The following is a 72,089-nucleotide window of genomic DNA, read 5'->3' on the forward strand; positions in this document are numbered from 1 at the left end:
GACATTGTGTACTATCTTGTCTCTCACTACATTTAAGCCGCCAAACTTCTGGAAATTCCAGAACTTCCCTCCAACGGATATATTATTATTTTGGCTATATAAAGGCTTGAAGACTTAAAGAGGAAGCTGCTAATTCACGATCATATCCATTCTTGAAAGACTATTCAAAGCTTCATTCTCTTTAAGTCTAGAATTTGAACAATATCGTTTACATTCATATTGTATAGAAGTATTTACTTGTAACCAAACTCTTATTTAAACTGTTGTTTGATTGTTCCTCAAGAGACCAGTTGGTCAGAATTTCTCGAGAAGTTTAGGACTAGTGTGTCTTAAAGGTTGTTGTTAGTCACTTGCAGGTAGCTTGTTCATTGTATTACGTTTGTAATCAGCAGTTAGCCTATTCAATTGTAATCAGTTTGGTTATAGTGGATTCAGACCTCGTTTGAGAGAGGCGAAATCACCTTGGCGGGTGGACTAGATTAGCTTGATAATTTTCAAGTTAACTAGTATAAACATACTGTGTTCTTTCCTTCTTGTAATATATTGATATTATCAAGAGTGAAGTATTTTTAGCTTTAAAGAGGGGATTTGTTTTTGTGAAAATTCTTGTTTGTTAAAACCCTATTCAAACCCCCTCCTTTCTAGTGTTTTTCACACCTTCACATAAGTATTGCCATGGCCTTTTCTATAAATAAACTCAGTCGCTACATGTGTTCACCTATAGTTGACCATTGGAAAAGGATAAAAAGGATCCTAAGGTACCTCCAATTGAGCCTCAATTGACTTATATATAACAGGTTTCTCAGATGCAGATTTGGCCACTAGTGTTGATGACAAAAAACTATGGCTGGTCAATATGTTTTTCTTGGTGAAACACTAGTTTCTTAGTCCTAAAAAAAAGCAGTCTCAAGATCAAGTACATACTCAAATTATAGGGCCTTGGCTGATTTAGTTGCTGAGATAACATCGACTCAATCACTAGTTGCTGAGCTCAAGCTTCCATTATTAAGGAAACCTATCCTATGGTGCAACAACTTAAGTACCAAGGCATTAGCCTTTAACCCATTTATGCATGAACATTCAAAACACATTGAAATTGATGTTCATTACATTAGAGACCAAGTTCTATAAAATTAAATTGTTGCAACATATGTTCCTACATCATATCAAATCGTTAACTGCCTCACAAAAATATTGAGCCATTCACGATTCAATAAACTCAAAGACAAACTTAGGGTGATTCCCTCACCATCAGTTTGAAGGGGGGAGTTAGACATAATTCCTCGATACTTGGATCATATCAGAATGTAATTGATTGTATTTCATTATTATAAGCAAGTCGTCATAAGCCTAGCATTATTAGTTTCTATATATGTTGGGATATAACCATTATTAGCTTGATTCTTGGACCGTGTTGGCCAAGTTATCATTGTATATACGTGTACATGTTCATCAGATTGTGTAATACCATTAATATATAATATTACATGGTTTATTTCTATATGATGGCGTACATCTCGCACATGTATATTGATGAAGCCTACATGCAATTGCATTTTTTTGCTGAAGAAAGCTAAAGGATGTCCCCGATGAGATAAAATAACACCAGTATCAATTACAAACACATCTATTTCTAGAATGAAGATCTTTGAGAAGCCAGGAAGAACCAAGTCCGACGTTTTTGTCATTTTTAAAGTTGTAAATGTTGTATTTTCCTCTGTACTCTATGAAAAAATAGTAAAGCACAAAAAATTGATGGGTGAAGTTACGTGAGAGGCGTAATAACGGACAAACCGTCTATAAAAGCCAGTGAGGCCTATAAAATCCCCTAAGAGTCGTGAGTGATTGTGGCGCCCACTTGTCTAATATTTCTTGAAACTTTGTAGGATTTAGAGTAAAACCATTAGTTGAGATAATATGGCCTAAATAATCAACACTAGAAACATCAAACACGCAATTAGATAATTTTGTAACAAATTGGTTTGAAGCAAGTAAATATAAAAATCAACCGCAAATGACACACATGGACAGTTCACAAGGACTGTAAAGTAAAATGTCATAAAAACTAAAACAAACCATCTTAAATAAGGTTGAAACAAGTCATTCATTTTCGATTGAAAAGAACTAGCTAGGAGTATTAGTTAAGCCAAATGGCATAACCAAAAATTCATAGTGCCCATCAAAAGTTTCAAACGTATTTTTGTGAATGCTTTGGTAAAACTCAAATTTGGTGGTACCCTGACCTTAAGTTAATCTTAGTAAAAATAAATGTAGAACCTAACACATTAAAGAGTCATCAAAGGTAGGGATATGGAATCAGTAGTGAATTATAACTGTGTTAAGTGCACGATAATCAACACAAAAATGCCAAATGTCATTCTTCTTACGCACTATTAACATATAAGACGCGTAAGGGCTATTGTTAGGCTTGATTATGCCCTCTTGAAGCATGTCATAAGTGATTGTGGTCATGGCTTCTTTTTGCGACTGTGGGTAACAATAAGTCTTAACATATATGGGAGAAGTGTTTGGGGTAAGAGGTATGTGGTGATCATGAGGTCTAGTGGGAGGCACGTCATTTGGAGTTTGAAAAATAGTAGGTTAAAATTTTAAAATTTGTGTAATTTCTTGGGGTAAGGATATGGAGAGGGAGTCTAGTGTCTGTTTAGGTTAGAGGATGGTATTATGAAGTGTCTCTTGGATAGGTTGATAAAGCAAGAAATGCATCAAAGCAATGGAAACTGTGTGAAGTATGTGGCAAAGTTGGTTGTAGGTTAAGGGTGTAGGAGAATGTTTTGGATCACATTTAATGGTCATGTCTTTATTGTTATAGGTGAAGGCTATTTAGGGTATGGAGAAATCAACTAAAATAGGCCCAAGGGTTCTCAAATATTCAATCCCCAAGACTATATATGCTCTTTCAACTTAGCTTCAATTAACTTATCTAGACCTATAACTTGTAAAATAAAGTAAGGTTTTGGATGAAAATATCATTTTGAGTTTCTGGATTTTAACTTGATATGAAACTATTAGGAATTGCATCTGGTGGAAAGTCAATACCCTATTTACCAAATTTTCAAAATTAGATTGGTATTGTAAAACAAAACCATATTATCTTAACTTAAACAATTGAGTTTGATGGTTTTCATAGGTCGAGAGGTCAAAGCATAATTTAATAGACCTAAAAAAGTGTTCTAATCAATTAATTGTTGATTTCAAAAATCCACTCATACTATCCAAGAGAATTACCTTTCGTATTAAAATAAATCATGGTTAAACTATTTTCTAAAAGAATGTTTTTATAAGCAAACAAAATTGTTTTGTTTAAAATAACCACTCTAAAGGACCAGTTCCATAAAAAATCCCTAGCTCAATATTGGGGGTTCAAAAAGAGTTATGTGAGTTGTTGTTATCATTGCGAAATAGGAGAAATAGGCGGCTTTGTTAAGTTTAATGTTATTAAAATAAGGTAGATGGAACAACTATATAAGTTTAGTACGCAGAGTGTGAGGTTTGGGGAAAAGAGAGTGAGGGTGGTGATGGTTGAGTGAATAAGTGAACAATGAGTATACTTACACTTATGTGGGTAAGGAAAGTGGTATATGAAATAATGGGAAATAGGTTGTTATGACAATATTTTCAGGGCTAGTAGGTTTCAAAGGTGAGGAATAAATACCTGTAAAACCCCTATTAAGTGATGAAAACGTTGACACGACAACAAACTATTGAGTCACGGGAGATGGGAGTGATGCAAATTTAGCTTCTATGTGGTCATCAATACTATTATCCAATTTATCGAACTACATAGAGAGATTCTGATTATTTTTTTTCAACTGACCCAACCGCACAGAGATGTCTTCGTTGTTGGTTTTCATGACTGTTTCAAGGTTGTTGCTATGGTTCTGCTTTATGGGCTCATCAAGACGCTAATTTGTGACTTGAAGAGAACCATCAAGGTCTTTTGGGGTAAATTTTGTAGATTTAAGAGACATTAGAAAGAAGATGAAAACAACTATGATTAAGGATTCTACAACGACCACTAATTATGGCTAAGACTGAGATTAAGAAAGAGTAAAAAATAAAAGAAAATTTTAAAATCTAAATTTCATAGCCATTAACGAACCACAATAAACTTTTAAATAAGGAAAACATCCCTAATGAATCTGTAGCAGTTACTAAGCCAGACCCATTTGGAGGAATTAAAAGAAAATTACAATAATAATAAAATAAAAGTTAATAATTATTGGGCATGTTTGGGTTCCTTTCACTATATTTCTCAATCTTCATCATTCACATTATTTTATTGTTTATAACTAACTGTCAGTTTTTATCTTTGTTATATTTTAGAATTTATTTTTGGTTATTGATGTGTAAGTTCATAATGTACTTTATACATATAATGTATAAGTTATTATTATCAAAGTTCACATTGATATATTGTTTATGTTATTTCAATGAAGTTGGGAATATACACGTAAACATATATTGTTTAGGTGATTGTTACAACATTGCGAAAATTAGGTTTTAGATGTTTAAGTTATGTTTTGAGCTCATAAAATTTTATATATTTTTTATTGTTGTATATAATGTGTAATTTATCGTTTTTCATTGGAACTTTAGGATATATGACCATTGATAGTCCTTAGACTTCAAGTAAATTAAAAATTTTGGCACCAAATTAGAGGTGGATAGATTTTTCTTGGATAACTTTTTTTTTTTTGTTTTGTTTTATTATTCCTAACAAATTTTGATTAAATTGATCTTATATATGTTTATAGGTAAATAGAATATTTTAATCCTTTACATCACAATAATGATGTTGTTTCCTTAGATAAAGATAATAACACTTTATCACATGGCCCGACCTAAATTATAGAAATTCACAAAAATAAAAGTAAGGGTATAAAGATGATGATAACTCTTTTATTTACATTCATAATTTAAAAAAAAGGTCAATCTTTTGGACTAGGTCGTTGATTCTAATCAAATTTACTATACTCTTTTGTTATTTAAGGTTGATTTGAATGAATTAGGTCAACTCATTGGACAAAGTGGAGTAAATTTGAGGACGTTTATTGGACTCAGTTTTTTCGGATAGTTCCAATCAGTTTTTCACATTGAAGTTCAAAACGTAAAACTAAAATATTGGTCAATTACCACCATGTTGTTTGGGAAGACATATAGGTAAATATTAACGTAAAATATATTTTTCATTATTATATGTAACTAATCTATTTGTATTAACACATATATCTGTATTTGCACAATGTTACAAAATACATACTAAGTAGTTTAGAAAGAATTTTTTTTGTCTAATAGCAACTGGTAAAAGGCTTTATGCTTTTAGATCAAGCCTGTCAACAAGAAATATTAGGGACATAGACTATAATTTTAATCTGACTCCTCTAGGTCAATGTGCATAGTTTATCCAACCATACTAGTGGAAATTTTTTGTATCTGGTCATGAAGACAAGAATTTTCTGATATTATTTTCTTCTTATTTGTCCATTTTTAGTTGTGTCTTATTCATATACATCTTTTTATTAATGTAAAATTTGAGTAAGGAAAATCAAAAAATGAGCATATAGTCTTAACTTAAATATAGGATTTCACAAAAGGAATAAGTTGTTGTTATTATTGTGAAATAGGCGGCTTAGTTGAGTTTAATGTTATTAAAGTAAGGTAGATGGAACAACTATATAAGTTTAGTGTGCAAAGTGTGACGTTTGGGGAAAAGAGAGTGGGGGTGGTGATGGTTAAGTGAATAAGTGAATAATGAGTATACTTACCCTTATGTGGGTAAGGGAAGTGGATATTGGTATATGAAATAGTGGGAAATAGTTGGTTATGACAATATTTTCAGGGCTAGTAGGTTTCAAAGGTGAGGAATATATACCCGTAAAACGCCTGTTATGTGATGAAAACGTTGACACGACAACTTACTATTGAGTCATGAGAGATGGGAGTGATGCAAATTTAGATTCTATGTGGTCATCAATATTATTATCCAATTTATTGAACTACATTGAGAGATTATGAGTGTTGTTTTCCAACTAACCCAACTGCGCATAGATGTCTTTGTTGTTGGTTTTCATGGCTGTTTCAAGGTTGTTGCTATGGTTCTGCTTGATGGGCTCTCATTAAGACGCTAGTTTGTGACTTGAAAAGAATCATCAAGGTATTTTGGGGTAAAATTTGTAGATTTAAGAGACATTAGGAAGAAGATGAAAACACCAATGATTAAGAATTCTACAACGACCACTAATTATGGCTAAGAATGTGACTAAGAAAGAGTAAAAAATAAAAGAAAAATTTAAAATCTAAATTTCCTATCCATTATAGAACCACAATACACTTTTAAATAGGAAAACATCCCTAATGAATCTGTAGCAGTTATTAGGCCAGACCCATTTGAAAAAATTAAAAGACAATTACAATAATAATAAAATAAAAGTTAATAATTATTGAGCATGTTTTGCTTCCTTTCACTATATTTTTCAGTCTTCATCATTCACATTAGTTTATTATTTATAACTAACTGTCAATTTTCATCTTTGTTATATTTTAGAATTTATTTTAGGTTATTGATGTGTAAGTTCATAATGTACTTTATCTTACTATATATAAATCAAAAGTTATCATGATGGTAACCTTAGCCACATGTCAACTCAATAGTAAATCTAAGCAAAAACACTAATTCTAATTTTACTAATTTTGTTGGAAACCCACCAAAACCTATGATGAATTTCTATCAATCTTGATGAACAAGATTGTTATCACCACACGATAACAATGAAAAGAGAAAAGAAATTTAAAGAAGAAAGGATATTAGGGTTTCTGCAGAGTAACTCTCTGCCCATAAAATATGGAAAACTTTGTTATTCACTTGCAACTGCAAATTCTGTGAATACAACCTTTTGACTTGATTACAAAATAATGAGGGTTACTCCCTATTTATAGATTTAGGTTAGCTTTCTCCCTAAGCCAAAACCCAAAATTATAATAGCCCAAAATACCTATTTTGGAACTAAATCAAATCAAATCTATTTTAAATCTAAATTAAATCTATTTAGATCTTAAATAAATCTGTGTGTAACAAACTGTTTCCACACTTCTAAACAAAATCAAATCTTTTCGACACAGGGAATTATAATTTAATACACCCTCTAATTCATTGTGTCTAAGCTACCTATGTTCATCACATCTCTTAGTCTTCTGAACACTTCGCCTTTCACTCCCTTCGTCATGATATCTCCAATCTGATTCTCTGTTCTGCAGTGTTCCAACTTCACCTTCTATGGTGACCATCAGCAACATCTCTTCTTCTTCTTCTTCTTCTTCTTCTTCTTCTTCTTCTTCTTCTTCTTCTTCTTCTTCTTCTTCTTGTTCTTGCAAACTTTGCATCACTTACTTGATTCTTATTCTTTTCTGGACACTTTGTAGAATATTGACAATACTTCTGACGATTGAAACACTGAATGTGACTCTTGTTAGGCTTTCGACCACCACCTCTTCCTCTACCAGTAACACCACCTCTTTGGTTACCTTGGTATGAGGGATTTCTCTGATTTGACCAGCTTCCTTCTTACTGATTTTGACCAATCGAATTGCTTTAGCCACCTCTACCTTTATTTCCATTCCAGGTTCCCTTGCCTTTGTTTGCCAAATGAGCCTGCAAAGCCACATCACTCTTCGACTTGCTTGCCGCTCTTTCAGCCATTCGTTGTTTATGAGATTCAAGCGTCCCTTGAAGCTTTTTCTTTGTCAATTTCGACAAATCCTTTGACTCTTCTGTGGCTATCGAACTTAGGGGCCAAAGACCTCAAGATCTTTGAAAGAATAGCTCTTGTTGTTAAAGTTTCTCCATATATCTTGATTTGACTCACTAGTTTCGTAACCCTAGCAAAGAAATCAATTATGCTTTCACTATCTTCCATCTGAAGTAATTGATACGTTCTCTTGTGAGTTTGTAACCTCGCCTCTTTCACCTTCTCCGCGCCTCCAAAGGGTTTTTCAAGAATCTCCCAAGCTTCTTTTGCAGATTCAGAATCCCTAACCTTTTTCGAAGTTGTCTGGACTCAGACATTAATGAATTATAAAAAGTTCTTTATAACTTTTCTTCTTCAATTTTTCATGTTCTTTCTTTTCTTCTTCTGAAGTGTCTTCTTCAAGCTCTTCTACTCCATCCTTTATAAGATCCCAAAGACCTTGACACCTCAATAGAACTTTCATCCGGTTGCACCAATTCTCATAGTTATCTACTTTCAGAATTGGTAGACTTGCTGGATAATTTCCATTCCCATAACTCACTACCATCGTGATTTTCTTCTTCTTCCCTTGATCGATAAACCAGAGCTCTTGATACCAGATGTTGGAAACCCACCAAAACCTATGATGAATTTCTTTCAATCTTGATGAACAAGATTGTTATCACGATACGATAACAACGAAAGGAGAAAAGAAATTTAAAGAAAAAAAGAGATTAGGGTTTCTGCAGAGTAACTCTCCGCCCACAAACTGTGGAAAACTTTGTTATTCATTTGCAACTGCAAATTCTGTGAATACAACCTTTTGATTTGATTACAAAATAATGAGTGTTACTCCCTATTTATAGATTTAGGTTAGCTTTCTCCCTAAGCCAAAGCCCAAAACTATAATAGCCCAAAACTATAATAGCCCAAAATACCTATTTTGGAACTAAATCAAATCTAATCTATTTTAAGTCTAAATTAAATCTATCTAGATCTAAAACAAATCTATGTGTAACAAACTGTTTCCACACTTCTAAACAAAATCAAATCTTTTTGACACAAAGAATTATAATTTAACAAATTTGACCCTCATAAATAAATAATAATTATAATAATAATAATAACAAAAATAGTAATAAATATATAATACATATAATAAGTAATAATTTAAATAATAAATAATTTATTATTTAATAATTGACACAATATTAATAATTAAAAAATAACGCTTATTGATACTACCCTATGAAGCACCGATACTTCAAAATCCCTGTCGTATCGTATCCGATACGCTCCAATACGCCGATACACTTCGATACGCTGCCGATACGTATCGAAGGAGTATCCAAATTTTTATTTAAAAAAATAATAAAAAAAATCCGATACGGCTGCGACACGCTTCCGATACGTGATATTCAAATTTTTGCAGATTTTAATTTTTTTAATGACTCTTCATTTTTTTGTTTCTTTTTTAATAGTCATTGTTTATTTCCATATTTAATTCTTTCCTAATATTTTTATTCCAATAATTTTTTATATCAATTTTTAATATCTTATTTAATTAAATTCATCATGATTCATCATTATTCATCATTAGTTGGGACTTCCAATTAGGCATATTAGGCAATAGTTATACGTTATAAAAAAGTAATAGGCAATATCTATCTTAATAGACAATAACTATTAATAATAACTATCTTAGACAATAGCTATCTTAATAGACCATTCTTGTGCGTTACTATCAAGAAAGAAAACAAATAGGCAATATCTAAGTTTTCAATTCCAATAATATTGATCATTAGTGGCTATTTATATGACTAACATTTTCAAATATTCACCATCTCTCATCTCTCTCTTGCAACGTATCTCTTATGCTATTTTTTTCTACTTCTTCATACTTTTCCATTTTCCCCATTTTTGAAACACCAAAATGTCAACATCTTCCAAATCAAATTCAAAAATTCCAAATAAGTTTCTCTCTGAAAATATTTTACAAAATGATCACTGTCCTCTCTGGGGTTATGTCAGTATAACAAACAAGGGTACTAAAGGTTCAGAAGCAGGTGTAAATAAGGTATGGGTAAGTAACATTTGTCAAAAAGAGTTTACAAGTTCTTACTCTAGAGTAAAAAATTATTTGCTAAGAATTTATGGAACTGGAATTTCTGTGTGTCCTAGTGTAAATGAAGAATATTTGTCTGAGTTACTATCTATTGTAGAACTAGCTAGCAATAGAGTGAAACCTAAACATGTTCCATTACCCACTGAAAAAAGGCAAGAGGGTCCTTCTTTGAAGAGGAGGAAAAATAGTTCATTGGAAAAATCTTTTAATTTAAGTGAAAGAGAGACTCTAAGAGCTCTCATAGCCAGAATGTTTTATTCTGCCAGATTGCCTTTTAACCTTGCAAGAAATCCTTATTATGTGAATTCTTATTTATTTGCTGCAAATCATAATTTATCTGGTTTCCTCCCCCTGGATATAATGCATTAAGGACAACTCTTTTACAACAAGAGAAAACACATGTTGAGAGATTGCTTAAGCCCATTAAATCAACTTGGAATTCAAAAGGGGTTAGCATTGTTTCTCATGGATGGACAGATTGTCAAAGAAGACCTTTAATAAATTTTATGGTCATAAGTAAAGGGGGTCCTGTATTCTTGAAAGCTATGGATACTTCAGGTGAAATTAAGAGTAAACACTATATAGCTGATATGATGGCTGGAGTTATACAAGAAGTAGGGGAAGAAAATGTGATCCAAGTTATAACAGATAATGCTCCTGTATGCAAAGCTGCAGGAATGATCATTGAAAGTTCATGTCCGAAAGTTTTTTGGACTCCTTATATTGTGCACACATTAAATCTTGCATTGAAGAACATATGTGCTGCCAAAAATACTGAAAGAAATGAGGTAGTATGGACTGAATGTAATTGGATTACTCAGATTGCTGATGATGTTTCTTTTGTTAGAAATTTTATCATGAACCACTCTATGAGAAATGTCATTTTTAAACAATTCTCATCTTTCAAATTACTTGATGTTTTTGACACACGTTTTGCATCTGTCATTGTAATGTTAAGAAGATTTAAATTCTTGAAGCGTTCTTTGCAATCAATGGTTATTAGTGAAGAATGGAATTCTTATAGAGAGGATGACATGGGTAAGGCTCAAGCTACAAAAGGATTTATTTCGAATGATGTTTGGTGGGACAAATTGCATATATTATTGATTTTACAGAGCCTATTTATAATATGGTTAGAGTTTGTGATACCGATGAGTCCACACTTCATTTGGTATATGAGATGTGGGATTCTATGATAGAGAAGGTGAAGGCATCAATATATAGGCATGAAGGGAAAGATTTAAATGATACATCAATATCACCATTTTATAATGTTGTTTATTCGATACTAATTGATAGGTGGTCTAAGAATTGTACCCCTCTTCACTGTTTGGCTCACTATCTAAATCCAAGGTAAAATTAGCCAAAAATTTATTAGCTTTTCTATTATTATTTATTTTGTATCCTTTTGTAATTCATAAGTTGTGTATTAACATTTATTTAATTTATAGGTATTATAGTGATGAATGGCTTCGTGAGGATCCAAATAGAGTTTCTCCACACGAGGATGAAGAGATATGTACACAAAGAAATAATTGTTTTCGAAAATTGTTTACAACGGTTGAGGAAAGAAAAAAGGTTAAAATTGAATATGCTAATTTCTCATCAAAATCAAATAGTTTTGATTCTTTTTACTCTATTGAAGATAGATGGGTATTAGACCCCAAATCTTGGCGGGTTATGCATGGTTCTCCCGCTCCTCTTTTTCAAAAGCTTGTCTTGAAGCTTCTTGTGCAACCTAGCTCGTCATCTTGTTGTGAAATAAATTGGAGTACCTATTCATTCATCCACTCTTTAAAAAGAAACAAATTGAATCCTAAAAGAGTTGAAGACTTGGTTTATGTGCATACAAATTTGAGGTTGTTGGGTAGGAAATGTGAAGAATACAAAGAAGGGAGTACTAAGATGTGGGACATTGGTGGAGATGCATGGGAAAGTTTTGATGGTGTTGGAACTCTTGAAGTTGCATCATTGTCTCTTGATGATGGCGAAGGAGGAGACGACATTGATACTATACCAATATCTTAGATTAGATTTAATATTTTTTAGTAATATAGTTATGTATTGAAAGTTCTATTATGAGTTTGGTTTTGTTAAACTATAATTTAAATAAATATTTTGTTTTAATTTTTATATGCGTATCTTAAACCTATCGTATCTTGTATTATTCAATTAGTAACGTATCGCCGTATCGGATACGTATCGTATCCGATACTCGTATCGTATCCGTGCTTCATTGATACTACCTTACAAATAAATAATATTATAATAATAGTAAATATAGTAATTATAATTAAAATAATATAATAAAGTATTTAGCCACCACTATTAATAATAACAATAATGAAATATAATTCTTTTTAAATCTTTTGTCTTAATAGTTTTGTATAATATAATCTAGACAAATATTTAATAACGTTTACTCAATCAACGATACATATATTATATAAAACTTAAATAATATATTTTATAGAAATTATAATGTGATTAAATTAATAAAAATATTTTTAAAATATATTTTATATTGATAATAATGAATAAATAGTGATGCCCAAAATTAATTAATAAGTTGAAACCAATAGAAAATATAGATAATGAACAGTAAAGATAGTGAAAACTAAAAGACTCAAGTAGATAAAATATTATAAAATATTAATTTAAAAATTCTATTGATTGAATAAATATAGAAATATATCACATAAATATTTGATCGTTTTTTATTTCAATTCTGTTACTACTGCTATTGTTTAGTTACCATTCATTCGATTATTTTATTTAAATAAATATTTATTAATAAGCTATAATATGAAATGACGAATAGTAAGGATATTGAAAACTAAAACACTCAAGTAGATAAAATATCATAAAATATTAATTTAAAAATTCTATTAATTGAATAAATATAGAAATATATCATATAAATATTTGATATTTTTTTCTTTCAATTCTGTAACTGCTATTGTTTAATTACCATTCATTCAATTATTGTATTTAAATAAAAATTTATTAATAAGATATAATATTAAATGATTATAATTCACTTATTTATTTTTTTGTAGTCACTTTAATTAATCAAAACTAAATATTTGACTATATCATTTTAATTAGAAAGTAAATTATAAATTAAGATGAATATTTTCTCATTTAGTTTTTTATATAAATTTGGCATTTTTATGAATATAATAAAATAGTTACATGTTTCTATTCAAGTAATATATTTATTTTACTCAAATTTATCATATCATATATTAAGACATTAGTTTGCAATATATTTTAATATAAAAAAACAATTCAATTTTATAAATATTTCATAACTATTTAAACTTTATTTTCAATTATGTAACTGCTATGGTTTAATTACGATTATTCACTCATTTATTATATTATATAAAATTTAATTAATACATTATTATTTTTATTATTTGTTAATGTTCTATCCATATCCAAAATCATCGTGTATATAAATATGTGATAATGGTTTTGTTGAAGTTGGTATTTGTGTTTGTTAGAGTTTGTTTGAAGTCCCACATTGCTAAGGTTCCCGGACTGTTGGGTGTATAAATATGTGAGGGAAACCTCATCTCTTGAGCTAGCTTTTGAGGTTGAGATCCAAGCATATTTAACATGGTATCAGAGCCGGGTTAAGGACTGCAATGTGGGCATTTGACCCAGGCCTACACGCTAGGCGTGAGGGTGGGTGTTGAAGTTGGTATTTGTGTTTGTTAGAGTTTGTTTGAAGTCCCACATTGCTTAGGTTCCCGGACTGTTGGGTGTATAAATATGTGAGGACAACCTCACCTCTTGAGCTAGCTTTTGAGGTTGAGATCCAAGCATATTTAACATGGTATCAGAGCTGGGTTAAGGACTGCAATATGGGCGTTTGGCCCATGCCCACGCTAGGCGTGAGGGTGGGTGTTGAAGTTGGTATTTGTGAGTTTGTTTGAAGTCCCACAGTGCTTAGGTTCCCGAACTGTTGGGTGTATAAATATGTGAGGACAACCTCACCTCTTGAGCTAGCTTTTGAGGTTGAGATCCAAGCATATTTAACATGGTATCAGAGCTGGGTTAAGGACTGCAATGTGGGCGTTTGGCCCATGCCCATGCTAGGCGTGAGGGTGGGTGTTGAAGTTGGTATTTGTGAGTTTGTTTGAAGTCCCACATTGCTTAGGTTCCCGGACTGTTGGGTGTATAAATATGTGAGGGCAACCTCATCTCTTGAGCTAGCTTTTGAGGTTGAGATCCAAGCATATTTAACATGGTATCAGAGCCGGGTTAAGGACTGCAATGTGGGCATTTGACCCAGGCCTACACGCTAGGCGTGAGGGTGGGTGTTGAAGTTGGTATTTGTGTTTGTTAGAGTTTGTTTGAAGTCCCACATTGCTAAGGTTCCCGGACTGTTGGGTGTATAAATATGTGAGGGCAACCTCATCTCTTGAGCTAGCTTTTGAGCAACCTCATGTTAAATATGCTTGGATCTCAACCTCAAAAGCTAGCTCAGGAGATGAGGTTGCCCTCACATATTTATATGTCCAACAGTCCGGGAACCTAAGCAATGTGGGACTTCAAACAAACTCACAAATACCAACTTCAACACCCACCCTCACGCCTAGCATGGGCATGGGCCAAACACCCACATTGCAGTCCTTAACCCGACTCTGATACCTTGTTAAATATGCTTGGATCTCAACCTCAAAAGCTAGCTCAAAAGGTGAGGTTGTCCTCACATATTTATACACCCAACAGTCCGGGAACCTAAGCAATGTGGGACTTCAAACAAACTCACAAATACCAACTTCAACAACCATAACAATGTTTCGTAGCCCTAACAACATTTTGTTGCGGTTGTTTTCGCGTTCCCTTTTTAATTTACAATTGATGGTGTTTGTTTATTAAGGAGCATTGGAGCACTTTTATAGTTGAAGAGGATTTCAAGTTCATAGCTAGTAATGGATTAAATGCAGTTAGAATTCCAGTGGGTTGGTGGATAGCAAGTGACCCAACTCCACCATGGCCTTACGTTGGAGGTTCATTGCACTCACTAGACAGTGCTTTCTCATGGGCCCAGTAAGTCCATTAAGTATTTATAATCTTAGAAAAAGCTAAACTCTAAAATGCAAATATTTAAAATTTTATGTATATGCAGAAAATATGGATTGAAAATCATTATTGATCTTCATGCTGCACCTGGTTCTCAAAATGGTTTTCAACATAGCTCGACAAGAGACGGATCACAAGAATGGGGAAAATCAGATGAAAACATCCAACAAACAGTTGATGTTATAAGTTTCCTAACTGCAAGGTTAATATATATAGTATTTGCATAGAGCCATCCTTCAAACATGACAATATATTTGCACATTGTTTCATAAACCACGCGTTCTATATTTCAAATTATTTCAAATTGATGATTTACAACATGTGTTATAGGTATGCAAAAAGCCCTAGCCTATATGCAGTTGAGCTCTTAAACGAGCCACTGTCTCCTGGTGTGACACTAGAGATCTTGAACAAATATTATAAAGCTGGTTATGATGTGGTGCGGAAACACTCGAACACGGCTTATGTGGTTATGTCGAATATACTTGGACCATCAGAGCACAAGGAACTCTTTCCTCTTGCTAATGGTTTTACGCGGTCCGTGATTGATGTCCATTACTACAACATTTTTGATGATTCGTTCGAAAACATGACTGCCCAACAGAACATTGATTTTATTTACAACAACCGCTCATCAGATTTGAATTTTATTACAACATCATATGGTCCTCTTACTTTTGTTGGTAAGTTTTAAAATGATTCAATTTAATTCTCCATATGAATGTGTTAAAATTTGTGTCGGGTAAATAAAAATTCACCTTATTAAAATGAATCAATTTTGAATTTAAGGCGAATGGGTTTCTGATTGGCGAGTTAAGAATGCTACGAAAGAAGACTTCCAGAGATTTGGCAAGGCCCAAATTGATGTTTTCGGTCGAGCAACATTTGGTTGGGCTTACTGGGCTTTTAAGAATGCAAACCTGCATTGGAGCCTTGAGTGGATGATTAATAATGGTTACATAAAGCTTTAGAAAGCTGTTTCTATATCGCAAAATAATAAAGTTAGATTCAACTTAGTTTTGGGACTTGTAGTTCACTGTGGTTTTTTTTATAGGTTATTTGTGATCTACTTGGTGACAATATTGATCATACATATGTTAAGTCTCAGAGTTTATGTTCTTCATCCATAACAGAAGAAACAAATAGATTGTTTCATGAAGAAGATTGAAAATAGTGATCCTTACTAGAAATGTATAATTCGACTGTTAGAGAATGTGTCTAAATGCCTTTTCTTATCACGGATACAGATAGTATCTATGTGAAAAATATTTTACTTCTATAGACTAAGAATGGAACGATATTCACGGTTCAATTTTGTTATGGGGTGGAGGATACATTATGAATGTTAAATATGCTTGGGTCTCAACCTCAAAAGCTAGCTCAAGAGATGAGGTTGCCCTCTGTGGACCGTCCTTTCGGGCCATACCCCTCCGTGGGTGGGATACGTGAACTGACTCTTTTTTGTCGATCGGACGCTTTCGCGTCACTTTTGAAAAAGTTTACAGAGTCGCCACCGACCTTTTATTTTATCCAATGAAGGAAAGGTTTATAAAAGAAACAGAAAAAAGACCTTTGAGAGATTCTGGGTAAGGGGGTAGGTTATACAAAGGGAAGGTGTTAGCACCCTTTGTATCCATGGTTATCCATGGGCTCTTTAGTTTGCTTAGCTCATTTGCTTTACTTTTCAATTGATTCGGAATGCTTTACCTGTGTTTTTGAAATACCTTTGCAAATAGAATTTGTAATGATCCTTGTGCGGATATATACAAATACTTGTTTATCTTTCGAAAGATGTTTTGAAAAGATCGTTAATTTTGTAATGATCCGTGTTTGGATGTATACAAAATATTGTCTTTTGGAAAATTCGTTTTAAAAAAACAACAGTGTATGAGAATTTTGTTTGTTTTGATTTTGAGCAAGCAAACTAGGAGGTCTACCCTGAGTTAGGAGGTCTTTATCCTTGTTCCCTTTAAAAATCTATCCATTCGTCGGATATAAACAAAAGGTTCGATTTTGTACTTGAAACAGTAGAAATGTAACTTTGATTTTGAAAAGAGTGAAAAGGGGTTACCCTAGGAGGTGCAAATGTGATTGTGATTGAATTCAGATATTTATCTTTGAAGTTAGTGATCTGACGGTTCAGTTTTATCTTTGACATACACGCAGTTTATATGGGTGCTGGAAATTAAAATGCGGAAATGTAAAGTGCAGAAAGTAAATCTACGCTATTACATCGATTGTGCGGGAAATGTAAACTAGCCTATTTACATGAATTTGACATCCTATACATTTATCTAGGAATTTTAAATTGCAAGAAATAAAAGGCATATTTTTGTATTTTTGTGATTTATTTTAAATATAATTAATGCATTATTAATTAATTTAAAATAAAGAAAAGATGGAAATATGATTAAACCTAGCAAATAAGTTTAAAAATATGTACAAAATGTTTGTTAATTGATTTTAGAACAAAACTAATTTTTTTGGAATTTTTTGAAATTTGTTTTTGGATATTTTAAGTTAATCAAAACATAATTATGCAAATAATTACACAAATAATTAAAACTTAATGATAAAATTATCCTAAATATGTACAAAATTAGTTTATGATATATAAACAATATTTAACACAAAGAACAATTTTTTTATGATTTTTTGACTAATTAAAATAATTAATAAGCAAATATATAAATACATACTAATTAATTATGAAAAATATTGAAATTTTGAAGAAAAATAAAATATTTTTATTTCAGAAAATAATATATTATTTTAGAAGTTTAAAATATTTTTTGGGGAATTTTTTGAATTTTTAAACTATTTTTAATTAATTTATCAAAGAAATTAAAATAAAATAGAAAATAAAAAAGGATACTTATTCAGTGTGGAAGTTGACTGAGGGAGCATGGTGTAGCTGCGTGTGTGAGGCGTTGGATTGGAGATTGAATTGATCCAAGGGTTCAGATCTGAGGTCACATGAAGCACATGATTAAAGCAAGGCATGGGATTAGTGGGAGACCAAAGTCAGACTGGTCCCCACCCTCGCCTGCATGGACCAATGGAAACAGAGGAGAGAAGGTTGAAAAGTTGACTGACGAACCACGCTCGGACGCGTGGTCGTCTTCAACCTCCGTCCCATGCACTTTTTCAGACAGATAGCGGGGGTTTTTAACCCCCTCTATTTCACGATACAAAAACGTTATTTTCGGTAGCTTCCCAAACCTGCAAGAACACACGTTAGCAACATATGAAAACAACCCAGATCCACTAAACATGATGCCCTGAATCCAAATATGTCATTAGTTTCGTGGTTTGATGCTCATAGCTATAGGTTCGAAGATGTTAAAGTATGAACACTCATAAGCTTATGTTAATGGCATATGGCTATCCTCACGTGGGAGTTGGCATGTTAAGGCCCAGATCATTTGCATAGGACCTTATGAGCATGATAGGATGGTTGGTTAGCATTGAAATCAGTTGCATATACAAAAACGAAAATAAAATTCATATGTACATGAAGAGTATTATATGCTTTATACGACTCTCATGGGCCTGTGTTTAAAGTTCAATCTTACTCTATTATCTTTGAGAAGATGATTAGAATGCTTGGTTTGTATTAATATTGATTGGAAAATTGATTTTGAAAATTACAAAGTATGGAGATTTTTTGAGAATTTTGAGAGGTTTGTGGCTATTCTCTTGCTATCTCTTCGTGTGTCCCCTTGTTGTGGAGGTATGCTACTCCTTTTATAGCCCAAAGGCTGCTTGGAAGTGAAGCAAGAAACTTGGTTGCCTTTGTTGAAAGTTTTGGTTCTTTAATAATAAAAAACTTTGAATTTTTGACCAAGCCTTGACTACATTCAATGCTCTTGCCTTGGGCATCAATCTTCTGCAGAAAATTGAAGACTTTGGAGGTGAGTCATGCTTGGAGATCAAGCCACCAATTATCCATGCAATTTTCCTTTAATTTTAATCTTAAAATAAGATAAAATTATGTCAAAAATGGATAATATAGATGTGGGTTTTGTATTGGTCGTGGGAGGCCCATAATATCATGGCAAAGATGTTTGGACCATAAAAACTTGGCATCTTTTGGAAAAAAAACATTTTTGAGCAATGTTGATTTCATGCATTTTCCCAAAATTTAGCCAACTTCAACAAGGTGTAAATCCTTCAATTTTTGTCATATGAAGGAGATCTTGCACTTTTTGGAAACCTCAAAGAGTCCTCTAACCAATGTCTTTGGTTTCATGTCAAAATGATTTTTGGTTCTCCTTGTGTGTCCTTTTGAAAAAAGTGTCTTTTTGTTGACTTTGAAAATGACCTGTAATGTCTTTGGCCATATTTTTCAAATGGTGAATGCAATGACCATGGGATCAATTGTATTTGAAAGATAATTGAATTTCCTTCAAAATGAGCTTTGGTTGGCATTTTTTGGATGAAGGATGAGAGAGTTATGATCAGTCAAAGTTGAGTTGACTTTTCAGGCAAAAACCCTAATTTTGAATCTTAGGGTTTTGTTGATTTTTGATCTTTCCTTGATGAATTGTGATCATCCAATGATCAAATGTTGAATCCTTTGACAAAATATGGACTTTGGCAAAAAATTTCATTTTTGACTGTCAGTTGACTTTTTTGGTCAAACGGGTCGTCTGTTGACTGTTTGAGCTGCTGACGGTGCGTCTGAGTGAATTGAAGTTTGAAAATTTGTATGATGGTACTTTGAGATGTATGGATGTATATGAAATCCATTTGAGCTCTCAAAAACTTGTTGCTCCTGTTAAAACAAGAAAAAACCCTGATTAGGGACTGTCTGTATAGGAGGCAGTTAAGCGTACCTGATTTTTGTGCAGTGTTGAGTTTCTGCTAATCATGTGATATTCAGAAGACTTCTAACACAAAAATCTTGGAAATTTGAATTGTGAATGATTGATTTGATTGATTGTACAAATCACTGAGAATTGTACTGTCAGCAGTTTTGTCTGTCAACTGACTGTTCGTGTACTGAAGCAGCAGTTAAAGTGAAAAATCAACCGTCAAAGTTAATTTTCTTTTTTTTTTTTTTTTTGTTGTTATTTTTGTTTTTGTTTGGTGTGAAGCATGAAAATTTATTTACATGACTTGTTAGAAAACAGAAACATAATAAATAACTGATATTTACGGTATGCGGGCAAAATTACCGATAATAACCTGAAAATTGTTTACTGCACAGAAATAGAAATATTTGACTGGCAGAAAACACACAAGTTAAGATTTGATTTTTGAAAAAGAGATTTGAAAAGATTTTGAAAATAATGGAATATAGTACAAAAGTTAGTGGGAAACCAAAAACAATTGTTACCAGTATAGTGTGAGTTTCCTGCTTCTGCGCCTGCAAAAAGAGTTAACTCTGCATGATTGTGTTAGTACTATTTATCTGTAAATAAATAAATAGTATTTGTGATGTAATGAACAGTATTTGGCGTTTGCGTAAGAATAAATTCCTCTGTAAGCCAAGCTACTGTATAAGAAAAGTTTCTGAAATTTAAGTACTTCATATGCTAGGATATTTGAAATAAAAATCCATGATTATATAAAACTCTTAATTTTCAGATTGGAGTTTTCTTGAAAAAAGATGTGGGCAAATTTTGGGGTATAACAGTTGCCCCTATTCAATCTTCTTAAACCTGAAGAGATTGTCTGAAATCTGAAGGTAGAAGATGATTGAATAATTAGATGCCCTGAAAATTTGCACTTACCTTGATCAGAAGAGATGTTGGAAGCTGCATTTGAATGTTGTCTGCGAAATGTTGTTGGCAGATTGAAACATTACCTGAGATGGGCTTTTCAGATGCCATCTGGAAAATGTGTTGAGGGTTTGTTCATCAGAATGAATCCATTGATTATATCTTGATGAAGGACTTGAAAGTTGATCATTGTGGAACCGTCTGAGGTATCACTTTAGATCTGCAAGATTAGATCGTTCTGGAACCGTCAGAGGTATCGCCTTAGATCTGCAATGTTAGATCGTTCTGGAACCGTCGGAGGTATCGCCTTAGATCTGCAATGTTAGATCGTTCTGGAACCGTTTGAGGTATCGCCTTAGATCTGTAATGCTAGATCGTTCTGGAACCGTTTGAGGTATCGCCTTAGATCTGCAATGTTAGATCGTTCTGGAACCGTCTGAGGTATCGCTTTAGATCTGTAATGCTAGATCGTTGTGGAACCGTCTGAGGTATCGCTTTAGATCCGTAATGCTAGATCGTTCTGGAACCGTCTGAGGTATCAACTTTGATCTGTGATGTTAGATCGTTCTGGAACCGTCTGAGGTATCAACTTTGATCTGTGATGCTTGTTTTTTGAGTTGGTAAGTAATCAGAATGAATCTTTGGCTTGATTATATCTGAGAGAATCGTTCATGGAATTCAGGTGAACACGACATGTGATTGAGAACATCTTTGTTGAAGATATCTGCCTACCTGAAAAATCAAGTTAGTGATATGCAATGTTTATGATGCATGTAAATGTGAGATATTCCCGGAGAAATATGCATATTATGTTGTGCATGAATATGCGCATGATGCATGATGTATGATGTATGAATATGTGAATGTATGAATGTATGAATGTATGAATGTATGAATGTGAATGTGATGCGTGTCAAGCTTCTAGTTGGAAAAATAAATTCCCACTAGTCAGCTGGACTGTGATCGTTGATGATCTTTTGTCTTGCTTGAGTACCCTCGTCTGGGGAAATTCTTTGAGAACCCGGGTATCCTGTTGAAGGATCTTTGACTACTGCTTGGGGAACCAAAGGTAACTGGAAGTTCTGATGCCCTTTCAAATGGGAATGAGGAAAATGCATAATCCTCCGATGCACTATCTGACCAAGTCCGGGTGCGGGGATCACACCTTCTGAAGATAGTAATCTGGAACAATCCTGCTGGGGAATAAGACTTCTTTTGAAGAGAAAATCTTTTTGAGGAATTTGCTGAGAAATGCGTTTCTCTTGGTAATTTTCTTCTGATGGGATAATGTCCAGATGATCGGGACATTTCCTGAATGCTATTCCTGTTTTTCCTGGTAAACATCAATCATATTCAAATGCATATGTTCATTCAAAATATCATTGGGATGCTCGCGTATTCAAAACAGAAAAAATGAAAATGTTAGTTATAAGCTGCATTGATTTTTGAAAAGGTGCCGTGATAGGCGGATTAGTATAGGGAGACAACAATCCTAGAAGTAGGAAATTGTCAGAAAGTTTTGAAAAGTATTTATGAAAAGAAATAGCTATGTGAGAACGATCCAGTCAAGTTTCAATTCTGCTATTGCCAATCTGTCTTCGAGCATCTCATCCCTCACTTGTTGGAAGAAAGTGATTGGACTGATCGGTGTCTTTGAGGTGTTGAACCTTGTCGGTGAGTAGGCAGCTGAGCGGGACATAGTTGTATGCTTTATTCCCTAATTTTTGCCTAGGCTGCCCTTTCAGGTTTTCAGCCTACCGGGATTGTATTTGTTTTGTCTCTAATTTTTGCCTGGATCGCCCTTTCGGGTTTTCAATCCACCGAGACGCTCATTTTTGCCTAAGTTGCCCTTTCAGGTTTTCAACTTAGCGAGCTGTATTTTTTTTTTTTAAGCAAAGTACTTTTTGACTATGTCCGCATTCACAGGGTGTGGGAAATCCTCGCCATCCATGGTGGTAAGCAACATGGCACCGCCGGAGAATATTTTCTTGATTATGAATGGTCCCTCGTGGGGGTCCATTTGCCTCTGGGATCACCTTGTGGTAAGATGATGCGTTTGATAACCAAGCCACCAGTTTGGTATGCTTGACTTTTGACTTTCTTGTTGAATGCTTTGATCATGCGCTTTTGGTATAGCTGGCCATGACAGATAGCTGCAAGTCTTTTCTCACCGATCAAGTGTATTTGGTCGAATCGAGTTTGAATCCAATCGTCTTCGTCTAGATCGGCTTCTTTCATGATCCTTAAGGAAGGAATCTGGATTTCGATTGGGAGAACTGCTTCCATACCGTAGACTAACGAGAATGGAGTTGCCCCTGTTGAAGTACGCGCAGATGTGCGATAACCATGAAGAGCAAAAGGTAACATCTCATGCCAGTCTTTGTAGGTTACTGTCATCTTTTGTATGATTTTCTTGATGTTTTTGTTGGCGGCTTCGACAGCGCCGTTCATCTTTGGTCGATATGGAGAAGAATTATGATGTTTGATCTGGAACTGCGTGCAGAGTTCAGTAATCATTTTGTTGTTTAGATTCGTGCCATTGTCAGTGATGATCCTTTCGGGGATGCCGTACCGACAAATGAGATTGTGCTTGATAAACCTGGCTACCACATTCTTGGTGACAGAAGCATATGAAGCTGCCTCTACCCACTTTGTGAAGTAGTCAATAGCGACCAGGATAAAGCGATGTCCGTTGGAAGCAGTAGGTTTGATTTCTCCAATCATATCAATACCCCACATTGCGAAAGGCCAAGGAGCCGTCAGAACGTTTAATGGAACTGGAGGTACATGCACTTTGTCGGCATATATCTGGCATTTGTGACAAGTTTTGGAATGATGATGGCAATCTGTCTCCATGGTAGACCAGTAGTAACCTGCTCTCAAGATCTTTTTAGCCATTGTATGTCCGTTGGAATGAGTACCGAAGGTACCATTGTGTATGTCTTCCATGATTTGTTCTGCTTCCTTCTTGTTTACGCAACGAAGTAAAGTCGAGTCATGGTTGCGCTTGTACAAAGTTCCATTGCTTAGGAAGAATTTGGAGGCAAATCTCCTTAGAAACTTTCTGTCGTTAATAGATGCCCCTTCAGGGTACTCCTGGGTTTCGAGATACCTTTGTATTTCATGGAACCATGATTTGTCTTCCATTTGTTTGGTATCGATCTCATTGCAATAGGCTGGTTCGTCTTGCCTGTAAATGGTGATCATAGGAGCTTCGTCGTCCCAATTGACTTTGAACATGGATGACATGGTAGCTAAGGCATCAGCTAGTTGATTTTCTTCGCGTGGGATGTGTTCGAAAGTGATCTCCTCGAAGTAAGGAATCAAACTCAACACATGTTCTTTGTATGGAATTAGATTTGGGTGCTTTGTGTCCCATTCCCCTTTGACTTGGTAGATTACCAAGGCCGAGTCTCCGTAGACTTCAAGGAATTTGATTTTTAGATCAATTGCAGCTTTGAGACCCAGAATGCATGCTTCGTATTCGGCTATATTGTTGGTGCAATTGAAACACAATCTGGCGGTGAAGGGTGTATGACCTCCTGTGGGGGAAATGATCACAGCTCCGATGCCATTGCCGAGCGCATTAGAAGCTCCGTCAAAAACCATAGTCCATCGGGATCCTGGTTGTTTGTAGTCATTGACTAGCATAATGTCTTCGTCTGGGAAGTCAAAGTTCAATGCCTGATAATCATCTACTGCTTGATGAGCTAAATGATCAGCTACCACACTTCCTTTGATTGCTTTTTGCGAAGTGTATTGAATGTCATATTCTGTTAGGATCATTTGCCATCTTGCAATCCTTCCAGAGAGAGCAGGTTTTTCGAACACGTATTTGATTGGATCCATCTTGGAGATCAGGAAAGTGGTGTGATTTAGCATATACTGTCTTAGTCGGCGAGCCGCCCATGCTAAGGCACAGCAAGTTTTTTCGAGTAGTGAGTATCTTGTTTCACAATCGGTAAACTTTTTGCTAAGATAGTAGATTGCGTGCTCCTTTCGACCGGAATCGTCATGTTGTCCGAGTACACACCCCATTGAATCTTCTAACACAGTTAGGTACATTATCAGAGGTCTGCCTTCCACAGGAGGTAACAAGATTGGCGGTTTTTGAAGGTATTCTTTGATTTTATCAAAGGCTAACTGGCATTTGTCATTCCATCTTTCCACTTGATCTTTCTTCAGTAATTTGAAGATTGGCACACAAGTAGGAGTCATATGGGCAATGAATCTGGCTATGTAGTTTAGACGTCCCAAGAATCCTCTGACTTGTTTCTCGGTACGGGGTATAGGCATTTCTTGAATGGCTTTGACCTTGGCAGGATCAATCTCAATACCTTTACTGCTGACGATGAAACCTAAGAGTTTACCGGATCTTACTCCAAAGGTACACTTGTTCGGGTTCAGTCGCAATCTGTATTTCTTGAGTCTGTCAAACAGCTTGTGTAAATGACTCAAATGTTCTTCTTCGGTGTTGGATTTTGCGATCATGTCATCGACATACACCTCTATTTCCTGATGAATCATATCATGAAATAGTGTTACCATTGCTCGTTGGTAGGTAGCTCCAGCATTTTTTAGACCAAAGGGCATTACTTTGTAACAAAAGGTTCCCCAGGGAGTTGTGAAGGTTGTTTTTTCCATGTCTTCGGGTGCCATCTTGATTTGATTGTACCCTGAGAATCCGTCCATAAAGGAGAATACCTTGCATTGTGCGGTATTGTCAACTAGTACATCGATGTGCGGTAAAGGGAAATCATCTTTAGGGCTTGCCCGGTTCAGATCTCTGTAGTCTACACACATTCTGACTTTCCCGTCTTTTTTGGGTACAGGCACGATGTTAGCTATCCAAGGAGGATAACTTACAACTTTTAGGAATCCGGCATTGAATTGTTTTTCAACCTCGTCTTTGATCTTTTTTGACATATCAGGCTTACTCCTTCGCAGTCTCTGTTTGACCGGAGTGCTTCCTTCTTTGATTGGCAGGCGATGAACTACAATGTCCGTGTCAAGGCCAGGCATATCTTGATAAGACCAGGCGAATATCTCGGCGTAGTCTTGCAACAATTGAATCAGTCTTTGCTTGACACTGTTTTCTAAGTCAGCCCCAATTCTGACCTCTTTCTTTTCTTCGTCACTGCCCAAGTTGATGACCTCAATCGGCTCCTCATGAGGCTGTATGGCTTTTTCTTCTTGTTCTAGAAGTCTTGCAATTTCTCTTGGCACTTCACAATCTTCCTCACTTTCGTCCTCAGTTTGGTAGATCGGATTTTCAAAGTCATGACGGGCAATAGCAGAGTCGTTATTGACTGGATCCAGCGTGTATGTGAATCTGCATGGTAGATATGTGAGTGTGTATGAAGAGAAAAACATAGCTATTTGAAAGCGAATAAAGAAAGAAAAAGGATCACAAAATTTTGAACATGCAAGCATCCCATGATTTTATTGAATGCACATAATCATGATATGACAAACCCTTTTTATAGAAGGACCGTTGTGCTAAGGCACACGGCTTTCAAGCTCATGGTTCGATTGTTCAGGAACCACTTTTATCTTTGCACAAAGAAAACAGGAAATGGCATTTACTCCTGATCAAAGGAGATCACATCCTCTGCTTTCCAGTTGTTCAATCCACCGTTGTTAGCAGGGAGCACCCAGCTGTTCCAGTTGCAGTTGTTCTTTTCGTCTTCCGTAGCATTGATTCCGCTAGTGGGAAAATGCGTAGGTAATTCCTCAGGATAAGTTGGATGATTTGTTGGATATGAGAATCCAGGTGGAGGTCCCTCTATTGGCTGAGCGAGATGCTCGATAAGGCCGTCCCATGCAGTAGGAATGATGTTTTGAATAGAGACTTGTGCATCCTGATAAGGAGTGTACTGTGACAGAAAATAACCTTCGTTGTTTGGCATCTTCCTGGCTTCTTCAAGAGCGAAGTTGTCGTCGTACTGTTCGTCCCATCCAGTCGGGACAATGTCTTTGATGGGAGTTGAAAAGCTCGGAGGAGCGGAATATTTCACCATATAGTCGTATTTGCCGCTGGGTTCTCCTAGCGTGTCCCATACTTCTTTGGGTGGATTTTGATATTGCTGAGTGACGGGACTTGTGATACTTCCGTCATTTTGATTACCCTCTTCTGTTGGAGTAAGATCTTCCAGAGCAATGTAAGAATTCTGAGGTGTGATATACTGGTAGTTGTAACCGTCATTTGGTCCTCCCACAGCATCCCACATTCCCATGGTAATGGGTGGAATTTCGTCTGGATATGGCTGAATGATGTGGTTCAAGTATGTCCCTTCATCATCAATGGCGTTTACTTCTTGGCTGGCGAAGTGTGATATTAACCCTTCAGAGCGAGGATTTTGATCATTCTTTTGATTTTCACCATTATAGCCCAGACCTAGCTTGTCGGACTTGTAGGGTATATCAGGGAGTTGTCCCCATACTGTGCGATCACCCTGTTCAATCATGGCTTTGGCATCTTTGAGAGAAGCCATAGTTGTAGCTGGAGTAGCAGGAATATGCTTGGTGGTAGAGATATCTGGAGATACAACCTCAAAAGCTTGATACGGAGTTTCGATGGATTCGCCCTCCATCTCAACATACTTGTCGTTGCTCAAGTGACTGACCATATATTCTTCTTCGCCATAGACTGTGACAACCTTTCCTTTTACTGGGTATTTTAACTTCTGATGCAGGGTAGAAGTTACAGCGTTTGCCCCATGTATCCAAGGGCGTCCTAGTAAACAGGAGTATGTTGGAAGAACGTCTATTACGGAAAAGATAACATCGAAAGTTTGAGAGCCCACTCTGATTGGGAGCTTAACTTCTCCGTACACCGTTCTTGTTGACCCATCGAAGGCTCTTACAACCACATCACTTGGTTGTAGCACAACTCCTTTGAAGTCAAGTTTTTCCAGTATTACCTTTGGTAACACGTTTAGAGAGGAACCATTGTCTATTAGCACATGAGACAGAGTGGTGCCGTTGCATTCGATAGAGATGTGCAGGGCCTTGTTGTGATTTCTTCCAGCAGGAGTTAGATCCACATCAGAGAAACCAAGACCATTGGGCACTGTAAGACTGGCGACACAATTCTCAAATTGGTCGATTGGGATTTCTTGAGGCACATGCGCAGCTTGAAGGAACTTCATTAGAGCTTTAGCATGAGCTTCTGAATATTTTAGCAGAGATAACATTGAGATTTTTGAAGCAGTATGCCCCAGTTGTTCGACAATATTGTAATCACTTTTGCAGATGATTTTCAATATTTCGTCCATCTCTTGCTTTGATGGATCCTCAGCAGTGATCTCTACCGGATTTTGAACTGGTTCGATCAGTGGCTCTTTGCCTCGAGTGTTGATATCTGGAATAGGAATTGGAACCTGGATTGGACTAGCAGCAATATTTGGAGAAATTTCTGGTGAAAAGATTCTTCCACTTCTCGTGATCTTGCTAGTGCCTGCAATGTTACTTACAGCTGAAGTAGTTAGTGTTGCGTCCTCTTTAGTCGAGGGATCCTGCTTAACTCCATGAATGTAAACATTAGTGTCATATCCCCATGGGACAGCTTTGTCTGAGGAGTATGGAAATGGAGTTGGTCTAGCAATGACTACTGATGCCACTTTGAGTGTAGCAGAAAGTTTGAATGGAGCCTTGGTAGAGATTTTGAATGGTAAGCTGGAGATCACTGAGACGTCTTCCATTCTTATCCCGTTGGCAAAGACTTTGCCCAACATGTCCATAGAAGGGAGCCTCTCAAACATAATGATACGGCGATCCATGTGTTTTTGAATTCCCATCTTTAGATTTTCACAACCATTGGGTTGGCGTGAGCAATAAAAGCAGTCGGGATCACAACCTGGAAAGTAACCAGCTTGGATGAACTTTCTTTTGACTTCGAGGAGTGGAATTGATACTTCGTTCACATCATAAATGTAAACTGTGTCTATGATAGCATTAACAGTTTTGTCATGCTTTGGCATAGGTGCTGTGATGACATTTGGAGTTTCTGGAGGATCGAACTCAATTTCTCCAGCATCTATCATGTCTTGGATTTTATTTTTCAGGGCCCAGCAGTGATCTGCGTCATGTCCTGGACAGTTTGAATGATAGGCACATGTTGCATCAGGGCGATAATTCAGAGAAGAAGTATTGACATTCTTCGGAGGACCTCTTAAGGTGATCAGATCTGCTTTTAGCAAGTGCTGCAATGCCTGAGAAATTGGCATGTTGATTTTGGTGAAATTTCTTCTTGGTGCATCTGGTCGATGCGTATATTTTGGCTGTTGATCTTTTTGAGGTGCAGATGCGGAGATCATAACTGCCCCTACAGATTGATGCTGATCACTTTTGTGACTTGTCTGAATTTGCGCTGTATTGACCTCATTTCTGATGGGCCTTTTTGTAGTACCAGAGGAGGATCCTACTTGAATTTTTCCATTTCGAATGCCACTTTCGACACGTTCTCCGGTCAGTATTAGGTCAGTGAAACCTGATGATGAACTTCCCAGCAAATGGCTATAGAATGGGCCAGTTAAAGTGCCCATGAACATGTCGACTAGTTCGCGATCAGATAAGGGTGGTTGAACCCTTCCAGCCATATCTCTCCACTTTTGTGCATACTCTTTGAAACTTTCTTTTGGTCCCATAGACATGCCTCGCAATTGAGTACGAGTGGGTGTAAGATCAGCATTGTATTGGTACTGTTTGTAAAAAGCAGCAGCTAATTCTTCCCAAGTATGAACCTTGGTATTTTCCAGCTGATAGTACCACTCGAGTTGTGTACCCGACAGACTTTCTTGGAAGAAGTGAATCCATAACTTGTTATCTGTTGTATGAGGTTGTATCTTCCTCACATAGGATCTCAGATGTAGTTTCGGGCAAGAAACTCCATCATATTTTGCAAAGACCGGAACTTTGAATTTTGGAGGGATAACAACATCCGAGATGAGCCCCAGATCATTGAAATCTAAGCCAGGTATTTTTTGTATCTCCATAGCTTTCATACGATCTTCCAGCTGTTGGTATTTTTCATCATCAGGTTCGTCCCCAGAGTGATCATCTCCTTCATTTGAAGAGAGAGAGGGTTTAGCAGAACCCTGGTTGCTTTGATTATCTTCTTGTTCACCATCACCGACTATTTCAGGGATTGGTGGCTTTTTGATCTTTTTGACAGGGATCTTGATCTTCCTTCTCAGGTAACTCAAGCCTGCAGATTCTTTGGGCTTCTTCTTCTTCTTGAGTATCAGGGCTTTCAGCTCTTGTTGCCCCTTTGCCAGTTCCAGAATTGCCACTTGAACTTGGGCATTCTGTACTTCGAGATTCTTGATGCTTGCCTCGGATTCCATCTCTTCTGACTGAAATAAACAGCGAAGAGATGAGAAACCCGTCATGTGAACCTGTTATGAAATGTGTATGACTGGATGCCATGTGTATGCAATGTATGAAATGCAAATGCAATGTATATGAATGCAATGTATGAAATGTATATGCAATGCATGAAGTGAAATGTGTGTGCAATGTTTCAAGGATCTTAGAGTTTAGATTTGTTAAAGAAGAAACAAACGTTAGTTAATCAATTTATTTCTTTTTTCTTTTTCTGCTTCTTTTTTTTTGCTTCTTTTTTATTTGCCTCATTTGGGCTTACAAGACAGAAATAAAATGGAATGATCCTTCAGGTCTCCCGTGGACGCTTTCTCTTTGCCCCCAGGAATGTGTTGATCTGTTGCTCTTCTTGAAGCTGTCCGGTGAGCTCCAATATCCTTCTCTCATAGTCTTGACAGTATGATTTGAAGGTGTCTCTTTCCTCTTTGAGTTGAACCCAAGATTTTTGCAACTCTTCCAAGTCAGTTGGCATATCCGGGTGTAGAATAACTTGAGGTTCGTAACCTTCGACTTCTGATTCGATAGTCACAGGTAGAACAGCGGGATAGGGCATCATGAGTTTTTGAGCATGAGTACGCACCCATCTGAGGTAAAGTTCCATAGGAATAGAATTCCATTGCCCCAGAGTTTTGCTTTCTATTCTATAGACACTGTCCCAAGCCTGTATGAATCTTCGTCGGTGTCTGTGAGAATCATTCTCGTAATCAAACACAATGCCACGGATAATCATGTCATGAGGACCTTTGCTTCTTGCATATCCGAATTGGCGTAGAGCTAAAGAGGGATTGTAAGTGATGCCTCCTTTGATGCCAAGGAGTGGCACATTAGGGTACTCTCCACAATGATCAATGATAGTAATGTCTCTTTGAAAGAAGTTGTTCCACCGGATATCTGAATGAGACAAAGACATAATCCTGTGAGACCATTGCATTCTTTGTTCATTTCTCAACACTGATCGGGGAAGATGAAATGTAAACCACCTAGCCAGTAGTGGTATACAGCACATGAGAGTTCCTCGCTTCTTCGTGGTACGAGTGTGTAGAGAGTGTAGGATGTCTCCCAGCAATGTTGGTACCGGGTTGCGAATTAGGAAAAGGTTGATGATGTGTACACTTATGAACTGGTCGGAATTAGGGAACAAAACCAACCCATAGATCAAAAGAGCCATAACTTCTTCAAAAGCTGGATAACTTTTGTTTTCTAGCAGTAGTCGAGCCTTTTCCAGTAAGAATTTGGCAAGCAAACCCTCAACTCCACTCTTTGTTTCCCAATTGGATTTGATTTCTGACTTTTGCAGATGTAAAGCAGCAGCAATGACTTCAGGTTTTGGTTTTCTTTCTAAACCAGTGAAAGGTAATTGATCTCGGATTGGTAATCCAATTAATTCAGAGAATTCTTCCAAAGTGGGTACCAACTGGTAATCAGGAAATGTGAAGCAATGATGTTCAGGGTCGAAGAACTGGAACAGGACCCGTATCATGTCTTCTTCAAACTTTGAGGTAACCAAATGGAGTAGGTGACCATGCTTTTCAGTGAATTGAGCATTCCTGGGGAATTCTGCTACCAAGACTTTGAGTTCAGATGGCACCGTTGAGATATTGATTCGGATGTAATCTCTGGTGGCGGGAGCCATTACCTGCAAAAACAAAAGTAAACTCTTTGATCCTTGAAATGTGTAGTGAAAAATGATGTGTTTATGATGCAAACATGTGGCACACAAAAACAAATCAAACAATAGCCTTAGGTTTAAAGGCTTGCATGAGGTTGATAGGTGATACCCTCCCCTCTGAAGTTGAGTTGGTTGAAAACCTGTCCTAGAATAGTATTCGGGTTCTATGATCCTTGGAGACAACATCTCAATACGGCGCTCGGACGGCCGATCAAGAATATTCCTCGAGGATAACTAGCTTCGATCAATTTCAAAGCTAGCCACTTAATAGGCCACAAGTCAAGTTCAACTAAAAGGTTCTAAGACAAATTAGTGTTAATGACACTTCGGAAGCCTAATATACTCCTTGATCGCTTTCAAGGGACATCAGTATAAACCAAAGTATCACACTAACGATGACTACCAGATCAACCGTATCGGTACATGCCGTACAGTTTCCTTGGTCTATTGTCATATACTTAAGGTATCTCGAGATTCGGGTTAGAATCTTTCACACAAGCAAAGTACCCAAGCAAACCTGTGAAAAGTAAAGCAATCAGATCAAACAATTGAAAACATCGAAATGATCTATACTCTAAAGGTAACCCCTTTTGAAAACATTTTGAATTTGTATTCCCCAGCAGAGTCGCCAGTTCTGTGGACCGTCCTTTCGGGCCATACCCCTCCGTGGGTGGGATACGTGAACTGACTCTTTTTTGTCGATCGGACGCTTTCGCGTCACTTTTGAAAAAGTTTACAGAGTCGCCACCGACCTTTTATTTTATCCAATGAAGGAAAGGTTTATAAAAGAAACAGAAAAAAGACCTTTGAGAGATTCTGGGTAAGGGGGTAGGTTATACAAAGGGAAGGTGTTAGCACCCTTTGTATCCATGGTTATCCATGGGCTCTTTAGTTTGCTTAGCTCATTTGCTTTACTTTTCAATTGATTCGGAATGCTTTACCTGTGTTTTTGAAATACCTTTGCAAATAGAATTTGTAATGATCCTTGTGCGGATATATACAAATACTTGTTTATCTTTCGAAAGATGTTTTGAAAAGATCGTTAATTTTGTAATGATCCGTGTTTGGATGTATACAAAATATTGTCTTTTGGAAAATTCGTTTTAAAAAAACAACAGTGTATGAGAATTTTGTTTGTTTTGATTTTGAGCAAGCAAACTAGGAGGTCTACCCTGAGTTAGGAGGTCTTTATCCTTGTTCCCTTTAAAAATCTATCCATTCGTCGGATATAAACAAAAGGTTCGATTTTGTACTTGAAACAGTAGAAATGTAACTTTGATTTTGAAAAGAGTGAAAAGGGGTTACCCTAGGAGGTGCAAATGTGATTGTGATTGAATTCAGATATTTATCTTTGAAGTTAGTGATCTGACGGTTCAGTTTTATCTTTGACATACACGCAGTTTATATGGGTGCTGGAAATTAAAATGCGGAAATGTAAAGTGCAGAAAGTAAATCTACGCTATTACATCGATTGTGCGGGAAATGTAAACTAGCCTATTTACATGAATTTGACATCCTATACATTTATCTAGGAATTTTAAATTGCAAGAAATAAAAGGCATATTTTTGTATTTTTGTGATTTATTTTAAATATAATTAATGCATTATTAATTAATTTAAAATAAAGAAAAGATGGAAATATGATTAAACCTAGCAAATAAGTTTAAAAATATGTACAAAATGTTTGTTAATTGATTTTAGAACAAAACTAATTTTTTTGGAATTTTTTGAAATTTGTTTTTGGATATTTTAAGTTAATCAAAACATAATTATGCAAATAATTACACAAATAATTAAAACTTAATGATAAAATTATCCTAAATATGTACAAAATTAGTTTATGATATATAAACAATATTTAACACAAAGAACAATTTTTTTATGATTTTTTGACTAATTAAAATAATTAATAAGCAAATATATAAATACATACTAATTAATTATGAAAAATATTGAAATTTTGAAGAAAAATAAAATATTTTTATTTCAGAAAATAATATATTATTTTAGAAGTTTAAAATATTTTTTGGGGAATTTTTTGAATTTTTAAACTATTTTTAATTAATTTATCAAAGAAATTAAAATAAAATAGAAAATAAAAAAGGATACTTATTCAGTGTGGAAGTTGACTGAGGGAGCATGGTGTAGCTGCGTGTGTGAGGCGTTGGATTGGAGATTGAATTGATCCAAGGGTTCAGATCTGAGGTCACATGAAGCACATGATTAAAGCAAGGCATGGGATTAGTGGGAGACCAAAGTCAGACTGGTCCCCACCCTCGCCTGCATGGACCAATGGAAACAGAGGAGAGAAGGTTGAAAAGTTGACTGACGAACCACGCTCGGACGCGTGGTCGTCTTCAACCTCCGTCCCATGCACTTTTTCAGACAGATAGCGGGGGTTTTTAACCCCCTCTATTTCACGATACAAAAACGTTATTTTCGGTAGCTTCCCAAACCTGCAAGAACACACGTTAGCAACATATGAAAACAACCCAGATCCACTAAACATGATGCCCTGAATCCAAATATGTCATTAGTTTCGTGGTTTGATGCTCATAGCTATAGGTTCGAAGATGTTAAAGTATGAACACTCATAAGCTTATGTTAATGGCATATGGCTATCCTCACGTGGGAGTTGGCATGTTAAGGCCCAGATCATTTGCATAGGACCTTATGAGCATGATAGGATGGTTGGTTAGCATTGAAATCAGTTGCATATACAAAAACGAAAATAAAATTCATATGTACATGAAGAGTATTATATGCTTTATACGACTCTCATGGGCCTGTGTTTAAAGTTCAATCTTACTCTATTATCTTTGAGAAGATGATTAGAATGCTTGGTTTGTATTAATATTGATTGGAAAATTGATTTTGAAAATTACAAAGTATGGAGATTTTTTGAGAATTTTGAGAGGTTTGTGGCTATTCTCTTGCTATCTCTTCGTGTGTCCCCTTGTTGTGGAGGTATGCTACTCCTTTTATAGCCCAAAGGCTGCTTGGAAGTGAAGCAAGAAACTTGGTTGCCTTTGTTGAAAGTTTTGGTTCTTTAATAATAAAAAACTTTGAATTTTTGACCAAGCCTTGACTACATTCAATGCTCTTGCCTTGGGCATCAATCTTCTGCAGAAAATTGAAGACTTTGGAGGTGAGTCATGCTTGGAGATCAAGCCACCAATTATCCATGCAATTTTCCTTTAATTTTAATCTTAAAATAAGATAAAATTATGTCAAAAATGGATAATATAGATGTGGGTTTTGTATTGGTCGTGGGAGGCCCATAATATCATGGCAAAGATGTTTGGACCATAAAAACTTGGCATCTTTTGGAAAAAAAACATTTTTGAGCAATGTTGATTTCATGCATTTTCCCAAAATTTAGCCAACTTCAACAAGGTGTAAATCCTTCAATTTTTGTCATATGAAGGAGATCTTGCACTTTTTGGAAACCTCAAAGAGTCCTCTAACCAATGTCTTTGGTTTCATGTCAAAATGATTTTTGGTTCTCCTTGTGTGTCCTTTTGAAAAAAGTGTCTTTTTGTTGACTTTGAAAATGACCTGTAATGTCTTTGGCCATATTTTTCAAATGGTGAATGCAATGACCATGGGATCAATTGTATTTGAAAGATAATTGAATTTCCTTCAAAATGAGCTTTGGTTGGCATTTTTTGGATGAAGGATGAGAGAGTTATGATCAGTCAAAGTTGAGTTGACTTTTCAGGCAAAAACCCTAATTTTGAATCTTAGGGTTTTGTTGATTTTTGATCTTTCCTTGATGAATTGTGATCATCCAATGATCAAATGTTGAATCCTTTGACAAAATATGGACTTTGGCAAAAAATTTCATTTTTGACTGTCAGTTGACTTTTTTGGTCAAACGGGTCGTCTGTTGACTGTTTGAGCTGCTGACGGTGCGTCTGAGTGAATTGAAGTTTGAAAATTTGTATGATGGTACTTTGAGATGTATGGATGTATATGAAATCCATTTGAGCTCTCAAAAACTTGTTGCTCCTGTTAAAACAAGAAAAAACCCTGATTAGGGACTGTCTGTATAGGAGGCAGTTAAGCGTACCTGATTTTTGTGCAGTGTTGAGTTTCTGCTAATCATGTGATATTCAGAAGACTTCTAACACAAAAATCTTGGAAATTTGAATTGTGAATGATTGATTTGATTGATTGTACAAATCACTGAGAATTGTACTGTCAGCAGTTTTGTCTGTCAACTGACTGTTCGTGTACTGAAGCAGCAGTTAAAGTGAAAAATCAACCGTCAAAGTTAATTTTCTTTTTTTTTTTTTTTTTGTTGTTATTTTTGTTTTTGTTTAGTGTGAAGCATGAAAATTTATTTACATGACTTGTTAGAAAACAGAAACATAATAAATAACTGATATTTACGGTATGCGGGCAAAATTACCGATAATAACCTGAAAATTGTTTACTGCACAGAAATAGAAATATTTGACTGGCAGAAAACACACAAGTTAAGATTTGATTTTTGAAAAAGAGATTTGAAAAGATTTTGAAAATAATGGAATATAGTACAAAAGTTAGTGGGAAACCAAAAACAATTGTTACCAGTATAGTGTGAGTTTCCTGCTTCTGCGCCTGCAAAAAGAGTTAACTCTGCATGATTGTGTTAGTACTATTTATCTGTAAATAAATAAATAGTATTTGTGATGTAATGAACAGTATTTGGCGTTTGCGTAAGAATAAATTCCTCTGTAAGCCAAGCTACTGTATAAGAAAAGTTTCTGAAATTTAAGTACTTCATATGCTAGGATATTTGAAATAAAAATCCATGATTATATAAAACTCTTAATTTTCAGATTGGAGTTTTCTTGAAAAAAGATGTGGGCAAATTTTGGGGTATAACACCCTCACATATTTATACACCCAACAGTCCGGGAACTTTAGCAATGTGGGACTTCAAACAAACTCTAACAAACACAAATACCAACTTCAACACCCACCCTCACGCCTAGCGTGTAGGCCTGGGTCAAATGCCCACATTGCAGTCCTTAACCCGGCTCTGATACCATGTTAAATATGCTTGGATCTCAACCTCAAAAGCTAGCTCAAGAGATGAGGTTGCCCTCACATATTTATACAGGTTTATCATCATTTTCTACAAAACAAATCTTTGATGGTGATCTTTTATTTTTTTATAATAGTTTTTGTTTCTCTTTACATATATGTCTTGCCTTTGGTTTGTGTGGCATAATAGAGACTGAGTTATTCTATTACAAGTATTTAAACTCTCATTTTTATTAATATTATATTTTCTATTTGAATCTGGAGAAGATAATAAATTTGTGTTTGATTATTGCTATTTGGAAAGTCTGCGAAATGATTGCTTATACATGTTTTTATTGATGTACTTTTTGTTATTTTAGTTGTATTTTTTAAATAATTATTCAAATAAATAGATATATCTTTATCCTTAATATCTTTATTCCCCACATTGTTATTGATACTATTGTTTCATTTGTTACTATTGATAGGTATGTTCTTTCATTTATTTTAATGTATAAATTATTAAACTAGTAGTTATATATTCAATCTAAGAGTTGAGCATGCATATGTTCCTTAAGGTAATATTGAGAAACTCTACATGCTAAAAATGTGTTTGAAGAATTAGTATTTACTAGGGGTTAAACACATAACATTCTAAAAGTAATAAGCCTTTGGAGTATTTTGATTTAAAATTTAGAGCTGAATATATATGTTATTAGAATATCTATTATTGTTTTCTGTTAATGTTACAAAAAAATATATTTTTGTAGGTTATTGTATTTGGTTCCAATTTCATATATGGCTTAACAACTAATAATTATTTGATTATTTGGTTTTATAATGGTTCAATTGTGTGATGTCCTTTCATGTGATTATGTTAGGACCGAAAATATTAATGATATTATAATAATAGCTAATTCATTTGAAAATTTAATTTTTTTTATTACATAAATTTAGATGATGGTAATTATATCTTAATTTTGTATATTTTATAATCATTATATCAAAATAACATCTAAGTTTATATAATTTTTGTTATTTTAGTTTAGATGTTTATATAATTTATATTTATTTCCAATTAATAATTAGATAACTATTTAAATTAGAATAATAATTATTAAAATTATTTCTTTATAAAGTTTTTGTAATTTGGATAAAATCAATTTTTTAATTAATTTCTTAAAATAAATTTATATTATCTCTAAAAATAATACCAAACTAATTTTTGACAAGCAAGTTATAACTTTATTACTTTTTGTCTTTATATACATTAATATGTATAAATTTTTACTTAAAAAATAAATTTTATATCTAATTTTTTTACCACTAATGAAGATAGAACATATAAAAAAGAACATCAATTATTTATTTGGGTAAATGATGTTCATAAAATGATATTTTTAAGAAATCATGAAATTTATCTTATAAATTTATAAGATAAATTTTACGATTTCTTATAAATAAAGGTCTACATATTTTGACTAAGTAAGTAGTTATAATATAAATATGTATTATTTAATCTCACATATTATTAACTAAAAAGTAAAAAAAAATTAATTTATTGTCTTTCACATTAAAAAATTAATAAAATAATTACAAATATAACATAAATGGCCTATAAGATACTTTTATATGCAAATAAAAAATTAAATAGCAACTATTATAAAATATATAGTTTTATTTCTAATATACCCGTGCGAAGCACGGGTCGGCGATCTAGCACATATAATGTTTAGGTTATTACATGTAAGCATATATTGTTTAGGTGATTGTTACTAACATTGTGAAAAATTAGGTTTTAGATGTTTAAATTATGTTTTGAGCTCATAAAAGTTTACATATTTTTTTATTGTTGTATATAATATATAGTTTTTCGTTTTTCATTTGAACTTTGGGATATATGACTATTGATAGTTTCTTAGACTTCAAGTAAATTAAAAATTTTGGCACCAAATTGGAGATGGATAGATTTTTCTTGAATAAATTTTTCTTTTTTATTTTGTTTTATTATTCATAACGAATTTTGATTAAATTGATTTTATATATGTTTATAGGTAAATAGACTACTTTGATCCTTCACATCACAATAATGATATTGTTTCCTTAGATAGTGATAATAACACTTCATGGCCCGACCCAAATGATAAAAATTCACAAAGATAAAAGTAAGAGTATAAAGACGAAGGTAACTCTTTTGTTTACATTCATAATAAAAAAACTAGGCCGATCTTTTGGACTAGGTTGTTGATTCTAATAAAAATTATGTACTATTTTGTTATTTAAGGTTGATTAGAATGAGTTAGGTCAACTCATTGAACAAAGTGGAGTAAAATTGAGGACGTTAATTTATTGGACTCTCAGTTTTTTCGGATAGTTCCAATCAGTTTTTCACATTGAAGTTCAAAACGTGAAACCAAAATATTGGTCAACTACCACCACCTTATTTGGGAAGACATATAGGTAACATACTAATGTAAAATATATTTTTCATTATTATGTGTAACTAATTTATTTGTATTAATTAACACACGTATCTATATTTGCACAATGTTACAAAATACATTAAGTAATCTAGAAAGAATTTTTTTGTCTAATGGCAACTGGTAAAAGGCTCTAGGCTTTTAGATCAAGCGTGTCAACAAAAAATATTAGGGACATGGACCATAATTTTAATTCGACTCCTCCAGGTCAATGTGCATAGTTTATCCAACCACACTAGTGGAAATTTTTTGTATCTGGTCATGAAGACAAAAATTTTATGATATTATTTTCTTCTTATTTATCCATTTTTAGTTGTCTCTTATTCACATACATCTTTTTATTAATGTAAAATTTGAGTAAGGAAAACAAAAAATAGAGCATATAGTTTTAACTTAAGTATAGGATTTCACAAAAGGAATATACTCAACTTGCTAAAAATCTTGTAAATATGCTCTAAAATACTTGTTTTACATCGAACTTTAGGATATATAAATTTGGGTTAATACCTATTTTTCCCTCTGCCGTATAGGGCTCGTTTGAAAAACCCCCTTGCAAAAAAAAAAAATTGCATGAATTCCCCTAACAATTGAAGATTCTCTCATTCTAAACCTTGTAAAATTTTTATTTTTAAAACCAACCTTACCACTTGAAGAACTCTATCATTTTGAACCTGTAAATTAGTTTTTTAATAAAACCAATCTTGCCCGTCATATTCCAGAGGGTTTAAAATGACATAATCTTCAAGTTTATAGGGTTTAAAATGACCGAATCTTCAAATGGAAAGATTGGTTTTAAAAACAAAATTTTTACAAGGTTTAAAACGAGAGAATCATCAAATGTTAGGAGAATTTATGCAACTTTTTTTTTGCAGGGGAGTTTTTCAAACGAGCCCTATATGGTAGGGAAAAAATATGTATTAAACCTATAAATTTCTATAGTTTACTAGGTTTTGAGTAAATCAAAACTTTCGGTACATAATTAACAATGGAAAATTTTTATTGTATTTGATTTATTTATTTATATAATTTGATGATAAAATCAATATTATAATCACATAAAATGAGTATATTATGCTTTTATATTTTGTATCTAATAAGTTTATTTTTCTAAAATTTATTTTAAAATGGAATAACTAGATAATGTACATGAGTAAAAGCTCTAATGACTAACTAAATTTTTATGAATTTAATTTAAGGTCCGACCAAAAGTCTTTTATGAAACTAAATTAACTCGATCAAAGCCCAAACTTTTGAAAGCTGTTTATTGTTATTGAGAACTTCACGTCAGAGATCGTGTTTCCAAGGAACGTGAACCAATCGCTGCAAAGATGAACGGTACTAACGACATTCCGAATTTGCTTCCAATGCTTGACGGCAAGAATTGGATTCGATGGAGAAAAATATGCAATTTCCATTTGGCTTTCAAGAAATCCTAGAAGTGGTTACTAATGGAGTTTCTATGCTGGCTGTAAAAGCATTTGACCCACAGAAAATTGTCCACGCCGAAGCCAAGAAGAAGGATTGCAAGACTGCATATTGCATTCAAACGGCGGTTGATACTGCAAATTTCGACACAATCTCTCATGCTGAATCGACGAAGGAGGCATGGAATATTCTTGTCAAATATTATGAAGGAGGTGAGAAAGTCAAGGTTGTCAAGTTGCAGACCTTGCATTGATAATATGAACTGTTGTCGATGGGAGAAGACGAAAAGGTTGTAAAGTATGTGTCGAAGGTGTAGAAAATCGTCCATCTCATGAAGAGTTGTAGTGAATCCCTAACTGATAAGATGATAGTTGAGAAGGTAATGCGTACGTTGATCTTTCACTTTGATCAAATTATCGTAGCTATTCAAGAATCCAATCAACTTGAAATCCTAAAACTGGAAGATTTGGTTGGATCGTTTGAAGCGCATGAGATTAGGATTGTTGAAAGGAAAGAAGTTCAAGATTCAGTACAAGATTTTCAGGCTCAGTCATGGAAAAATAATGGTGGTTCCAACAAATTCAAAGTCAAATTTGACGAGACTCGGGGCAAGAATCCTTAGTCGAACCCTCACAAGCAGTAGGTCGAAGATAGAACTTTTGAATCCTCAAAAGTGGAGGAGGAAACTATCGAAAGGACAAAGAAGATAAGAAATTTGTTCAGTGCTATCACTGTGAGAAGTAGGATCACTTTTCTAAACATTATTGGTACAAAAAAGACAATGGAACGTCAAAAGGCATGGATGAATGAGCGAACCTTGCACGCTAAGATTAAAATGATTATGAAGATATGGTGGTTATGGCTGCTGTTGTAGATAACCATGTCAAATCCAAGATCTGGTTTCTCAATTCAGGATGCTCAAATCACATGACTGGTCTAAAGGTGTGGTTGGAAGATTTCGACGAATAAGAGAAGAGTAAGGTAAAACTTGCTGATAATAGTTTGTTGCAAGCAGAAGGTCGAGATATTATGGTTGATGAGAATTTTGCCTAGGATTGGAATTCGAGTAATTCAATCAACAAGTCATTGATGAGCTTTAACTTCGAAGAAGAAACTGTTGAAGTCAAAGTTGATGCAATTGTCGAAACGCCAATGGAAGTCGAAGCAGTTGCCAACATTCTTGACATAGTTGAAGTCGAAGAAGGTGTGACTGCTACAAGCCAAAGACCTAAAAGAACTGGAATTCTTCCAGCAAGACTTCAGGATTATGAAGTAGCTGATGATGATGATGAAGTCACACTAGATGGAGAATTAGTTCATTTTGCTTTACTTGCAGGTGCTGAACCAATCAACTATAGCGAGGGTTTAAAGATTCAACAATGGAAGTTAGCTATGGTAGAAGAGTTACAGGAAATCGAGAGAAATAACACATGGGAGTTATTTGAATTGCCAACACATAATAAAGCTATCAACGTAAAGTGGGTGTTCAAACTGAAACACAATGCCGATAGCAAGACATAAAGCAAGATTAGTAGCTCGAGGATTTCTTCAAAGAGCAGGGTTCAACTATTCTAAAGTATTTGCTCCAGTAGCAAGATTGGAGATAGTTTGACTAGTGGTAGCATTGGCATGCAATCAAGGTTGATCGACATTTCACTTAGATGTGAAGTCAGCATTTATGAATTGTCTTTTAGACGAAGAGGTCTATGTCACACAACCTCCTGGTTTTGTGACTCAGAAGGAAACGAGTAAAGTATATAAGTTGCACAAAGCGCTCTATGGTCTCAAGTAGACACCTAAGGCATGGAATAAGAAGATCGACTCATACTTAGTCGAATTAGGATTTGTCAAATGCAAATCTGAGTATGGTGTCTATGTTCAGGTCATGGCACAAAATATAACAATCATCTGCTTATATGTCGATGACTTGCTGGTAACTGGAAATATCTTGGAGAACTTGTCGAAGTTCAAAGAGATGATGATGAATGAATTTAAAATGTCAGATATGGGAAAATTGTCTTATTTCCTAGGCATGGAATTTTAAATGCCGAAGCCAGGTATGGTGGTACATCAAAGGAAGTTTGTCAAAGAGATACTCAAGAGATTCAATATGGATGATTCGAATCCTACATCCTCACCTGTCAAAACAAACTTGAAGTTGGAGAAGCATGGAGAGGAATACAAAGTTGATGTAACTTCGTTCAAGCAAATTATCGGATTTCTGAGATATGTGTGCAATAGTCGACCTGATATAGATTTCACAGTCAGATTAGTGAGCAGATACATGAGTGAACCAAGAGTGTCACACAAGAAGGTTGCAAGAAGAATTTTAAGATACCTAAAAGGATCGATAGACTATGGAATTCTATTTCAACGAGACTCTGAAGGCGAAGAAGCAACAAATGATGATTGGGACGGAGATAAGGAAGACCGAAGAAGCACAACTGGATATTTCTTTTAAGTATTTGGTGCCCCAATTTCATGGTGTTCGAAGAAACAACTTGTGGTGGCACTATCATTGTGTGAAGCTGAATATATAGCAAGATCCTATGCTACATGTCAAGCAATTTGGATCAGATCAGTACTTGAAGAAATGGAGGTCGAAGTGAAGAAACCTCTTGTGTTGCAAATAATCAACAAGTCAACCATTAATTTGGCGAAGAATCCAGTTCTGCATGGAAGGAGTAAGCATATCGAAGCTAGATTTCACTTCCTGAGGGAAAAGGTAAATCGAGGTGAACTTGAAGTTAGGCATTGCTCGAGTGAAGCACAGTTGGCGGACATTTTCACCAAAGGATTAAAGATCGACAGATTCCTAAATTTGAGAAAGAAATTAAGAATAGTTCAGATTGACTATTTTTAGAGTTGTTCGACAACTTGGATTAAAAGGGGTATGTGGAGATATTATTAATATAATATCAAATATAATCTAATACGATAATATCAAATATAATCCAAGTTGTGTAAGCCCAAGTCTAATCAGGGTTGTATATAAATAGTCATAGTCTGTATCATTATTTGTACAATTCAATTTAATAATATAATCCTTATTTTATTTATTCTCTCTTTCTCTCCTCACTAAAAGTGCCTCACGCACTAACTAAGAATATTGAATTCTATTTTTTCTTTACATGATTTTATCTCTTACTTTTATCATCTAATACGATCAATTGAAGGAATTATCTCAGTATGAAGAAATTTATTAAAACAAAGAAAATGAGATTTTTTTTATAGACTTGTCGCGGGGAAAAATCGTTGTCTTTTTTCGGGATGAGACACCTGATGCCTTCTTTGGGCTCGAGTGCTCAAAAAATGATTTTTCTTTTGTTCCGACCAAACTTTTTATTATTTCCAAAGTAGGAAAAGGAAAAAAGCTGCAATAACCTAAAAGTGGGGGAGAGATCTTTGGGTAAGAGGGTTGGTTATACGAAGGGAAGGTATTAGCACCCAACGTATCTATAGTACTCTATAGGTTTCTTTGTTTTGTTTTTCATTCCATGTTATTGAGAGGTTCTTGTGAAATAGGTGGGACCCAAGGTGTTTGTTTGATTATGCTCGCAAAGATCATCGCGATCCTCTGCATACATATCCCTTAGAGGGAATCAGAGCATCTGTAGCTCGGGGTCTACGGGTGCTAAGGTTTGAATGGTTTTTTTTTGTTTTGTTTTGCTCGCCAAGGATACGACCTTGTGCCTACGTATTCTCAAAGGGATGTTGAGAAAGTCATAGCAATCGTAGTTCCCACTTATGCTAGTGGAAGCAAAGGAAAAGAGACAAATGTCATCTAAATGTTCGATGTATCTAATCTATATCATCACATACATCTGTTTGTTTTTGTTTGAAAATCTTTTCATTATAAGCCCTGGGCCATGCCACTTATGGTGCTTAGAATGATAAAGATGCTTTTCAGCCAGCCTTGTGGCAAAAACTTTCAATGAAGTCAGCCTTGTGACAAAAAGTTTTGATTAATCAGCCAGCCTTGTGGCAAAAGTTTCAATGAAGTCAGCCTTGTGACAAAAACTTTGATTAATCAGCCAGTATGGTGGCAAAAAGGTTTGATTGATTAACCAGCCTTGTGGCAAAAAAAAAAGTTAAGTTGATTGATTGATTGATTGATTGTTTGTGATGATATAGAAGAGATACTCCTATCATAGAGATGATAAATGTCTAATCTCCTAGGGTGTTTTGATTTGGATATTGGGGATGCTTATAAGAAGCCCGTGGGTCCTTGTACGAAGCCCAAGAGGAGGCTATCCGAGGGTCCTTGCATTGTAAGCCCAAGAGGAGGCTATGGGAGGGACAATCCAGGGTCCTTGCATTGTAAGCCCAAGAGGAGGCTATGGGAGGGTCACTCGTTTGTACAAAGCCCAAGGGGAGGCATGGTATAGTTGGTTTGAGCTCTTAGAGCGATTTCACCGGGAAACCATACTCTATGTCCTAACCTAAACTAGGGAGATTCTTTGCACGAAGCCCAATAGGAGGCTATGGGGAACCTAGTGTTGTACTAAGTTGAACAAGTATAAATAACACAATCACAAATATGAACAAGTACGAACAAATATGAACAAGTACATGAACAATTATGAACAGTTATACATATATATGACAAAGTGTGTGTATATAATGGAGTTTATGAAGGAAATATACCTGTAAGCATGATCCATTTGTAAACACGGGGGCTCGGGACTTATACTCGGGGAGAGACCCACTTGAGTTTATTCAAAGCTATGTAAACAGGTATTTACAAGGGGCTTGGGACTTATACCTACATGGAGGCCCATGGTATTTTTGGGAAGATTTAAAGAAAACCTTCATTTTTGATTAGTTATTCAAAATCAAAAATCAAATTGATCGAGGTATGTACAAAAAGGTGAATGTACGATGAAATACCTAATTTCATGTACGGGAATGGGACTTATACCTATGTGGAGGCCCATGTTTTATTTTATAAAACATGGTTGATTGTTTTATTAAAAGACGCGTCGTTTGTTGTTTTGAAAACAGTTGAAAAGTATTGTTTTTTGAAAGAGTTTTCTGTACAAAGAAAAATTGTAAAAAGAAAGAGGAAAGGGACTTATACTCTCTAATATTCGAGAGGCCCACATCGTTTTGAAAATCAATTGATCAATTAAAAAGATTTAATCAATAGTTTCCTTTGAAATCAAAAAGAAATGGTTTATCGTTTTGAAAAGAATTGTGATCGCTTGTTTAAAACGATTTGAATTTTGAAAGAAGTTAGTTTAATCAAGATAAGCAAAAAGATTATACTTAATTAACACTTAGATGATTAGGGTTTGCTCAAAAAATATTTACAAGTGATTATGTTTGAAAATCAAATGAAAAACAATATTTTAAAGTATTAAAAAACACTTAAAAACATGTCATTTTAAACTCAATTAAAAATACATTAAATAAATATATTTTTGTGATTTTTTTTGGATATTCATAAAATACATATATTAAATGAGAAGTGTTTAAAAAATGAAGAAAAAATGAATTAGTTTGGTTAATTAATTAATTAAATGAAGTTTGTGAAGAAAATGAAGAAAAATAGTGTCAAAAAATAAGGTTTGGCCCTGCCAGGGTTTGAACCCACGCCCTAAGGTTCACCACTCAAAACACTTGCCAACTGAGCTGCGCGCGCAGCTTGTTATTCATACGCTTCCAAGATAATATATTTTAAAACAAACATTTGAAAACTTTGAACGAAAATCTGGCGCCAAGAACACACCCTAACTGAAATTCAAAATTCTTCAAAACTGTGTTGTTTTGATCGATCAAAGGGTCTATCTCACTCGGTTTTTCACGAGGAACATGATGGTGTCCTTTAATTTCATTTATTTTTGCTCTAAGATGATTAATTTTCTGATGAACACGAAGAACCCTAATATGACAAATCATTGTGAAATCGTGTATGATCATGATATGATGCAATTGATTGAGGGTTATTATTCAGTGATGGTGCAGAAACAAGATGGTAACTCAGTTTTTCGTTTATGATGCATGTATGATAGAGTTTGAAGTTCATGAGCACTTACCTCAAAAACGGCAAAGCTGGAAATCGAATTTGAGCCTGGAGGTGTTACAGATGTTGTTGCTCAATCTGGACAGCTTCAATGGACCTTATAGAACATGTCTGGATGCTTGGAGTGAATTGAAAACCTCTTGATCACCTTGTGGTACCCGAACTGCAGTTTAGCTCAAGTGAGGATCAAGCTAGTTGATTTTGATGTTTCAGATCATGGACGATGGTTGGAACAGTTCATATAAAGTATATGGAGTGTGTTTGGATGATTAACTTGGACAGATATGGCCTGGTATGAGAATTGATATGTTAAGGCTCATTTTATGCAAACATGGTGGTTGAAGAGTGATTCTGAGATTTAGGTGTTTTTGGGGTGTGTGAGTGGTTCAAACACATCACATTTGATGTTTATGAGTTGCTAGAACCATCACTTTGGCCATAACTTCAAAGGTTTGGAGGTTGAGTTTTCTACCTCTTAGAAACTTAAGAAACTTGCATTCTAAGAAAGAAGAGAGAAAACCTATAATTGTGAGGTTTTGGTGTGATTTGAAGAGTGATTTGCACCTCTATTTATAGGCCATGAGTTCTGAATGCAGAGCTCTTGCAAGTTGATCAAGGAATGGTGATTTGGCATTTGGAGATAAAATGGAATCTTTACATTTAATGCAAAATGGTTAAAGTGACTTAACCATGGTTATTTCTCTAGCTTCTTATCCTCTTCCATTCTGATCTTCTAATCAGAAAATATCTCTCAATTATTGCTTCTATGCATCATTGCTTGGATTATAGGTCATGTAGTCTTGAAACTTAGTGAAAAATGGTGAAAATTCAAGTGAAAAAGTTCACTAATGTCAAAATTCAAAACCATGGCTACACTCCATATTTTTTCATGCTCTTGGACATTTTGGAAAGCTCATATTACACACTTCAAAACCCTAGTTGAAAGTTTCTTCAAGATCTTTAAGGAAGTGGGTGAAAAAGATCCATGAACTTTGAAGAAAGTGAGATTTTAAGTGCATTTTTCAAAAGATGCCAACTTTGAAGCTCCATATCTCTTAAATGGTTGATCTTATGGAAAAAAATTATATGTGTCAAAGTTGTTTATTGGATCAAAATCTACAACTTTCATGTTGGAAGTTTTTTTCAGTTTGTAGGTGAAATTTTGAGTTATTCCCTTCCAAAGTTTTGGAAAAACCATTGAAAAACACTTAGAAATTTTTTCTAAGTATAAAAGTCAAACTTTGACTTTTTGATTCTTGATTGATTTTCTTGATTTTTCTTGATCAAATGACTTCATATATCATATATTGATGATTCAAAACTTCAAAAGTCATGGTTGACCAAAATTCCCCAAAAGTCAATGGTGATCTTGTACAGTTGACTTTTTCAGACGAATCGCGTTTCCGGAGATTTCAAATGAACGAGGCTATCCTTACCAAATGAATGGTATGAATGGATAATATTGAGTTATTGGAAGATCTTGAGCCATGGTTTGAGTTGTGGCACCATGTCCTGATTAAAAAGTCAGTTGTTCAGTGAATTAGGTCAAAAACCCTAATTGTCGACCTGATGAAATTGATGACTGTGGATCTTGAATTGAAATGTAATTTCCATTGGATGTTGTCATAGGGATTATTTGAGGATGATTGAAACATTTTATTGACTTCCTGGGGGTTTTTAGGGTTTCCCAAATGTGATCCCTGATTTTGGTCCCTGATAGTTCAAAACCCTAATCTGATGATTTGAAATTTCACTGTTGATCAATCCTTGTGTAGGAGATGTCTTGAGCCAATGGATTAGGTCAAAATGATGTACTTGGGGTCTTGAGGTCATGTCCCAAGTCATTAGGTCAAATCTTGAGCAAAAGTCAGGAGTATGCTATCTTCAGTCAAAACCTTAATCTGGTTGATTCAAAGTCTTTGAGCTTGTTGAAATGAATCTCTGAGGACCAAATGTTGATTGTTGATGAAGATGATTCATTTGAGATGAAGGGAGAACAAAACCCTAATTGATTGTTGCTTGTACTGATGAGTGATTTCTTGATTAAATCCCTGCTGAGTCACAAGTAACAAACACAAGCTATGCAATTTGTTAGAGATACAAATGATGCATATGCAATGATATGAGGTGGTATCTTAGGTCAAAAATTGGGGTATGACAGATGCCCCTATTTAAGTTTCTTCAACCTGAGACATGAAGATTGAAAATCTTCGTTTTGATAGGGTAGAAGAGACTTAAATATCAGAAGACGCGAATTTTGGACCTAAGATACCAAAATTGCGAATGATGCAAGGATATCTTTACCGAGGGATATCAAAACTGACTCCACTGGGGACACGAGATCGAGAAGGATGTCTCAATCCGTTTTAGGAAGAGAATCCATTTTTTCTTTTTTGGGAAAGCAAGTGTATGCTTCACCGGGGAATGATAGCTTTGTAAGAAAAGCTTACCTATCGACATTATCGACTATCAGCTTGGGGATAGACTTGTTTAATAATGCGAAGGTGGAAGGTGTGAAACCGTATTACCGACTATCAGCATGGTGATAGACTTGACAAGGTAAAAGAGTTTCAAAGGTTCGGTTAATATTACCGACTATCAGCCTTGTGATAGACATGTTGAATAATATAACCAGAACAAAAGGTTACCGACTACCAGCCTCGTGATAGTGGTTTTGAAGACATGATCAATTATCAGCCAAGTGATAAAATGATCCTGGAGACTTTGCTAGGGGAATTACTGGTTATTCAGCCTTGTGAACAGTAATAAGGCCCTGATTTGTCAAATGGTCTTCATGATTGATTTCCTAGAGAGGAAGAATCTTTTGAAAGAAACATAAACTGCTCAGATGATGAGGCTATTGTTTATGGTTCTATTTTTCACGACTCTGTTTGAGGAATCGGAATTTGAATCTTTGGTAAAGACAGGGTTCCAACCAAGAATGAATTGGAAAGAGACAGTCAAACAAGACTTTGTACCCATGAGGAATGAACTCGAATGGGTATTTTCTCCTTTGTTTTGAGAGGAGAAACTAAAGCAACCTTCTTCCACGAGGAATGATCTCAGTGGGGAACTGGAGAAAGAAGATGTTCTTTCTGCTTATGGGTGACAACCTACTGGAGAGATGACACGCCCATACCTGTTTTTTTTCTTTTTTCTTTTTTGCTTTTTCTCTTTTTTTTGGGATAGATATATCCTGAACAAGTGATTTTAGGCAGACATTTGAAAAATGCAATGATGCACAAATGATGCAAATATGTATGAATGATGAATGTCATGAATTTCGCATGCATGCTAACAATACTGACAGACAAAGAAGTATACTGGAGAGGGACCGACGTCGCAATACAACCAGATACTTGGCAAATGTTCTTCAACACGGTGTAGATAACACAGGTGATGAACGGTGTTGCATGCTTTAATCTTCTCTGGGGATGATAAGCATCTTTTCTTATTGAGATGGAAGAACCTCTTCACTGGAGATGGAAAATCTTCGTCACTGGGGATAAAAGACCTTCTTCACTGGGGATAGAAGAGCTTCTTCTATCATAATCTTTGATTCATCCTATGGAGATAGCTGTTGATGTTCCTTCTGTTGTTCACAACTCAAAGGAAAGTTTCGCTTTTATTTTGAAAAAGAAAAGTAAATTCATTTAAAACTTTTTTTTCTTTTTTTTTTCAAAAGTGAATAACACAATTAAAGTGTCATTTTGCAAGCTAAAAGAAATTAGAGATTGCAAACAAAGTGGGCACCAGGCTCAAATTTATTTAATAGGATGGTAATCAGCTAAAGGCGTGATTCCATAGAGTATTTACAAAAGTTGGAAATGGTAATTATGCGGAAAAGGCTACATTGAAAGCAATAACCATTATTCCCCCTAACAACTTTGAGTTCCAACTGTGCTTGTCGCTTCAGATTGGCGATGATTTGATCGAAGATCCTTTGATGAAAAAGACTCTTCAGGTGACGAAGTATGGACTGATGCAGTTACTTTGTCATGAATCCCTAATTTTTGCCTAGATTTCCCTTTCAGGTTTTCAATCTACCAGGATAAATTTTTCTGTTTATTGTCTCTAATTTTTGCCTGGACCGCCCTTTCGGGTTTTCAATCCACCGAGACGCTCATTTTTGCCTAAGTCGCCCTTTGCGGGTTTTCGACTTACCGAGCTGTTCTTTTGTATTTTTTAGACAAAGTATTTCTTGACTGCATCAGCATTCACAGGATGCGGGAGTTCATCACCATCCATGGTTGCAAGAGTCATGGCGCCGCCAGAAAATGTTCTTTTGACAACATACGGGCCTTCGTAATTAGGAGACCATTTGCCCCTAGAATCTGGTTGAAAAGACAAGATCTTTTTAAGCACGAGGTCGCCTTCTTGAAATTCACGAGGTCGAACCTTTTTGTTGAAAGCTTGTTTCATCCTTGCTTGGTATAACTGTCCATGACATAGAGCAGACATACGTTTTTCTTCGATTAAGTTCAACTGATCGTATCTGCTTTGACACCAATCAGCCTCTGATAACTTAGTCTCCATGAGGACTCTCATTGATGGGATTTCAACTTCTACGGGGAGCACAGCTTCCATGCCGTATACTAGAGAAAAGGGAGTTGCCCCTGTTGAAGTACGCACTGAAGTACGGTACCCATGTAAAGCAAATGGCAGCATTTCGTGCCAGTCTTTGTAAGTGACGACCATTTTCTGGACGATCTTCTTAATATTCTTGTTGGCAGCTTCATCGGCGCCGTTCATTTTTGGTCTGTAAGGAGAAGAGTTATGATGCTCAATCTTGAATTCCTCACACAATTCTTTCATCATCTTGTTGTTCAAGTTTGAACCATTGTCAGTAATGATCTTGCTGGGAATACCATATCGGCAAATGATGTTATTCTTGATAAACCTCACAACCACTTGTCTTGTAACATTGGCGTAAGATGCTGCTTCGACCCATTTGGTGAAGTAATCAATAGCTACCAAGATGAAACGATGACCGTTTGAAGCTTTCGGTTCGATCATTCCAATCATGTCGATACCCCACATGGAGAAAGGCCACGGAGATGAGAGAACGTTGAGTAGAGTTGGTGGCACATGGATCTTATCTGCGTAGATCTGGCACTTGTGACATCTCTTCACGTGTTTGTAACAGTCTGATTCCATTGTCAACCAATAGTATCCTGCTCTTAAGATCTTCTTGGTCATTGCATGCCCGTTTGAATGAGTTCCAAAGGACCCTTCATGCACTTCATGCATTAACATGTCTACTTCGTGTCTATCCACGGATCTGAGAAAAACCATGTCGAAGTTTCTTTTGTATAGCACATCTCCGTTCAGGAAGAAACTGCCAGAAAGCCTCCTTAGAGTTTTCTTATCTTTGTTTGATGCCCCAAGCGGGTACTCTTGAGTTTGAAGGAAGCGTTTGATGTCGTGGAACCACGGCTTATCATCGATGACTGCTTCAGTTGCAAATACATAGGCGGGCCTTTCAAGGCGCGTAATTCTGACTTTAGGCATATCGTTCCAATGATTGACTTTGAACATGAAAGATAGAGTAGCCAAGGCGTCTGCCATTCGATTCTGATCTCGAGGTATATGATGCAATTCAACCTTGTTGAAGAAAGTCAACAGACGTCTTGCATAATCTCTGTAAGGAATCAAGCCAGGGTGGTAAGTTTCCCACTTGTCTTTGATTTGGTTGATCACGGGGGCTGAATCTCCATATATGTCGAGGATCTTGATCCTTAAGTCAATGGCTTCTTCGAGACCCATGATACAAGCTTCATATTCTGCGATGTTGTTGGTGCAATCAAATAGCAATCTGGCAGAGAACGGGATATGAGTACCCTTGGGAGTGATGATGATTGCCCCAATTCCATTGCCAAAAGCGTTTATTGCTCCATCAAAAATTAGGCCCCATCTTGATCCAGGCTCAGGACCTTCTTCAGGTAACGGTTCGTCACAATCTTTCATCTTCAAGTACATGACATCTTCGTCAGGAAAGTCAAACTTGAGAAATTGATATTCATTAATTGGTTGATGCGCCAAATGATCGGCGAGAATGCTTCCCTTGACGGCTTTTTGAGCACGGTATTCAATGTCATATTCGGATAACAGCATTTGCCATCGGGCAATCCTTCCTGTTAAGGCAGGCTTTTCAAAGACATACTTGATCGGATCCATTTTGGAGATTAACCAAGTAGTATTGTTGATCATGTACTGGCGGAGACGTTTTGAAGCCCAAGCCAAAGCACAACACGTTTTTTCGAGCATGGAGTAACGAGACTCACAGTCTGTGAATTTCTTACTCAAGTAATAGATGGCATGCTCCTTCTTACCGGTTTCATCTTGCTGTCCAAGCATACAATGTTAGACGCTGGCCTTAGGATCTAGAGGGGGGTGAATAGATCGTTCACAGTTTTACGGATTTAAACGACTTTTCAGCGGAAGTGAATTCTGAATCGACTCGCGTCTATTCCGAACCACTATCGAAACGATTATATATGTGTTTAAAAAACCAGTCAAAGACTTGAAGTAAATGATAAGAGTATATGTCGCAGAATCAAGATGTTTCTCTTATGAAAATCAGATTAACTTTTTGTATGATGGACAATGTTTGCAATGCAGTAAAAGTGATAGAAACAAATATACAAACACTTGGTGATAATGATCAAATTGAAGGTAATTCAATGTGTGATGGATTGTGATGTTTATGAACGAACTTAATTCACAATCTTAACACTCGAATCGTTGATCAATTTTCTATTATAACCAAATATGAACAGAATGTAAATGAAAGAGTAAAAGCGACAAGAACACGATATTTGTTTAGGCAGTTCGTCGATCGTCCTCGCTACGAGTACGTCTGCCCCCAATTCCAAATTGAAATTGGGTAATCTTTCATTTATGTTGAAAGTAGTATATACAAAAAAGATAACAAAGCGATAAACGATAAACCAATTATGTCGATCCTTTGAATCTTCTTCCCCCTTAATCTTGAGCCAGATCAAGGTTATCCAAGAGCTTCACTTTGATTCCCTTCTGCAGTGTCTTGATTCCTTGAACTCCCCGTTCCTCAATCGTTACACTCAGCCGAATCCTCAATGAACGCCTCTTGATAAAAACCCCCAAGAACCACCCGTCGTGGAGGACAAAACCCGCAGATTTTATTCACCAACAAACCCCACAAACCTTCACCCACTAGGAATCTTCAATTCCGTTCCATGGACGTTATCGAACTCATCACTAACCCGCAACGCAAGAATGATTATGTGTAATTGTGTTGGAGATGATGAAGAACGAAGATGAGAAGCATTTGTGTATCTTTCAGTCGTTGGTGTTGCTTGAATAATTACCCTTGCACAATATATATGATTGCATAACAGTTAGAGCCAAGAAAAACTGATTTTTGAACTTTCTTGATCAGTTAGGTCGACCACTTGTAGTGCTTAGGTCGACCTAACAGAGCTTGCAGAATTTTGCTCCCAGTTAGGTCGACCTGTTGAAGGAGTAGGTCGACCAGAATCCTCTTCTGATGCATTCTGGGGACATTTTCACAGATTAGGTCGACCTAGTTGATGTGTAGGTCGACCTAACAGGCTGGTATGTAAAATTCATCAATTTAGGTCGACCTAAATGATGTGTGGGTCGACCTAGCAGGAGTATATGAATTTTTTCTCCATTTTAGGTCGACCTGGGTTGATGGTAGGTCGACCTAACTGCTGTTTTTCTGCATTCTTTTTGTTTAGCTTGTGTTGAGTCAACCTTTATGCATAGTAGATCATCCTGTGCTTTCATGAGTGATTAAATGCTTTGCTTTTCCGATTCCTCCTTGTTGTTTGGATGCTGATTCCTCCTTGTTGTTTGGATGCTCATTTGAGTTTGCCATAAATCAAAAACATTAGAGTGTGATCTTGTATTCACATACTCCCCCTTTTTGATGATGGCAAACCAATAGTCAAAAGCTTTGGTAGTAAGTGACACAGGCTCAACAAGGCTCCCCCGTACATCCAGCATCTATTTCTCAACCAAGCAATCTCTCCACAAAGCTCCCCCGTACACTCAGCATCTATTGTATCTATCTCCCCCTTTGACAACATCAAAAAGAGAAACAAAGAGAACAGAGTAGGAGAGTAACAAGAGAAATAAAGAATACCGGTAGTCATAGAGATAGATAACATGTAAATGGTGAAATCATAAGAACTAATCATGTTTTAAAGAAAGCCAACAACATACATAGTAGTTCAAGAGATTAATAAAAGAAAACAGAGAGTACTACATCATATAATGTTTTTAACAACAAAAAAAAAACTTAATGGCATGAAATGCAATGAAATGATGATATGATAAACAATATGTCCTAACGCCTGCCCCTTCTTCCTCTTCCTCTTTGAAATGTATGAGGTCGATCTTCTTCAACCTGTTCCAACAAATCCAGCACAGACATGTTAAGAGTGTTGAAGCTTTGGCTTATGTTAGCATGGCGATGCAATGCCGTTTCCTCAAACTGATTCTGCCTCAATATGGAGTTGGATGCAAACGTTTCAAAATCGTTCCTTTGTTCCTGAACCAAGCCGTACAGAGATTGGTATTGACGTTGTTGTTCCTCATATCTATCTTGTTGAAGCTGCTGCATTGTTTGAAATTGAAGCTGTTGAGTTTCAAAGTTCTGCTGTTGTTGAAGTTGCATAGCTTCAAGCATAGATACTATGTTGGATTGATCAGGAGGAGGTGGAGCAGTGTATCCCCAAGGAATTTCTTCCTGTTGAGACGGAACATATTGCCAATTTGGATCCGTGTCATGAGCTATGTCTTCCATGGTTTGATCCTCATCATTTGCTATTTCTTGATCGTTTCCCTCTTCCTCATTTCCTACATTGTTTCCAAACTCCGTAGGATCATCATAGTTGTAGATAACCTTCCCTGTTCCTTTTTGAATGAGATAATAGGTTTTCCTAACAGGATTCCAATGATATCCCATAAGAGTCAAGGTGGTTTGTGAGAATTCTTGGGATTGATGTATGCGAGTGTAGTGTAAGTGATCAAGTCGCATACCAAAGTGATTGACAATTGTTTGAATGATTGAACCATAACACAGGGCTGTAGTTTTCTGTTTGACCTCATGAAACTTAGCAGCTAGGAAGTGAGGCCAGTGTAAACGCGTTCTATTTTGCAGCAGATACATGAGCACCACTTCATTTCTTTCAATTCTCGAATATCCTCCTGCCCTTGGTCGAATGATTCTTGAGATTACCCAATTCAAGAGCCTAGGATCTCGCTTCAAATGACCAGCTGTTATTGTTTCATTTGATCTGTCAAATACGGAAGGATCTTTGAGGATTGACTTCATGTAGGCCTCATGGTCATAGTTTCCCGGTACATCCCCGTCTACCATACGGAGTTCATCACCAACGATTGTCAGACCAAAAATACTAATCCAGGCCCGTTTGTCAACAACATGCGACCTAGATCCCATTTTGAAACGGAAATTACAACCGTCCCCTTTTGTAAATCCTGCATAGAAAGCCCTAACGGTATTTTCACAGTACGGGGTATCACATTGCACTAAGGGATGAATATTTTGATGTTCAATTAACGCAGCGACATCAGGAATATGCATGTTTTCGACAAGATTTGGATCATAACTATATTGCTTAACAAATTTCCTTTTCATCTGCCACTTCTCAAAGTTTTCTCTACAATCAGGATGAACAAGAGCACTTACCGGTTGAGATGATGAACTGGAAGCAATTTCCTTTTCTTGATTTTGGAGGCATTGTTGGAGATGCTTTGAGTGAGAGAGGGATGATATTTTGACAATTTTGAGTTTGAGGAATTAGGGTTAGCCGTACCAAAAGAGGTGAGAATGAGAGGGAATGCAAGAATGGAATGTTTTGAATGAATGATATTGGGTCGGGTCGACCTAACAGACCCAAATATGGAAAAATTAACGCAGTAGGTCGACCTAAAGTGAAGCTGGGTCGACCTAACAGAAGTAACAAAGCAAAAAAAACCAAATTAGGTCGACCTAAATTGTGAGTAGGTCGACGCAACTGGACCTTTTTAGTTTTTCTAACAAAGCTTCTTATGTAGGTCGACTCAAATACAGAGTAGGTCGACCTAAGTTTCTTTCAATGATGAAAATGCCTTAGAAATGTTTCTATATGATGTATTTTTGTTTTGTCATTTGCTTGAATGCACAACCATTGTATGTTATGAATGAAAATGATGAACACATATACATAAGTATTTGAGAAGAGTAGATAAGAGCACATGAAGTCACTATAAGCATGTTAATTGATAGCATATTATAGCATCAATAAAATTTTTGGAAGTGAACAATAAACATGTTACCGCTTTCTCAATATGTAGGTGTTTTGTCATCATTGTGTGGAGTCTTCTTGTCAGTGTGCCATATTCCTAGATTTGATGATGAATTGTTTTGATGGAATGTTTCACAGGTTGATTTTTGCGAAAAACTTATCTAGTATCGATTACTCGATGTTCTCCCGGATGCGGGACATAGTCCCAAACAATATTCTGCTAAGAATAGGTTTAAAATCTCTTTGCAATGCAACTTGCCAATTTGCACATCAAGTACTGCGTCCTATGTGTTTTTCGGAATATCTGTATTTGTAATGTATCTCATACATTTGCGATGGCTAGAACACCTACATTTCCTTTGCCAAGTATGGTTCTTCAATCTGTCTTCATAGATGACATACCAAGATTGGTATGTCTTCCTTTATGTGTCTTGAGCACCAGCTGTCAAGGAACCACCACCGTTCGGCGATGTCAAGACACTTTTCCTGCGAGATTAAATTAGAGTGGAAGGTCCCCAATCTTCATTGGGTCCTGGATGGTGAGTACACAATTTGTTGCACTTAGGCAACCATTGAAATACTCCTTTAGGAACTAAAATTCTCCTGAATTTGCATTTTTCAATGGTATGTCCCTTTTTGCAACAATAATGACAGGTAATATGATGAGAATATGGAGTTTTGCTAGTTGATACTTTTGGTACAAAAGTGTATTTACTATATAAAGGAGTATACGATCTTTTGAACTTGTTTGGATCAACCGCAAAAGTCACTTTTGGTTGTATAGCCTTGTCTAACTTGGCTTTTAGATCTCTCACTTCTTTTTGCCAAATGTGACATGTCTCACAACCAAACCATGATGTAGGATCTATTTCAACTTTGTCCTTTTGAATGTCTAGCATAGATTGTTTTAAAGCTTCCATATCCTTTTCGGTTTTCTCAACTTTTGATTCAAGATATGAAAATATTTTCTTATTTGAGGCCAAAAGTTTGAAAGCTTTAATTGCATCTCTATGTAATTCTTCAAAAGCAAGTTTTAGTTGAGAATGAGATACCTTATCTACGAGTTCAGGTTTAAGATGACTTACAGCTTTCTTTTTCTTGTTTTGATGAGCCATGAAACATAGGTTTGCTGATTCTTCTTCATCGCTTGATGAGCTTTCACTAGATGAATCACTTTCCCATGCTATGTAAGCTCTTTTAGATTTGTTATGACCTTTGCTTTGGTTCTTCTCCTTTTCTTTCTTAAGATATGGACAATCCGGTTTGTAGTGACCGACTTTCCCACAATTGAAGCAAAGACCTTTGATCTTTCCTTTGTTGTCGTCATCTTGTTTGAACATGTTTGATTGCTTTCTATAGTTGATCAAGCCTTTGTCGGAATGTTTTGCTCCATTTTTCTTTAGATATTTGTTGTATCTTCGCACAAACAGTCCCATTTCCTCATCATCGGAGTCTTCGTCATCACTTGTGTCACTATCCTTTGGCTCTCGTTTTGAGGTCTTGGAGCTCGAAGCTTTTAGAGCTATTGACTTCTTCTCTACCTCTTTCTCCATGTTCTTTTCTTTCTTTGTCCTCTTCTCATGCATGTCAAGGCATTTAAGATGCTGTTCATGTTCCTCTAGTTTACCAAAAAGAGTGGTAATGTCTAAAGTGTTGAGATCATTTGCTTCCTTAATTGCTGTAACTTTAGGTTGCCATTCCCTGTTCAAGCATCTTAAGATTTTGTTAGTAGCAACTGCATTGGAAACAGGTCTATCAAGAGAATTTAATCGATTTTTCAGATGAACGAATCTCTTCTGCATGTTTTCGATGGATTCACCATCTTCCATGTGGAAGAGTTCGAACTCTTGAGTTAACGTATTGATCCTAGCTAGTTTGACATCATCCGTTCCCTCGTGGGCAACTTGCAATGTGTCCCACATAGCTTTAGCTGATCTACAATGGGAAACGCGATAGTATTCATCAACTCCTAGAGCTGAGATTAGAATGTTTCTCGCTTTCCAATCGTATGCATGTCTCTTTTCATCTTCAGCATTCCAAGTATCTTCTGGTTTTGGAACAACTGCACCAGCTGCATTTGTCATGGTGATCTGAAATGGACCATTGACAATAGCTGTCCAGATGTTCCTATCAATTGCATTGATATGGACACACATACAATCCTTCCAATAGCCATAGTTTTCGCCGTTGAAAACTGGAGCTCTATTATGAGCCCCTTTAGGTCCGGAAGCCATTTTTCCAACAAGTGTTTCACGTAGCACGGAATAAACCAGAGCTCTTGATGCCACTTGTTAGACGCTGGCCTTAGGATCTAGAGGGGGGGTGAATAGATCGTTCACAGTTTTACGGATTTAAACGACTTTTCAGCGGAAGTGAATTCTGAATCGACTCGCGTCTATTCCGAACCACTATCGAAACGATTATATATGTGTTTAAAAAACCAGTCAAAGACTTGAAGTAAATGATAAGAGTATATGTCGCAGAATCAAGATGTTTCTCTTATGAAAATCAGATTAACTTTTTGTATGATGGACAATGTTTGCAATGCAGTAAAAGTGATAGAAACAAATATACAAACACTTGGTGATAATGATCAAATTGAAGGTAATTCAATGTGTGATGGATTGTGATGTTTATGAACGAACTTAATTCACAATCTTAACACTCGAATCGTTGATCAATTTGCTATTATAACCAAATATGAACAGAATGTAAATGAAAGAGTAAAAGCGACAAGAACACGATATTTGTTTAGGCAGTTCGTCGATCGTCCTCGCTACGACTACGTCTGCCCCCAATTCCAAATTGAAATTGGGTAATCTTTCATTTATGTTGAAAGTAGTATATACAAAGAAGATAACAAAGCGATAAACGATAAACCAATTATGTCGATCCTTTGAATCTTCTTCCCCCTTAATCTTGAGCCAGATCAAGGTTATCCAAGAGGTTCACTTTGATTCCCTTCTGCAGTGTCTTGATTCCTTGAACTCCCCGTTCCTCAATCGTTACACTCAGCCGAATCCTCAATGAACGCCTCTTGATAAAAACCCCCAAGAACCACCCGTCGTGGAGGACAAAACCCGCAGATTTTATTCACCAACAAACCCCACAAACCTTCACCCACTAGGAATCTTCAATTCCGTTCCATGGACGTTATCGAACTCATCACTAACCCGCAACGCAAGAATGATTATGTGTAATTGTGTTGGAGATGATGAAGAACGAAGATGAGAAGCATTTGTGTATCTTTCAGTCGTTGGTGTTGCTTGAATAATTACCCTTGCACAATATATATGATTGCATAACAGTTAGAGCCAAGAAAAACTGATTTTTGAACTTTCTTGATCAGTTAGGTCGACCACTTGTAGTGCTTAGGTCGACCTAACAGAGCTTGCAGAATTTTGCTCCCAGTTAGGTCGACCTGTTGAAGGAGTAGGTCGACCAGAATCCTCTTCTGATGCATTCTGGGGACATTTTCACAGATTAGGTCGACCTAGTTGATGTGTAGGTCGACCTAACAGGCTGGTATGTAAAATTCATCAATTTAGGTCGACCTAAATGATGTGTGGGTCGACCTAGCAGGAGTATATGAATTTTTTCTCCATTTTAGGTCGACCTGGGTTGATGGTAGGTCGACCTAACTGCTGTTTTTCTGCATTCTTTTTGTTTAGCTTGTGTTGAGTCAACCTTTATGCATAGTAGATCATCCTGTGCTTTCATGAGTGATTAAATGCTTTGCTTTTCCGATTCCTCCTTGTTGTTTGGATGCTGATTCCTCCTTGTTGTTTGGATGCTCATTTGAGTTTGCCATAAATCAAAAACATTAGAGTGTGATCTTGTATTCACATACTCCCCCTTTTTGATGATGGCAAACCAATAGTCAAAAGCTTTGGTAGTAAGTGACACAGGCTCAACAAGGCTCCCCCGTACATCCAGCATCTATTTCTCAACCAAGCAATCTCTCCACAAAGCTCCCCCGTACACTCAGCATCTATTGTATCTATCTCCCCCTTTGACAACATCAAAAAGAGAAACAAAGAGAACAGAGTAGGAGAGTAACAAGAGAAATAAAGAATACCGGTAGTCATAGAGATAGATAACATGTAAATGGTGAAATCATAAGAACTAATCATGTTTTAAAGAAAGCCAACAACATACATAGTAGTTCAAGAGATTAATAAAAGAAAACAGAGAGTACTACATCATATAATGTTTTTAACAACAAAAAAAAACTTAATGGCATGAAATGCAATGAAATGATGATATGATAAACAATATGTCCTAACGCCTGCCCCTTCTTCCTCTTCCTCTTTGAAATGTATGAGGTCGATCTTCTTCAACCTGTTCCAACAAATCCAGCACAGACATGTTAAGAGTGTTGAAGCTTTGGCTTATGTTAGCATGGCGATGCAATGCCGTTTCCTCAAACTGATTCTGCCTCAATATGGAGTTGGATGCAAACGTTTCAAAATCGTTCCTTTGTTCCTGAACCAAGCCGTACAGAGATTGGTATTGACGTTGTTGTTCCTCATATCTATCTTGTTGAAGCTGCTGCATTGTTTGAAATTGAAGCTGTTGAGTTTCAAAGTTCTGCTATTGTTGAAGTTGCATAGCTTCAAGCATAGATACTATGTTGGATTGATCAGGAGGAGGTGGAGCAGTGTATCCCCAAGGAATTTCTTCCTGTTGAGACGGAACATATTGCCAATTTGGATCCGTGTCATGAGCTATGTCTTCCATGGTTTGATCCTCATCATTTGCTATTTCTTGATCGTTTCCCTCTTCCTCATTTCCTACATTGTTTCCAAACTCCGTAGGATCATCATAGTTGTAGATAACCTTCCCTGTTCCTTTTTGAATGAGATAATAGGTTTTCCTAACAGGATTCCAATGATATCCCATAAGAGTCAAGGTGGTTTGTGAGAATTCTTGGGATTGATGTATGCGAGTGTAGTGTAAGTGATCAAGTCGCATACCAAAGTGATTGACAATTGTTTGAATGATTGAACCATAACACAGGGCTGTAGTTTTCTGTTTGACCTCATGAAACTTAGCAGCTAGGAAGTGAGGCCAGTGTAAACGCGTTCTATTTTGCAGCAGATACATGAGCACCACTTCATTTCTTTCAATTCTCGAATATCCTCCTGCCCTTGGTCGAATGATTCTTGAGATTACCCAATTCAAGAGCCTAGGATCTCGCTTCAAATGACCAGCTGTTATTGTTTCATTTGATCTGTCAAATACGGAAGGATCTTTGAGGATTGACTTCATGTAGGCCTCATGGTCATAGTTTCCCGGTACATCCCCGTCTACCATACGGAGTTCATCACCAACGATTGTCAGACCAAAAATACTAATCCAGGCCCGTTTGTCAACAACATGCGACCTAGATCCCATTTTGAAACGGAAATTACAACCGTCCCCTTTTGTAAATCCTGCATAGAAAGCCCTAACGGTATTTTCACAGTACGGGGTATCACATTGCACTAAAGGATGAATATTTTGATGTTCAATTAACGCAGCGACATCAGGAATATGCATGTTTTCGACAAGATTTGGATCATAAGTATATTGCTTAACAATTTTCCTTTTCATCTGCCACTTCTCAAAGTTTTCTCTACAATCAGGATGAACAAGAGCACTTACCGGTTGAGATGATGAACTGGAAGCAATTTCCTTTCCTTTTCTTGATTTTGGAGGCATGGTTGGAGATGCTTTGAGTGAGAGAGGGATGATATTTTGACAATTTTGAGTTTGAGGAATTAGGGTTAGCCGTACCAAAAGAGGTGAGAATGAGAGGGAATGCAAGAATGGAATGTTTTAAATGAATGATATTGGGTCGGGTCGACCTAACAGACCCAAATATGGAAAAATTAACGCAGTAGGTCGACCTAAAGTGAAGCTGGGTCGACCTAACAGAAGTAACAAAGCAAAAAAAACCAAATTAGGTCGACCTAAATTGTGAGTAGGTCGACGCAACTGGACCTTTTTAGTTTTTCTAAAAAAGCTTCTTATGTAGGTCGACTCAAATACAGAGTAGGTCGACCTAAGTTTCTTTCAATGATGAAAATGCCTTAGAAATGTTTCTATATGATGTATTTTTGTTTTGTCATTTGCTTGAATGCACAACCATTGTATGTTATGAATGAAAATGATGAACACATATACATAAGTATTTGAGAAGAGTAGATAAGAGCACATGAAGTCACTATAAGCATGTTAATTGATAGCATATTATAGCATCAATAAAATTTTTGGAAGTGAACAATAAACATGTTACCGCTTTCTCAATATGTAGGTGTTTTGTCATCATTGTGTGGAGTCTTCTTGTCAGTGTGCCATACTCCTAGATTTGATGATGAATTGTTTTGATGGAATGTTTCACAGGTTGATTTTTGCGAAAAACTTATCTAGTATCGATTACTCGATGTTCTCCCGGATGCGGGACATAGTCCCAAACAATATTCTGCTAAGAATAGGTTTAAAATCTCTTTGCAATGCAACTTGCCAATTTGCACATCAAGTACTGCGTCCTATGTGTTTTTCGGAATATTTGTATTTGTAATGTATCTCATACATTTGCGATGGCTAGAACACCTACATTTCCTTTGCCAAGTATGGTTCTTCAATCTGTCTTCAGAGATGACATACCAAGATTGGTATGTCTTCCTTTATGTGTCTTGAGCACCAGCTGTCAAGGAACCACCACCGTTCGGCGATGTCAAGACACTTTTCCTGCGAGATTAAATTAGAGTGGAAGGTCCCCAATCTTCATTGGGTCCTGGATGGTGAGTACACAATTTGTTGCACTTAGGCAACCATTGAAATACTCCTTTAGGAACTAAAATTCTCCTAAATTTGCATTTTTCAATGGTATGTCCCTTTTTGCAACAATAATGACAGGTAATATGATGAGAATATGGAGTTTTGCTAGTTGATACTTTTGGTACAAAAGTGTATTTACTATATAAAGGAGTATACGATCTTTTGAACTTGTTTGGATCAACCGCAAAAGTCACTTTTGGTTGTATAGCCTTGTCTAACTTGGCTTTTAGATCTCTCACTTCTTTTTGCCAAATGTGACATGTCTCACAACCAAACCATGATGTAGGATCTATTTCAACTTTGTCCTTTTGAATGTCTAGCATAGATTGTTTTAAAGCTTCCATATCCTTTTCGGTTTTCTCAACTTTTGATTCAAGATATGAAAATATTTTCTTATTTGAGGCCAAAAGTTTGAAAGCTTTAATTGCATCTCTATGTAATTCTTCAAAAGCAAGTTTTAGTTGAGAATGAGATACCTTATCTACGAGTTCAGGTTTAAGATGACTTACAGCTTTCTTTTTCTTGTTTTGATGAGCCATGAAACATAGGTTTGCTGATTCTTCTTCATCGCTTGATGAGCTTTCACTAGATGAATCACTTTCCCATGCTATGTAAGCTCTTTTAGATTTGTTATGACCTTTGCTTTGGTTCTTCTCCTTTTCTTTCTTAAGATATGGACAATCCGGTTTGTAGTGACCGGCTTTCCCACAATTGAAGCAAAGACCTTTGATCTTTCCTTTGTTGTCGTCATCTTGTTTGAACATGTTTGATTGCTTTCTATAGTTGATCAAGCCTTTGTCGGAATGTTTTGCTCCATTTTTCTTTAGATATTTGTTGTATCTTCGCACAAACAGTCCCATTTCCTCATCATCGGAGTCTTCGTCATCACTTGTGTCACTATCCTTTGGCTCTCGTTTTGAGGTCTTGGAGCTCGAAGCTTTTAGAGCTATTGACTTCTTCTCTACCTCTTTCTCCATGTTCTTTTCTTTCTTTGTCCTCTTCTCATGCATGTCAAGGCATTTAAGATGCTGTTCATGTTCCTCTAGTTTACCAAAAAGAGTGGTAATGTCTAAAGTGTTGAGATCATTTGCTTCCTTAATTGCTGTAACTTTAGGTTGCCATTCCCTGTTCAAGCATCTTAAGATTTTGTTAGTAGCAACTGCATTGGAAACAGGTCTATCAAGAGAATTTAATCGATTTTTCAGATGAACGAATCTCTTCTGCATGTTTTCGATGGATTCACCATCTTCCATGTGGAAGAGTTCGAACTCTTGAGTTAACGTATTGATCCTAGCTAGTTTGACATCATCCGTTCCCTCGTGGGCAACTTGCAATGTGTCCCACATAGCTTTAGCTGATCTACAATGGGAAACGCGATAGTATTCATCAACTCCTAGAGCTGAGATTAGAATGTTTCTCGCTTTCCAATCGTATGCATGTCTCTTTTCATCTTCAGCATTCCAAGTATCTTCTGGTTTTGGAACAACTGCACCAGCTGCATTTGTCATGGTGATCTGAAATGGACCATTGACAATAGCTGTCCAGATGTTCCTATCAATTGCATTGATATGGACACACATACAATCCTTCCAATAGCCATAGTTTTCGCCGTTGAAAACTGGAGCTCTATTATGAGCCCCTTTAGGTCCGGAAGCCATTTTTCCAACAAGTGTTTCACGTAGCACGGAATAAACCAGAGCTCTTGATGCCACTTGTTAGACGCTGGCCTTAGGATCTAGAGGGGGGGTGAATAGATCGTTCACAGTTTTACGGATTTAAACGACTTTTCAGCGGAAGTGAATTCTGAATCGACTCGCGTCTATTCCGAACCACTATCGAAACGATTATATATGTGTTTAAAAAACCAGTCAAAGACTTGAAGTAAATGATAAGAGTATATGTCGCAGAATCAAGATGTTTCTCTTATGAAAATCAGATTAACTTTTTGTATGATGGACAATGTTTGCAATGCAGTAAAAGTGATAGAAACAAATATACAAACACTTGGTGATAATGATCAAATTGAAGGTAATTCAATGTGTGATGGATTGTGATGTTTATGAACGAACTTAATTCACAATCTTAACACTCGAATCGTTGATCAATTTGCTATTATAACCAAATATGAACAGAATGTAAATGAAAGAGTAAAAGCGACAAGAACACGATATTTGTTTAGGCAGTTCGTCGATCGTCCTCGCTACGACTACGTCTGCCCCCAATTCCAAATTGAAATTGGGTAATCTTTCATTTATGTTGAAAGTAGTATATACAAAGAAGATAACAAAGCGATAAACGATAAACCAATTATGTCGATCCTTTGAATCTTCTTCCCCCTTAATCTTGAGCCAGATCAAGGTTATCCAAGAGGTTCACTTTGATTCCCTTCTGCAGTGTCTTGATTCCTTGAACTCCCCGTTCCTCAATCGTTACACTCAGCCGAATCCTCAATGAACGCCTCTTGATAAAAACCCCCAAGAACCACCCGTCGTGGAGGACAAAACCCGCAGATTTTATTCACCAACAAACCCCACAAACCTTCACCCACTAGGAATCTTCAATTCCGTTCCATGGACGTTATCGAACTCATCACTAACCCGCAACGCAAGAATGATTATGTGTAATTGTGTTGGAGATGATGAAAAACGAAGATGAGAAGCATTTGTGTATCTTTCAGTCGTTGGTGTTGCTTGAATAATTACCCTTGCACAATATATATGATTGCATAACAGTTAGAGCCAAGAAAAACTGATTTTTGAACTTTCTTGATCAGTTAGGTCGACCACTTGTAGTGCTTAGGTCGACCTAACAGAGCTTGCAGAATTTTGCTCCCAGTTAGGTCGACCTGTTGAAGGAGTAGGTCGACCAGAATCCTCTTCTGATGCATTCTGGGGACATTTTCACAGATTAGGTCGACCTAGTTGATGTGTAGGTCGACCTAACAGGCTGGTATGTAAAATTCATCAATTTAGGTCGACCTAAATGATGTGTGGGTCGACCTAGCAGGAGTATATGAATTTTTTCTCCATTTTAGGTCGACCTGGGTTGATGGTAGGTCGACCTAACTGCTGTTTTTCTGCATTCTTTTTGTTTAGCTTGTGTTGAGTCAACCTTTATGCATAGTAGATCATCCTGTGCTTTCATGAGTGATTAAATGCTTTGCTTTTCCGATTCCTCCTTGTTGTTTGGATGCTGATTCCTCCTTGTTGTTTGGATGCTCATTTGAGTTTGCCATAAATCAAAAACATTAGAGTGTGATCTTGTATTCACATACTCCCCCTTTTTGATGATGGCAAACCAATAGTCAAAAGCTTTGGTAGTAAGTGACACAGGCTCAACAAGGCTCCCCCGTACATCCAGCATCTATTTCTCAACCAAGCAATCTCTCCACAAAGCTCCCCCGTACACTCAGCATCTATTGTATCTATCTCCCCCTTTGACAACATCAAAAAGAGAAACAAAGAGAACAGAGTAGGAGAGTAACAAGAGAAATAAAGAATACCGGTAGTCATAGAGATAGATAACATGTAAATGGTGAAATCATAAGAACTAATCATGTTTTAAAGAAAGCCAACAACATACATAGTAGTTCAAGAGATTAATAAAAGAAAACAGAGAGTACTACATCATATAATGTTTTTAACAACAAAAAAAAACTTAATGGCATGAAATGCAATGAAATGATGATATGATAAACAATATGTCCTAACGCCTGCCCCTTCTTCCTCTTCCTCTTTGAAATGTATGAGGTCGATCTTCTTCAACCTGTTCCAACAAATCCAGCACAGACATGTTAAGAGTGTTGAAGCTTTGGCTTATGTTAGCATGGCGATGCAATGCCGTTTCCTCAAACTGATTCTGCCTCAATATGGAGTTGGATGCAAACGTTTCAAAATCGTTCCTTTGTTCCTGAACCAAGCCGTACAGAGATTGGTATTGACGTTGTTGTTCCTCATATCTATCTTGTTGAAGCTGCTGCATTGTTTGAAATTGAAGCTGTTGAGTTTCAAAGTTCTGCTATTGTTGAAGTTGCATAGCTTCAAGCATAGATACTATGTTGGATTGATCAGGAGGAGGTGGAGCAGTGTATCCCCAAGGAATTTCTTCCTGTTGAGACGGAACATATTGCCAATTTGGATCCGTGTCATGAGCTATGTCTTCCATGGTTTGATCCTCATCATTTGCTATTTCTTGATCGTTTCCCTCTTCCTCATTTCCTACATTGTTTCCAAACTCCGTAGGATCATCATAGTTGTAGATAACCTTCCCTGTTCCTTTTTGAATGAGATAATAGGTTTTCCTAACAGGATTCCAATGATATCCCATAAGAGTCAAGGTGGTTTGTGAGAATTCTTGGGATTGATGTATGCGAGTGTAGTGTAAGTGATCAAGTCGCATACCAAAGTGATTGACAATTGTTTGAATGATTGAACCATAACACAGGGCTGTAGTTTTCTGTTTGACCTCATGAAACTTAGCAGCTAGGAAGTGAGGCCAGTGTAAACGCGTTCTATTTTGCAGCAGATACATGAGCACCACTTCATTTCTTTCAATTCTCGAATATCCTCCTGCCCTTGGTCGAATGATTCTTGAGATTACCCAATTCAAGAGCCTAGGATCTCGCTTCAAATGACCAGCTGTTATTGTTTCATTTGATCTGTCAAATACGGAAGGATCTTTGAGGATTGACTTCATGTAGGCCTCATGGTCATAGTTTCCCGGTACATCCCCGTCTACCATACGGAGTTCATCACCAACGATTGTCAGACCAAAAATACTAATCCAGGCCCGTTTGTCAACAACATGCGACCTAGATCCCATTTTGAAACGGAAATTACAACCGTCCCCTTTTGTAAATCCTGCATAGAAAGCCCTAACGGTATTTTCACAGTACGGGGTATCACATTGCACTAAAGGATGAATATTTTGATGTTCAATTAACGCAGCGACATCAGGAATATGCATGTTTTCGACAAGATTTGGATCATAAGTATATTGCTTAACAATTTTCCTTTTCATCTGCCACTTCTCAAAGTTTTCTCTACAATCAGGATGAACAAGAGCACTTACCGGTTGAGATGATGAACTGGAAGCAATTTCCTTTCCTTTTCTTGATTTTGGAGGCATGGTTGGAGATGCTTTGAGTGAGAGAGGGATGATATTTTGACAATTTTGAGTTTGAGGAATTAGGGTTAGCCGTACCAAAAGAGGTGAGAATGAGAGGGAATGCAAGAATGGAATGTTTTAAATGAATGATATTGGGTCGGGTCGACCTAACAGACCCAAATATGGAAAAATTAACGCAGTAGGTCGACCTAAAGTGAAGCTGGGTCGACCTAACAGAAGTAACAAAGCAAAAAAAACCAAATTAGGTCGACCTAAATTGTGAGTAGGTCGACGCAACTGGACCTTTTTAGTTTTTCTAAAAAAGCTTCTTATGTAGGTCGACTCAAATACAGAGTAGGTCGACCTAAGTTTCTTTCAATGATGAAAATGCCTTAGAAATGTTTCTATATGATGTATTTTTGTTTTGTCATTTGCTTGAATGCACAACCATTGTATGTTATGAATGAAAATGATGAACACATATACATAAGTATTTGAGAAGAGTAGATAAGAGCACATGAAGTCACTATAAGCATGTTAATTGATAGCATATTATAGCATCAATAAAATTTTTGGAAGTGAACAATAAACATGTTACCGCTTTCTCAATATGTAGGTGTTTTGTCATCATTGTGTGGAGTCTTCTTGTCAGTGTGCCATACTCCTAGATTTGATGATGAATTGTTTTGATGGAATGTTTCACAGGTTGATTTTTGCGAAAAACTTATCTAGTATCGATTACTCGATGTTCTCCCGGATGCGGGACATAGTCCCAAACAATATTCTGCTAAGAATAGGTTTAAAATCTCTTTGCAATGCAACTTGCCAATTTGCACATCAAGTACTGCGTCCTATGTGTTTTTCGGAATATTTGTATTTGTAATGTATCTCATACATTTGCGATGGCTAGAACACCTACATTTCCTTTGCCAAGTATGGTTCTTCAATCTGTCTTCAGAGATGACATACCAAGATTGGTATGTCTTCCTTTATGTGTCTTGAGCACCAGCTGTCAAGGAACCACCACCGTTCGGCGATGTCAAGACACTTTTCCTGCGAGATTAAATTAGAGTGGAAGGTCCCCAATCTTCATTGGGTCCTGGATGGTGAGTACACAATTTGTTGCACTTAGGCAACCATTGAAATACTCCTTTAGGAACTAAAATTCTCCTAAATTTGCATTTTTCAATGGTATGTCCCTTTTTGCAACAATAATGACAGGTAATATGATGAGAATATGGAGTTTTGCTAGTTGATACTTTTGGTACAAAAGTGTATTTACTATATAAAGGAGTATACGATCTTTTGAACTTGTTTGGATCAACCGCAAAAGTCACTTTTGGTTGTATAGCCTTGTCTAACTTGGCTTTTAGATCTCTCACTTCTTTTTGCCAAATGTGACATGTCTCACAACCAAACCATGATGTAGGATCTATTTCAACTTTGTCCTTTTGAATGTCTAGCATAGATTGTTTTAAAGCTTCCATATCCTTTTCGGTTTTCTCAACTTTTGATTCAAGATATGAAAATATTTTCTTATTTGAGGCCAAAAGTTTGAAAGCTTTAATTGCATCTCTATGTAATTCTTCAAAAGCAAGTTTTAGTTGAGAATGAGATACCTTATCTACGAGTTCAGGTTTAAGATGACTTACAGCTTTCTTTTTCTTGTTTTGATGAGCCATGAAACATAGGTTTGCTGATTCTTCTTCATCGCTTGATGAGCTTTCACTAGATGAATCACTTTCCCATGCTATGTAAGCTCTTTTAGATTTGTTATGACCTTTGCTTTGGTTCTTCTCCTTTTCTTTCTTAAGATATGGACAATCCGGTTTGTAGTGACCGGCTTTCCCACAATTGAAGCAAAGACCTTTGATCTTTCCTTTGTTGTCGTCATCTTGTTTGAACATGTTTGATTGCTTTCTATAGTTGATCAAGCCTTTGTCGGAATGTTTTGCTCCATTTTTCTTTAGATATTTGTTGTATCTTCGCACAAACAGTCCCATTTCCTCATCATCGGAGTCTTCGTCATCACTTGTGTCACTATCCTTTGGCTCTCGTTTTGAGGTCTTGGAGCTCGAAGCTTTTAGAGCTATTGACTTCTTCTCTACCTCTTTCTCCATGTTCTTTTCTTTCTTTGTCCTCTTCTCATGCATGTCAAGGCATTTAAGATGCTGTTCATGTTCCTCTAGTTTACCAAAAAGAGTGGTAATGTCTAAAGTGTTGAGATCATTTGCTTCCTTAATTGCTGTAACTTTAGGTTGCCATTCCCTGTTCAAGCATCTTAAGATTTTGTTAGTAGCAACTGCATTGGAAACAGGTCTATCAAGAGAATTTAATCGATTTTTCAGATGAACGAATCTCTTCTGCATGTTTTCGATGGATTCACCATCTTCCATGTGGAAGAGTTCGAACTCTTGAGTTAACGTATTGATCCTAGCTAGTTTGACATCATCCGTTCCCTCGTGGGCAACTTGCAATGTGTCCCACATAGCTTTAGCTGATCTACAATGGGAAACGCGATAGTATTCATCAACTCCTAGAGCTGAGATTAGAATGTTTCTCGCTTTCCAATCGTATGCATGTCTCTTTTCATCTTCAGCATTCCAAGTATCTTCTGGTTTTGGAACAACTGCACCAGCTGCATTTGTCATGGTGATCTGAAATGGACCATTGACAATAGCTGTCCAGATGTTCCTATCAATTGCATTGATATGGACACACATACAATCCTTCCAATAGCCATAGTTTTCGCCGTTGAAAACTGGAGCTCTATTATGAGCCCCTTTAGGTCCGGAAGCCATTTTTCCAACAAGTGTTTCACGTAGCACGGAATAAACCAGAGCTCTTGATGCCACTTGTTAGACGCTGGCCTTAGGATCTAGAGGGGGGGTGAATAGATCGTTCACAGTTTTACGGATTTAAACGACTTTTCAGCGGAAGTGAATTCTGAATCGACTCGCGTCTATTCCGAACCACTATCGAAACGATTATATATGTGTTTAAAAAACCAGTCAAAGACTTGAAGTAAATGATAAGAGTATATGTCGCAGAATCAAGATGTTTCTCTTATGAAAATCAGATTAACTTTTTGTATGATGGACAATGTTTGCAATGCAGTAAAAGTGATAGAAACAAATATACAAACACTTG

General features: G+C 36.1%; 3 protein-coding genes across 3 annotated transcripts; all 3 read left to right on the top strand.

The window, feature by feature from the left end:
• Positions 1 to 10,418: 10,418 nt before the first annotated feature.
• On the top strand, positions 10,419 to 11,901 carry LOC131642902 (uncharacterized). The gene is made up of 3 exons (XM_058913065.1): positions 10,419 to 10,911; positions 10,989 to 11,226; positions 11,325 to 11,901. Exons 1-3 carry the CDS (start codon positions 10,419 to 10,421, stop codon positions 11,899 to 11,901), a joined length of 1,308 nt encoding a protein of 435 aa, XP_058769048.1.
• A 2,848-nt stretch (positions 11,902 to 14,749) lies between these two features.
• On the top strand, positions 14,750 to 16,283 carry LOC131642903 (glucan 1,3-beta-glucosidase-like; the record flags this gene model as incomplete). Its single annotated transcript, XM_058913066.1, has 4 exons — positions 14,750 to 14,937; positions 15,017 to 15,172; positions 15,301 to 15,653; positions 15,760 to 16,283. Coding segments are annotated over 4 exons (879 nt in total), but the record flags the coding sequence as incomplete, so codon positions are not given.
• Positions 16,284 to 41,756: 25,473 nt separating this feature from the next.
• LOC131642904 (uncharacterized mitochondrial protein AtMg00810-like) lies at positions 41,757 to 43,128 on the top strand. The gene is made up of 4 exons (XM_058913067.1): positions 41,757 to 41,871; positions 42,004 to 42,140; positions 42,550 to 42,600; positions 42,721 to 43,128. The coding sequence occupies exons 1-4, from the start codon at positions 41,757 to 41,759 to the stop codon at positions 43,126 to 43,128; spliced, it is 711 nt and encodes a 236-aa protein (XP_058769050.1).
• The last annotated feature ends 28,961 nt before the right edge of the window (positions 43,129 to 72,089 follow it).

The sequence above is a fragment of the Vicia villosa genome, unplaced genomic scaffold (genome assembly GCF_029867415.1).
Source record: "Vicia villosa cultivar HV-30 ecotype Madison, WI unplaced genomic scaffold, Vvil1.0 ctg.006050F_1_1, whole genome shotgun sequence".
NCBI classification, from domain to species: Eukaryota; Viridiplantae; Streptophyta; class Magnoliopsida; order Fabales; family Fabaceae; genus Vicia; species Vicia villosa.

What these genes read in the sequence shown, in the direction of transcription:
- LOC131642902 (XM_058913065.1), top strand. Translation starts at nt 10,419, where the DNA reads ATGGATACTTCAGGTGAAATTAAGAGTAAACACTATATAGCTGATATG. An exon ending in TTATAGAGAGGATGACATGG is followed by an intron (nt 10,912 to 10,988) that starts GTAAGGCTCAAG and finishes TTGATTTTACAG; the next exon opens with AGCCTATTTATAATATGGTT. An exon ending in GCTCACTATCTAAATCCAAG is followed by an intron (nt 11,227 to 11,324) that starts GTAAAATTAGCC and finishes TTTAATTTATAG; the next exon opens with GTATTATAGTGATGAATGGC.
- LOC131642904 (XM_058913067.1), top strand. Translation starts at nt 41,757, where the DNA reads ATGAGCTTTAACTTCGAAGAAGAAACTGTTGAAGTCAAAGTTGATGCA. An exon ending in CATAGTTGAAGTCGAAGAAG is followed by an intron (nt 41,872 to 42,003) that starts GTGTGACTGCTA and finishes CTTTACTTGCAG; the next exon opens with GTGCTGAACCAATCAACTAT. An exon ending in CACATAATAAAGCTATCAAC is followed by an intron (nt 42,141 to 42,549) that starts GTAAAGTGGGTG and finishes GTCTATGTTCAG; the next exon opens with GTCATGGCACAAAATATAAC.